At 48.7% G+C, this 71,723-nt stretch overlaps 2 pseudogenes; one reads left to right on the top strand and one right to left on the bottom strand.

Annotated features, from left to right (window-relative positions):
- Positions 1 to 54,159: 54,159 nt before the first annotated feature.
- LOC136633856 (5S ribosomal RNA) lies at positions 54,160 to 54,279 on the top strand (annotated as a pseudogene).
- A 16,069-nt stretch (positions 54,280 to 70,348) lies between these two features.
- Positions 70,349 to 70,467, bottom strand: LOC136633787 (5S ribosomal RNA; annotated as a pseudogene).
- Positions 70,468 to 71,723: the final 1,256 nt, after the last annotated feature.

Genomic DNA, 71,723 nt, shown 5'->3' with positions numbered 1-71,723 from the left:
CACATGGAAACGGCACAGAGATAAGCAAACTGGACACATCAGACGTCGCCAAAGCCATAACTGTCAAATATTGATTTGGGTAGGATTTTTAGTAGTAACTTTTCATTGGAATTCTGTTATTTTATTCTATTTTATATCAATGGCTCAGTTAAAATCAAAAATATTAACATGGAACGTGAGGGGTCTGAGACAACAAAAGAGGAGAGAGGAAATTCTTGACGCTGTGAATCGTCTGAAGCATGGCCTCGTGATCCTGCAGGAGCTAAATTTTAAGGGTGAAGAGGACAGGAGCAATGCTCAGAGGTTCTGGACTTGGGGTCCATCAAGACTTGGTCCTATAAGACTGAGGGGACGGGAGGACTGGCTATTCTAGTGCGAAACCGAGATGACCTGCAAATTCAGAGGTCGGTGGAAGTGGTCCCAGGCCACTTGGTCGTCCTCAATTTTAACATCATCAGGATACAGAGGGATGGGAAGGAATATCAGAAGCGCTATAGACTTGGTGCGATCTACACCCCGATCCAGGCCGGACCTAGGAAAGAACTGTGGGCCAAACTCAAGGATTACGCAATCACCAACAGGTCCCTCATAGTCGCTGGAGACTTCAATAACAGGTCAAGAATAGAAGACAGGTGTAATCTGAGAGATATGACAACAAGACGCCCTGCTAAAGATTATCCTCTGACCCCGGAAGAAAGGAACCTAAATGCCTTTTTGCTTAATTTAGATTTAGAAGATAAAGCGCTTTTAATTGATAACGGGTTAGATATTTTTCCTTTAAGTTGCAGGAAAATTTATATGAGTTATTTTTCACAGATGGCAGGTGGACGTTTTACTTACTATCACCTGATGGTGGCCAGAAGAATAGACAGTGTGTGGACGGAAAAGGACTGGACGGTGCAATCTTGCAGGACAGGACTGACCCCTTGGTCAGATCATGGGTACCTTTCCATAGAGTTGTACGGCGATCGCCTGACCCTTTGTGGCAAACCAAGGTGAAAACTGCATCTCTCTATGCTGCGGTAGCAGGAATATAAAGAATTAATAGAGAAGTGTATTATCACTTGGAGAGAATTAACTGAGGTCAGAAGGAACGACCCGATCAGATGGTGGGAGGAGCTAAAGAGGGAAATTAAGCAGAAGTGCATCGCAATGTCATCGCACATGTTCAGGAAGGAACTGGCCCAGTACCATAGAGGCCTTTTTGGCTTTCTGAAGGCCCATCAGAGGATCAACAAAGGACTGGCATGGAATAAGAAAAAATTAGAAAGGGATGGGAAGATTATCCAAGAATATCACCAGAGGAGGGGAGAGGCCAGAATACAAAAGCAGAAATACAGATCCAAGGGGCCAATTGTGGAGCAGGAAGACTGGGAGAAGAAATGAAGGGAGGGAAGAACAATCAGGAACTTTGAAGGGCTTCGAAAGTCAGGAGGAGAGGAGATAAAATACTCAACTGATGAGATGTTGAGCATCATGAACAATCACTACCAGAAAATGTATGCTGAGAAAAAGATAGAAGAGCAAACCATGGCTGACTTTTTTGATTAAAATGCCTAGGGATACCTATGACTCACCCAGTAAGGAAGAAGCCGAGGAGATGACTAAATCTGTAACAGAAGATGAAGTGCTGGAGGTGATAAGAAAGGGAAGAGATGGCACCGCTCCAGGTCCTGATGGACTAAATTACACCTTTTGTAAGTTGTTTCAGAAAGAACAGGCCGAACCCTTAGCTGCGGCTTTTAATAGAGCCTTACGGGAGGAGGACAAATTTAGAGATAGTTTTTATGGAGGAATCTTAACCTTCATTTATACAGAAGGGGACCCTACTCTTCCTAAAAACCGGAGGCCCATTACTCTGACAAACATCAACTATAGGATTTTAGCAAAGATTTTGAATGACAGACTTTCCAAAAGAGCCCCTAAGTTGATTATAAGGACAAAGACTAGTGCTGTCCCAGGGAGGATTCCTTAGTTCTGGTTAGAGAGATCTTTCAGATGGGGGAGCAGGGAGAGTGGAAAGGGATACTTCTACAAATGGACCAATCTAAGGCTTTAATAGAATAAACAGAAAGTATCTCTGGCAAACGCTGATGGCAAAGGGTGTCCCAGAGGTTTTCATAAACTATATAAAAACTCTGTATGAGCAGACATCGGTTATGCCACAGGTAAACGGATGGAAGGGAAAAAGCATACCCATAGAATCAGGGATACGCCAAGGATGCCCATTGAGCCTGCTCTTCTATGTTTTGGTGTTAGATCCGTTGCTGGCCATACTCCAGGCAGAGCCCAGAATAAAGGGAATCGCTATGGGTGGGGAAGGGAATAGTGCAGAGGCTGGGAATGCCATAAAAACGGTAGCCCACGCAGATGATATGTACGTTATGGTTAGAGATGTGGGTGAGATGGAGACATTGAAGGGAATAATAGATGAATACAGCAGGGCCTCGGGAGCAGTGATAAACGAGGATAAAACCAAATGTTATTCTCTTGGGTCGAGGGGGAAAAACATAGAGGTGAGGGCCATGGGGGCTGTTTTTGAAACGGATGAAAGGAAGCAAGAGGTTCAAAAGGTGGAATCTGTAAAAATTTTAGGTATAATTTTTGGACTGAAACAAAGAGGGTGAGAAGAGAACTGGAAACTGTGGGACTCTAAGGTGGAGGAAAAACTGGAAAAAATGGAACTTGAACCCGTACCAGAGGGCGCGTTACGTCAACGTGTATTGCGTTCCGATGGCATCCAATTTGTCGGCGATCTGTCCCCCGCCGAAACAGGTGGTGGACAAGGTTACCCATCAGGTTTTTGTTTTCTTTTGGGGCACTGTCTTCTTCCCTCTTGCCCGAGCGATGGCATATAAGAAAGTGAAAGGAGGACTAGGGGTTTGGGCCCTAGGACCTTTGTTCTTGGCAACCTTTGTTTCCTATAACTTTGGCAACTGGGCAAAATGGAGGCAGAGGACGCAAGAAGGGCCTTTGCATCTGTATGGGCCCAATTCGGAGACACTTGGGAAAAGACGACCTGGGGACAGAAATGGCGGGTGAAAGGAGAGACGGGATACGTACTCAATCAGGTGATAAAACGATCTTTGCCGGAGTACATGAGGGAGGCGGTGACTCTGATGAAGGAGATGGGGCTCTCAGCCAAGCTGTATAAAACCAGCGGGCTGGAAGGGAAACAACTCAAGCGTTACGTGTATGAAACGACGGTAAAGGAGTTTATCATGAGGCCTCACCAAGAGAATCAGCAAAGTAAGACGCACCTTTCCGCGTACCTCTTGCAGGAGGAGGTGGCGCACAGTGCCTTTAGCGAGAAGAGAATCCCCTTTAGTTTATGGGAATTAAGGTGGAGGGCTTTCTATCAGGTCCTCAGGGTGGGAGCGGCAAACCCATGGTTGCAAGAAGATCAGAAGAGGTGCAAGAGGCCGACCTGTTCGGGGTCGGGACCCTCTAGATCGGTTGGCGCCCTGCCGCTGCTAGAAACGGTAGCCCATTTCATCCAAGAGTGTATGCTGGCAAAGGAGCTGTGGGGGAGTGTAGCGAGGGCCTTTAAGTGGCCCGACCTGGCCCAAAAGGCCTGGGAGACTATCATCTCTGGGAAGGAGCCAGTGGGAGGTACGAGGGGACCCAAGAGGACAAGTAATGCGGGACAACGGAGGAGACGATAGGTGGGAGGTGCCGTGGTCTACGATCTATCCCCCGTCGAAACAGGTGGTGGACAAGGTTACACATCAGGTTTTGCGTCAACTGATGTATGTTCCCCGATGTGTGCCGAATATTGTGGTTAGGCTGGAATCCGGTACCCCAAGTATAGAGATGTCGATGTGGCTAAATGCCTTACATTATTTTTTGAAGATTCTCTTGAGACAGGACAACTTTACTCATCTGATCTTTTTGGATCCTTTTGTAGGCACCTGGGAAAAAAGGTGCCGGGACCATTTTAAACTTTGCAATCTCTCCCCAGAGTCTTTAATGATGATGAGCCTGGGAGACGCAAAAGAAATTTTGCGTCAGAGGTTGGTGGAAATGAGATCTGCGAGAGCCAGACTTTCTGCATATGTTTTTCTTGTGGATCAAGCTTTTGTACTTTCTCCGGCTAGATATTTTTATATCATTACTCCTAAATTTAGGAATTTTTACTAAAGCCAGGTGTAAAGTACTTTTTATCAGCAGTCCTTTTGGGATGTTATGCAAGGCGTCCCTATTCAGAGAGACTGTGCCCTTCCCTCATAATGTGGTGGAGACAACTGCCCACATTGTTTTGCATGTCCATATTATGATGATTTGAGATCTAAATTTATTTCCCCAATTTTAAGCACTGAAACAGGGATGCAGGTGGAGGAGCAACTTGCTTTTCTGCTATCTGATGTATACTCTGATATATCATTCAGGTTTGCCCGCTTCTGTCATGCTGCACAGTTGGTAAGAAAGAAAATTGAGAGTGTAAATCTCTGATTTTATGATTTTATATATGTGTAAAGGGGTGTTGGTTTTAATTTTGTCTGTTTTGTTCTGTTGTGTGTGATTAGCTGGTCGGATGATCGTAAATAAAGTATCTATCTATCAGTGCACAAAATTCCTCTGACAAATACCGAGGGGGAAGCCCAGCCTTCTCTCAGGAATGGTCAACTCAAGTTGAAAGAACCTTTACCAAGAAGCAATCCTGTGACTGGAGCCGATACGTTCTGTACTGGTGAGTGACAGGTTTAATCCCGTAGTTTAAAGCCGGTGTTGTTTTTTGGGGGGTGGGGATGGGGTCTGGGAGGTCCATCTCTGGCATCTCCTAGTTGGCCTGGAAAAGACCCCTGAAGACCTGCTGCTAGCCAGTGCAGAGCAGGCTGGTGGACCAAATAATAGTCAGTTTCATGATATGGTAGCTCCACTTTTTCATCAAGCACTGACAACACTGTAAGCAAGAGGAACGGCCACAGCCATTCACTCACCTCCCTCTCTTTCATTTGACACAGAAAATGAATGGCTGGAAGACTTCTGTGACCTGATAATACTAGTATTTTCAACCATGACATTGATAAGTAAGAAGGTGAGGTTTTGTTTTTTTTGTTTTACTTCTGTCTGAAATAGAGATTTCTCACCATTCCCAAAACACAGTGGATGCAACCTAAAAAGAGTGCAGGTGGGACCTCGGCATCCACTGATTTGACTCACCACTGAGACTGAGGAACACTTTTAAATGCCGTGGAACAAGGAAAAAAAGCACCAAAATCCTATTTCCTACCTTTGCTCTGTTAAATAATTATAATTTCATTCCATGAGATTCCATTATTCAGCCCATCTAGTTGCTGAATGCAGCATAGTGTCTGTGCCAGTGCATTCTGGGGAAACAAGAGAGGAGCAAGAAACCCGAAAGTGGGTCTCTAAAGCTATTTTTCTGCTGTTTTGGTATCCGCTGATTTTTTTTTTCATCCACTGGCGGTTCTGATCCACACCACATGGATAATGATGTAGGACTTGTAATCTTCAATAGTTGTTCTCTGGTATGTAAAGCTCTGCAGCTGGGGGGGGGGTAGGGGGTGACTGAGGGCTGAGCCAGAGCTCGGTTTGCTACTAAACACATTTTGCCGCTAGACTCTGCTGCTAGTCATTTCATGCATGAAGCTGGGAAGAAGAAACCAGGATCTTCCTGGGGCTGAGGGGGTTGCCCTTGTGTCTATCTTCACTTTGCATCAGTGACTTGGGCAGCCTAGCTGCAGGGGAATCTAGCAATCTAGTTGCAGGGGAATTTAGCAGGTGGAAGGGTAATTTCGCCCTCTTGACCTGGGGAAGCCCCAGGTCTACTCATGAGCTGTATGGCAGCTGCAAACCCTCATGCACCCATGTTGGCGGATCAGGCTTGGGGAGGATAGGATGTAGTGTGCATGTAGATAGGATGTAGGAGGCTCTGCCGCTCGAGGATCATCTGGCCCCTGCAGTTAAAGAAAAGTTATGGAGGGGTGAATATGTGGACCTCTTCAGCCTTCTCCACAGGGAGCCAGAGCCTGAGATCAGGCCAGGGGAGTGCAATCGGGAACATCAGACGTTGCGTAAGCCCAAAATTTATCGCAATTGGACCAATTGGTTAGCAGGGTTTACCATTTACATGGGGGTTGTACTGCAGAAAGATTTGTCTAAGGGCCCGGTAAAGTACCTGGACTTGATTCACAGGGCTTTTAGGGGATACTCAGGTTCAGGTTGGTTGGCCTATGATGAGCAGTTCCGCATGCGCATGGGAAATAACCTGCAGCTTTCCTGGGAAAGGAAGAACTCAGAGCTGTGGATTCAACTTGTGATGGCGGGTGGTGCTGCTGGGGGTAAGCAGTCGGACAGCGGCCACCTGATTGCCAGGAGCAGTAGTTTGCATCCGGTGGGGCCGCCTCAGGCGGGAGTGGCGGGCTGACGGGTTCAACCCCCGCGTGCCTGCTATGAGTATGCCTCCTTGGGGCACTGTTCTAGAACAAGTTGTACATTCCTGCACAACTGTGGCCTGTGCGGTGTAGGCCACCCGCTCACCTCCTGCCCGAGGGGTTACCGGGACAGGAGATCTAGGCGCCGAGGCTCAGGTCAGAAGAAGGGAGGAGGTGCAGGTGACGCATCCATTTCCAAAGGGGCCAAGTCCGATTAGGCTGCTGATGTTGGCTGAGCTGCTGCGCGAGTACCCTGATCGCGCTGTGGCAGTATTCCTGTGGGAAGGTTTCACTCAGGGTTTTCGTACCCACTCGCCACACCCCAAGGGCGTGAGTTTAGCTCGAAACCTGAAGTCAGTCACGGGTATGGAGGACATAGTCCAGAATAAGATTGCCAAGGAGGTGGGTTTGGGGCGGGTTTTGGGCCCTTTTCCTACTCCCCCCCTGCCTGACCTTAAGGTTTCCCCGCTGGGGGTAGTGCCTAAGAAGGTCCCAGGGGAATACCACCTCATTCACCATTTGTCCTACCCCACAGGGACATCGGTGAACATTCCCGACCAGTACTGCACGGTCCACTACACGTCTGTTGACCAAGCAGTATGCATATTGAGACACCGCGGCCCAGGTGCTCTTATGACTAAATGTGATATCGAGTCCGCTTTCCGCCTGCTTCCGGTGCATCCTGGGGATTTTTGCTTGCTGGGATTTGCCTTTCGGGGCCAGTTCTATTTAGACCGGTCACTGCCAATGGGTTTTCCTTGAGTTGTGCCACTTTTGAACGCTTTAGTACAATGCTGGAGTGGGCACTATGGAGGCGGTGTGGGACGCAAGCTACGGCTCATTATCTGGATGACTTTATTTTTATGGACCCAGCAGGCACAGGTCAGTGCCAGATGCTGCTCAACACTTTTAGTCCCTTGCACGCGATTTGGGGGTCCCGCTGGCTCAGGACAAGACTGAGGGCCCCTCTTCCCGCATGACCTTCCTAGGCATCAAGCTTGACTCGATGGCAGCGGCAAGCAGGCTCCCGAATGACGTTGATGGCGCTAGCGTCCCGCTTGCAAGCAGTTATGCAGGCGAGGAAAGTTACGCTGTGAGAATTGCAGGCGCTGGTAGGGCACCTGAGCTTCGCTTGCAGGGTGGTCGCGCTGCAGAGGGCTTTCCTGCGTAGATTGTGCACGGCCATGGCGGGGTTGCGCTCGCCACACCACAGGGTGTGGGTCACAGCGGCCATGCGGGCAGACATGGTGGTCTGGCTTCATTTCCTGGAAGAATTCAACGGGGTTTCATTTTGGCGTTCTGAGCAGCTGCTCAGGGCACACTTGCAGGTGCACTCAGATGCAGCGGGGAGTCTTGGGTTTGGCATCTTCTTCTATGGCCGATGGTGCGCTGCACCGTGGCCACAGAGCTGGGTTGGCATCACGTCTGACCTTACCTTCCTGGAGATTTCCCGATAGTGGTGGCTGTGCACATCTGGGCCAGGGACTTCCAGAATGCAACGGTGCGTTTCTGGTGCGACAATCAGGCAGTGGTGGCAGTAGTGAACTCCATGTCTTCCAAATCCCCCAGGGTCATGAGGCTTGTGCGGCAGTTCGTCTTGCAATGCTTGCACATCAACGCTCTTTTTGTAGCCCAGCACGTCTCCGGGGTAGAGAATTGCATCGCAGATGCTTTGTCTCGATTTCAGGAGGACCATTTTCGGGAACTCGCCCCTGGGGCGGTGCCGTCCCCGGACCGCATTCCTCCCTGGCTCTGGGACCTTGGCTTACAGAAATTAACGAGGTCACATGCACCTCACTGGCGCCCAGCACGCAGAGGGGCTACTCCCGTAAGGAACAGAGTTCACTGAGTTTAGACTGGCGACCGGCTTGCCCAGCCTATGGCCTGCACCGGTTGAGCACCTGCTGCTCTTCCTTCTCCACCTGCAGTGATCTGGGAGGGCGATTAGCTCCCTTCCGGGCTTCATGTCTGCTATAGCCTTTGTTTCCAAAGCAGGGGGATACCCCGATTTCACTCAGGGTTTCAGGGTGAGGAGGATGTTAGAGGGCTTCGCCAAGAAAACACCCCCTGTTCCAGGACCGCAGGTGCCCAATCACGCCAGAGTTGCTTGGGGGCATTGCAGGGAACTTCATGACCCTCTGTTCGTCTCCATGTGAGGTTCAACTTTTCAGGGCTGCCTTGCTTACAGCCTTCTTTGGCACTTTTCGACCCAGCGAGTTCCTGGCAAAAAACAAGACTGATAAATCTGCCCGGGCCCTCCAGAGGGCAGACCTAACTTGGGTGCCTGGAGGAGTCTCAATTAACCTTAGAAGGTCTAAGATGGACCAAAGGGGCATAGGTTTTTCGGTGATCCTTAAGGAGGTGGTAGGGATACCATTGTGCCCGGCTACGGCATTACGGGAGTATTTAGCACTCTCTGGGGAGTGCACAGGGGCCCTGTTCCAGCATAGGGATGGCTCTCCTCTCACCCTGTTCCAGTTTAGGGCAATTTTCTCACAAGCTTTAGGGCTGCAGCCTAGGGAGTCTGGCTTGCACTCCCTTTGCATTGGCGCAGCCTCTGTGGCAGCTGAGTTAGGGCTATCAGGGGAGGATATACAAAGGATTTGTCGTTGGCATTCGTCAACTTACAGGCGCTACGTACACAAATAACGTGACTTTGGCGTTCCAGGCATTCCCCAATCTGTGGAGGGAGCAGCGTCAAAAAGAGCAGTGCAATAACCTCTCTGCTTTCATCTTGCAGGATGCTGTGGTAGCCCAGTACGCGTGTTAATCTGCGGCCACTCCATTGTTTTTTGGGCCCGCAAGAGGGCAGCTGCAACCCTCCTCGGAGCGCATCTGAGCCTCTGCCCAGCAGTGCAGGTTGCTTGGTTAGTCAAGAGAGGGATGCGATGGGGCCAGCTGCTGCCCGCGATGATGGAGTTCCTGAATGCGAACCCCCCACCGGAAGTTTTGGTGCTCCACCTGGGCGAGAATGATCTTTGCAGGATGTCCGGTCTGGTTCTGATGAACAGAGCCCGCAAGGACATCACCACCCTTATGGGTTGGCTGCCTGGTACCACCTTGGTCTGGTTGGATCTCTTGCAGCATCGTGTATGGCGGGGTGGCCTTCTGCTGCGCTAAGGTTGAAAGGACGCACAGGAAAATCACCAGGGGCATTGGCAGCTTTGTGTCTCGCGCTGGTGGCAGGGTGGTAATGCATCCTGCAATTGTGTTCTCGCTACCTTACCTGTACAGGGGCAACGGTGTTCATTTGTCTAAGGAAGGCACAGACATCTCTCTTAAGGACCTGCAGGTTGGCCTTAAGGCGCTTCTTCCCCTGGTTGGGAGTGGGGGGGTCAAGCGCTAGGCTGACCCCTCCTTGTGGCAGGTGGTGAGGGTTAGGAGGCGTGAATGGGACTTTGGCATGCACCTTCAGGCGGCATAGGCAGGGCAGAACCCTATTTCAGTCCTCAGGGGCTCGGCGGCACAAGGACGTAGACGGGGCCCTGGCCGGGACCGCGGGGCACACCTCAGAGGCTCAGCAGCTCGAGGTGGCACAGTCCGCGGTCCGACTGCCTTCCCCTTAAGGGACAGACCTGGATGAGATGCGCCGCCCAGCAACGGGGTGCAACTTGGAGTCGGGTGCATGCCCACCTGGGGGCAGAGGTTTCTGGTACCGCCCAGAGGTCCTGCCTCCGCACCACAGGGGGCTTTCGCTGCCTCGGATGCTGCAGGTCTCAGCCCCCTCTTCTGCTGCTGCTGCTAATGTGAAATAGTAGCCCTCTCTCCCATATCTGTTGTCTCGAGTGTTCATTGGACAGTGTGGAAACAAACAGCCTTCTTGTTGGTTTCTGTTTGAAAGGTTGTTGCCGCGTTGCCTGAAGAGATGCAGCCTGGTTCAGATTTTTATGGCTTTCCGTGGGTTTGCACTGTACTCTTTATCTTACTACTGATATGCCAGATCCATTCGGCGGTAAATACGCAGTATAACCGATCCAGAGTTATTACAGATTAGGCTGGAATATTATATGTCTGTTTAATTAGTAGTAAATCCCATTGCTCGCAAATGGAAAAAAACGATGAATGAGAATTCAGAAACAGATTCTGCTATGACCGCATGTAAGACAGATCCAAGCAGTCCTAACAAACAATTTGTGCCTGAAAGGAAAGGGATCCAGAAGCGTTTCCTTTCAAAAGTTCTGGCTCAGAGAGGTTATACATCTGTCAGAGAAGAAACTGCCATTACAAGAAGACTTTCCATAAGGACAGTTCCCAGCACTGCACCAGCCGGTCTAGGTCAGCATGTCCAGGGTGTTTGGGGTGGCAGGAGGGCATTTTGCAGGCAGGAATGGGATGTTTCTGGGTGGGGGGAGGGCAGAATGGGGGAGGATCAGGCCTGGGAGGGGGTGGGATTGGCAACACTCCACATCCGTACTCCCGTTCCCAGGCCGGGAAGCCCTACATGGGCTTCTCGGATTTGCCCAAGCTATATATCTGGCGTGGATCCAAGAAGCCCCATAGGGGTGGCTGGGGCTTTACTCATGGTAAGGGATGACGTTACCCTGAGGAGACCTCCAACCTAAGCTGCATAGGACACATCAAAGGCCATGCAGGTTATTGTGGTTTTTTAGAGAGCTCTTCCAAAACAAACAGAATGAAGAGTCTCCAATCAATGAAGATAGTTTTTACTGTAGCACAGATGCTGGAAGCTGAGGTAGTGGAAAGTGAGTCTGAAACAGTCCAAAGTTATCAGTGATGTAAATAGTATAGATTGATTCTGCAGACAGTGCCGCTGCACTGGCAGGGGAGGAGGTTGGAGAGGACTGGGCTGTCTGTCATAAATACTGATGATCAACATGGGACACTCATCGTGTGTGTTATTAATTCAAGCCTCAGTGGCTGTTCACCAAGTTTTTTCTCCAGCTTGTACAAGTTTTAAAAGAAATACGATATTTGCTAAGATAATCTGTAAAAACTTCATGTGTAGAGAAAGATGGAATGAAAATAAATACAGGAGTTTTTTGTTTGCAGGTCTGACCAAGAAGAGGACATTATCTGGCAATGCCCCTCATAAGAAACGTCCTCCGAAGTCAGACCATGAACCCAGCAGCGGCCGGCTTTCCGCAGTGCATAAAATTCATAGAGCAAATGTTGAGGGGGAAGCCCACACTTCTCTAAAGAATGGTCAATTTGAGTTGAGAGAACCATTAGGAGGGAGCAGTCCAGGGACTGAGAACTATACTTTCAGTACTGGTGAGTGACATGTTTAATCCAGAAATTCAAAGCCGGTGTTATGTTTTGTGGGGGTGGTGTCTGCATGCTCAGTGTCTATCTCCGGCATCTCCTAGTGGGCCCGGAAAAGACCCCTGGAGACCTTGCTGCCAGCCAGTCCAGCCAACCTGGTGAAATGTGGAGAATCAGTGGGATACTGCAGTCCTGGTCTATAAACTCTACAGGAGGGACAGGGAGGGGCGTGTTGGAGGTGGGGTGGCCATTTAGGTTAAGGAAGGGATAGAATCCAGCAAAGTAGAGATTGAAGGTGGGTCCGACTCCACCGTAGAATCTCTGTGGGTTAAATTACCAGGCCTGAGGAGCGATATATTACTGGGGGCGTACTATCGTCCTCCAGACCAGAAATCGGAAGGGGACCTTAAAATGAGGAAACAGATCAGGGAGGTGACAAGGAGGGACAGGGTTGTAATCATGAGGGACTTCAATTATCCTAATATTGACTGGGTCAATTTGTGTTCTGGTCACGAAAAGGAGACCGGATTCCTTGACATGCTAAATGACTGTGCCTTAGAGCAGCAAGTCACGGAGCCCACCAGAGAACAGGTGACTCTGGATTTAATATTGGGCAGTACTCAGGACCTGGTTAGAGATATCAATGTTACAGAGCCATTGGGGAACAGTGATCATGCTGCGATCCATTTCGACATGCACGTCGGGGGAAGAATACCGGGTAAATCTCTCACAAAAACCCTTGACTTCCGACGAGCGGACTTCCCTCAAATGAGGAGGCTGGTTAGAAGGAGGTTGAAAGGGAAGGTAAAAAGAGTCCAATAAGAGTCTACAGAGTGCATGGAGGTTGCTCAAATCAACAGTAATAGAGGCCCGCGGAAGTGTATACCGCAAAGGAAGAAGGGCTCCACTAAGTCCAGGAGGGTGCCCACATGGCTAACCAGCTAACTTAGAGAGGCCGTAAAGGGCAAGGGAGCTTCCTTCCATAAATGGAAGTCTTGCCCTAATGAAGAGAATAAAAAGGAACATAAACTGTGGCAAAAGAAATGTAAGAAGGTGAGGCCAAGAGAGACTATGAAGAATGCATGGCCAGCAACATTAAGGGGAATAATAAAAGCAAATATGTTAGGAGCAGGAAACCTGCCAGAGAAGCGGTTGGCCCTCTGGATGGTGAGAAAGGGAAAGGGGAGATAAAAGGAGACTTAGAGATGGCAGAGAAATTAAATGAGTTCTTCGCATCTGTCTTCACGACAGAAGACCTCGGGCAGATACCGCTGCCTGAACTGCCCCTCCTGACCAAGGAATTAAGTCAGATGGAAGTTAAAAGAGAAGATGTTTCAGACCTAATTGATAAATTAAAGATCAATAAGTCACCAGGTCCTGATGGCATCCACCCAAGAGTTATTAAGGAATTGAAGAATGAAGTTGCTGATCTCTTGACTAAGATATGCAACTTGTCCCTCAAAATGGCCACGGTGCCAGAAGATTGGAGGATAGCAAATGTCACGCCTATCTTTAAAAAGGGAAAGAAGGGGGACCGGGGAAACTATAGGCCGGTCAGCCTAACATCTATACTGGGTAAGATGGTGGAATGCCTCATCAAAGATAGAATCTCAAAACACATAGATGAACAGGCCTTGCTGAGGGAGAATCAGCATGGCTTCTGTAAGGGTAAGTCTTGCCTCACAAACCTTTTAGAATTCTTTGAAAAGGTCAACAGGCATGTGGATGCGGGAGAACCCGTGGACATTATATATCTGGACTTTCAGAAGGTGTTCCACATGGTCCTTCACCAAAGGCTACTGAAAAAACTCCACAGTCAGGGAATTAGAGGGCAGGTCCTCTCATGGATAGAGAACTGGTTGAAGACTAGGAAATTTGGTGGGCCGCTGTGAGATACAGGAAGCTGGACTAGATGAGCCTATGGCCTGATCCAGTGGGGCTGTTCTTATGTTCTTACTATCAATCTCTTGCTATGAAATTCAGCATGTTCTGACCTTACAATTTAGTTATCTCCACTTTTGCCTATTGAAAGAGGGTGAGATGAAGGAAGACCACTGGAAATAAGGCAAGAATTAGCAGCCATCAAAGCACCTATTCCACCTAAAGGAATTATTCTCTCTCCTGACCCTTTCAAAATTGAATGTATTACTAGTAAGGATCAAGAAAATACTCAAGAGATAATTTCTCAATCAAAAGATTATTCACCCCTCCCCAGTGGTTAATGTAGCATCAAAAGCCAACACATTTACAAGAATTTAATTTAAAATATCTATATTATAACAAACAACAGACAACTAGCAAGGCTGCAAGAACACAACAAGTAAAAAGCCAAAGTATGAAGTACGATAGAGCAAGCCAATACAATTATTCACACACAACCCCAAATGGCGGGGTGGGGACCTCAGGGATGGCAATTAATCCCTTACTTCTCCCCAGGAGGGTTTTAGTGGCTCCCCATGGGATCTCAGAGGCAGCTAAACTTTGCTGCATAAGAGCAAATTGCATAAGAGCATAAGAGCATTTATGAGCATAATGAGCATTAAAGAGCATTTATGAGCATAAAGAGCATTTGCTGCATAAGAGCAAATTGCTGCTTTGCTGCCTAAGAGCAAATTGCTGCTTTGCTGCCTGATTGCCTGGGGATCCTGCAGAAGCAAGCATGCTCTCCTCAAAGCTTACACATAAGCAGCAGTTGCAATTGCTTCATAGCTCCTGCCAGCATGCAGCTAAGATCTCTGGCTCAAATATCTGTTGCTGCAGAATAATTCTATTCTAAATTCTACTCTCTGCTTTTCCTGTGTTTTGCATCTTTGCAAGGTCTCCAGGACACTTCCAGTGAAAAGAACACACACACAGGGAGATTGCTTTCTCTCAGATGCTCCCCCCACATACACAAATGCAGGGACTTTTCATTGGTGAGAATAAGGGGAAATGAGGTTAGCAAGGAGGTTTGCAAAAAGCTTTGCAAGGGAGAGACTGAAGTGTGACTGTATACAGTAAGGGAGGTGGAGAGGAAAACAAGAAGAGGGAATAGACTGGGAGCCCAATCTCATGCATGCCTATTCAGAAGCAAGTCCCTTAATAGTCAATGGGGCTTACTCCCATGAAAGTGAGACTACGATTGTAGCCTTAACTGCTCTCTCTCTCTCTCTCTCTCTCTCACACACACACACACACAAACTTTTCCTTTTATAAAAGTTAACTCTTCCTCTCCCCCCTAGCACAACTTCATCAGTGGTGAATGATTATGGGGAGAGGGGCTAGCAAGCCTCAGCTTTGCAACAGAGACTTTGCAACTTTCAAGTTTGGATTCAATAAGGGGGGAGAGGGGGCAGAAAGAAGAAGGAAAGAGGAGATGAACTTAACCCTTCCAATGGCTTGAGAAACAAAGGTACAGCCTTCTGCAGGCTGCCTCCCTCTCTCTCTCTCTTCAAAAAGATCATTCTCCCCCCTGTCCCCATCCTGTCCAGCTTCATCTGTGGGGAGATGGGAAGGGGGTTAGCAAGTTGGGCTTTCCAGAGAAGCGCTTGAAGTTTATATACAGCAGGAGCGGGGTGGGGGGAAAGGGGGAACAAGAAAGAAAGAGGAGATGGACTCAGCTGTTTCAAATGACTGCTTCTCCCTCCCACACAGGCACGCACACAGCTCATTGCCTCCTGCGCACCCTGCTCTGCCTTGGGTGTGCTCCAGCTGAGTGAGGGGGGGCTGCTGATGGCTGTGGTGGCAGATGCCCCTGCCCTGTACAGCCCAGCCCAGCGCATGGAGCTCCTGCAGCTGGGCAACAGCCTGAAGGAGCACGTGGAGCGCACCCGCAGGCAGCTGGAACGCTCAGCAACAGCCCCATCTTGCACAAGGCCTCCTCTCTGCAGAAGATCACTTTCTTTCTGGTCCCAGCTTGCTCCCTCCCACAACAGAGATTGGCTGGCTCACTGGCCTCCCCCCCACCCTCGCTGCTTGCCTGCCCCGGAGATAAGGCGAGGCAATGATGACAAGCACCCTGATGACCCCTCCCCCTTGTCCCCCCCCCCACCCTTTCTTCCGGCTTGCAGCACCTACTTTCCTTTCTCATAGAACCTTGGAAGTCCACTCACTGGAGCCAGGTTCAAAATGGTGGCTGGTGGAGAGGAGAACTTGATGGCTTGGGGCAGTGGAGAGAGTTTGAGAGAGAGTTTGAGACAGAGAGTCAGGGAGAGTTTGACAGCCTGTAACTTCTTGCAGGGATGGGGGGAGACAGCGACATGATCCTCAGGATCGCATTGCTAAGGGGGCTGCAGGGACTGGAATGTACACACCAGTCCCTGCAGCAGTGTCCTGGGGGTGCGGGGAGCTCTGTGTGACCATCTGCAGGGCTCCCCAGCCTGCTCAAAGTGAAAGCACAGCAATTGCGCTCCGCCTCTGCAAAACTGGTCATGCACCAAGATGCTTAGCTGTGCTGCATCTGCTCCATTGTTGAAAGCAGGTGTTGCTGCTCTTGTGAAAGGCATGTCCACTCTCCACCACCCCTTCCTGTTGTACAGATAACCTTGTCACAGCTCCTCCCCACTGGGCCTCCTGCCCGCTTAAGGTGGATTAGTTTCCCTTGGTTGACTCACCAGTGCAGCAAGCAAAAGACTGAGTCAGTTCCCACTCCAATCAGTCAAAGGTGCCAAGTCAGAGTCCAGAGCCAATAAGCCGAGTCACAGTCCAAGGTCGGTCGGTCGGTCGGTCGGTTGGTTGGTTGGTCTCGTCTCGTCTCGTCTCGTCTCCTCCAACATATACTCCTCCTACAACCCACACCACTAGTTCCTCCAGGTGCTGTTTATATGCTCCCAGGTTCACTTTAGACTCTAGTGGAGGCAGCTGTGCAGCACACCTCCAGCTACCACCTGGGCTTTAACCCTGCATTTACTTAGAGCAAGGGGCACTGTGGACACCACACCCTATCTCCTCGGCAATATCTTCTGTGATGTCACGACACGGAATTGGAAGAGGAGGAGGAGGCAGATCTGAAAAGCAACAGTGAAGGGTCTGTGAAGAAGGATGAAGTTCCTGCTGCTCTTGCCATAGAGCAGGGATGTCCAAACATTTTGGCAGGAGGGCCACATCATCTCTCTGACACTGTGTCGTGGGCCAGGGAAAAAAGAATTAATTTACATTTCCAATTTGGATAAATCTACATAAATGACTATATTAGAGATGGAACTTATATGAATGAATGAAGGTCTTGCAATAGCTCAAGGCCTATAAAAGGCCTTACACAAAACAAGACCATCCTTTCCTTTGCTACCACTGCTGCATCACAGATGAGAAACAGCAAGCAGTGGAGGGAGCAGAGCCCTCGTCCCACAGCTCACGTGAGAGGTCAAGCAGTTGGCAGTCACGCTGAGAGCAGTTGCATTAGGCCAGCATGGGCTCCAGCGAGTCTCAGACTCATTGGAGTCTGGGGGCTCCCCACAGGCCGGATTGGGAGTCCTCAAGGGTCGCAAGTGGCCCCAGGGCCAGGGTTTGGGCACAGGCACGTAGCTAGGATTCTAGAGGTGGGGGGGGCAACCATTTTTTCAGGGGGGGGCAATTATGTCAGTATCTATACTGGTGTGCAAAATGAAGGATAAGTATGGAGAAACTCCAAAGACCCATAACTAACCCAAATTTCATTAGGAGGAAATATTCTGGGTTTTGTTTTTTTTTTGAAAGATGCATTCATTATCTGTAAAGCAATCTGCATAGAATAAATGCATCTCTGTATGCAATGTAAAATCTGTTTGTCTACATAGGAATAACATGCAACTTGTCCTTTCATTTTGGACACCAGTGCAATACACAGACTTGCAACACTGCAAAAGTAAAACATATCACTATGATACAGGTAGTATTTACTTGTATTGAAAGCCTTTCCTTTGCTGATGACAAAAGTAAATTTACTTTACCTAAAAGCAAGAGGAAAGATATTGAAGTAAAATATAGCAATGCCATGGAACATTAGTTTTTTACATTATTCGTTACTTTTAAAAAGCAAGGTACAGAAGCTTTGAAACTACCTACTAGAGCTGAATTCTCCTATCTTTCTGAGAATTGAATCTTTTTAAACCTTTTCCAACTTAAATTCTTGGTTCTCTTTAGCTCGAAAGCTAGGTATACTAAATTAGCCATTCTTGAGTGAGACATTGATAATCTTTGAGGTCTGTTAATTTGTGTAAGCACTGAGAAGGTCGATTCACAAACTGCTGGGCTATATGCAAAAGCTCTTACTGCCGCTAACATACTGTAACAATCTTCAAAGGCACTCTGGTGTTTGTATATTTCACTGAAGAAATTTCACTTTTCAATTTTGTTCTCAAGGAAATGTTTTACTACTTTCATTTCTTCTTTACTTGTAATATTGAAATTTTTTAGATAATTAAGCCTACCATTTTCATCATCTAAATTTTCTGCTGCAGTTATTGCCTGAAGAATCTCTTCATTGTCATGAAATCTTTTTATTTTGGCTAGCACTACATCCAGAATTTAAAAAAAGTCAGAAGCATGCTTACTGTGGGTGTCACTACATGATGCTCTGTTACCTGTTGTTTCAGACACCACATAATCACCAAGTAAGGAATTAAATTTCCTTTTCCTTGGCATTTTTACTTCTTCCTCTTTAGCCAGTTTTGATATTTCCTGCAGAATTGATTTCAAAGTCTCACTGTTTCTTAAGTCTTCTAGTGAACTTTCTGTAGCTTGAATTACCGTATTTTTAGCTCCATAAGACGCACCTGACCATAAGACGCACCTATTTTTTAGAGGAGGAAAACAGGAAAAAAAATATTCTGAACCAAATAGTGTAATAAAATATTTAATAAACTATAACAGAATAACATTTGAACCATCCCCCCCTTCTTAGGGTGAATGGGATCATCTTGTTGGCATCCTTCAGTCTTGGAAGACTATGGTGTCACGCTCTGAATGGTGGCTCTGGAACAGAGTGTCCTCTCCAGTGCGCGAAGCCTGGGTAAAGTAGGTATGGAGATAGGCTGTTTCCCATGCAGCAAATCCCCCCTCTCCACATCGCTGAAATGGTCCAATGGAAAGGCAGAGGCCAATATGGTTGGTTCCAGTGGCGTCGCAGGAGTTGCCAGAACATGACTGTGTTCAGCCATGAACTGCCTCAGGGACTCCAGCTCCGGATTTTGCCTCGAGGTTGACTCCTGAAGCCTTTTCCATAACTGGATGTAGCCACAAGGCAGTGGAGGTTTGGGATCAGAGTTTTCCTTCTCTCAGATGAGCTGCCTTCCCAGGCTGACGAGTCCCATCATAAACTGGCATGAAGATCCCTCCCTTTATTAGGGTGAATGGGATCATAAACTGGCATGAAGATCCCTCCCTTTATTAGGGTGAATGGGATCATAAACTGGCATGAAGATCCCTCCCTTTATTAGGGTGAATGGGATCATAAACTGGCATGAAGATCCCTCCCTTTATTAGGGTGAATGGGATCATAAACTGGCATGAAGATCCCCCCTTCATTAAGGTCCCCAACGTGCACTCTTTTTTTGCAGTATTCACTCCATAAGACGCACACACTTTCCCCCCCACTTTTTTGGGGGGAAAAAGTGCGTCTTATGGAGCGAAAAATACGGTAAGTTATAGGCCTGCTTCAAGGAAATGTCATGACTTTGGAGTCCCTTATTTACTGGAGAAAGAATTTCCAAAATATTTTTCATTACCACTAGACAAAATCTAAACTCTTGCTTCCACATTATAAGATGGAGACCAGTGCTAACAACCACATCTTCCCCAGCAAATCTTTTTCCATTATTTATTGATATTAGTTCAAGAGTTTCTGATATATGTTTGTATTCTTCAAAAATTGTCCTACACACCTGAAGATGTCCTGACCATCTCTGTTCCAGCAGACAAGAAAGAGCTTTGCCATCATACTCAGCAGCTACTACCCCACGAGACAAAAAGTTGTATAATTCCACACATTGTCCAAAAAATTTCCTCACCATTGGCACAATTTCAACTGCTTTAACTACAACTAAATGCAGCCTGTGGTTAAAACAATGGATGTATGGAATTTCTTCAGGGTTTTTTTTTGTTAATGCCTGGTCAGCACCTTTCTTGCCACTCGTAACTGATGCTCCATCGTAACATTGGCTCAACAGATTGTTAAGATTTAAACTATACCAATCTAAAGTTGTGTTTGTAAAAGTCTCCACATTCAAAGCAGCTGTTGTCTCTATGGATAGCATGGATTCGTAAATTTCACCATCTTTAACATATCTAGTAGCAATTGCTATATTTTCTCTTCGATTTTTGTCTTTTGTTCCATCCTCCAAGACAGAAAAAAATGGGACATCTGCATTCTTTATGTCATTGGAAATTTCCTCTTGAATGAGATCAGTCATTACTTTAACTATTTCATTTTAAATTTCTGGGGATTGGTAAGTGGCATTCTTTGGAATAATTTTATAAGATTCAGCTAGTTTTGGGTCCTTTTTGAGGGTATATTTGAAAAGGTTTTTAAATAAACTTTCCTCCACATGTTCTTCAGTGTTGTATATTCCCCTCATTGGAAGCTCATTAGCTACAAGAAACGGAATGATTTCAACAATGCTTGAAATGTAACACCTATGTTTTTCAAGCACGTTGTCGTTAATTAGAGTTGAAATAGATGTGTTTGAATCAGTTCTTTGGTTTCTTTCAGAGCACATTAACATAGCCTGCATGTGGGTGCAGCATGCTTGAAAAATCCTGATTTAGTTTTATCCAATGCAGCCTTCCAATTGTTAAATCCCCTTTTTATATAAGCTTGCTCTTTAGTAAATGGAACAAATTGGCGACACGGATAGCAAAATGCAGCATCTAGTTCTGAAGAATATTCCAACCACTTAAAATGTTGAAACCACTCTGATCTGAATGATCTGCCATCTTTGTTCTTTGGATATTTACCAAGTTTAATTTGTTTAATAGGCTCTCCTACTCGTGCTAAATCATCAAGAGTCTTCTCATTAATTGCCTTACCGGTGCTATCAGAAGCAATGATATCTCTATCTCCACCTGTTGTTTCCAAAGTTTCTTGATTACACGAGTTTGAAGCTCCATTCGTTCTGACAACAAAACGGTCCATGTTGGAAGATTTCAACACTAATTCTTTTGCACTCAGGTTCTTCAGAGTAAATGCCTGTTTATTTGGTAGTGGTACAAATTCACACCTGTCAACCAAACATTGCAAAAAATTACACTTTTAATGAAAATACAGGTGCAGCCTATTTATCCACAGATTTTTTATCTGCAGATTTGTCTCAAATGGGGTGGGGGAACTGAAAGTCACACACACCTTTGCTTCCTTTGCCCTGAGCTGGCATCTCGATCCTTTTCCAGGCAGCCCAAAACACTGCACACTCCACCTGGCACAGGCAGAGAAATAGCCCTGGAGCCATGGAAGAAGCTCCCCTTGCTAAGGAACAGTAAGACTCCTGGAGCACCTGAGCCAGCAAAGAGGCTGAAGAGGGGAAGGGGGGAAAACCTCTGCAGCCAGAGCACGTGCAGCAAGGTGGAGCGCTCTCTCTCTCTCTCTCTCTCTCTCTCACACACACACACACACACACACACAGGGGCAGCTGCGGTAGCAACAGAGGGAATTGCTTTAAAAAACCTAGGGAGTGTTTGCCGAATTCCCTCCACCCCCCCCCCCGATGCTGCTGTGAAGGTTTGGGATCAGAGTTTTCCTTCTCTTAGATGAGCTGCCTTCCCAGGCTATCGAGTCCCATCTACCCGGTGGTTGTTTAGTCACCTCTTATGACAAGTACAGTCAAACTGAGGGCCTATTCTTATCCCCCAGCCCCCAGGGGTGACATCTGGGATGTCAAGACTTGTGCGTGAATTGGATTAAAGTGAGGGAGAGGTGTGCATAGTCAGCCTCACTCTCTCTTCCCAGATTCCATCTTGCTCCAATGGCAGGACAAAAGTCGAGACGGTTGGAGATAGGCTGGGTGCAGTGGTTGACCAGGGCGTCTTTTCGTGTCTTGCCATGCTCTTAGTGTACCACGTCGCTTGCAGAAACCGCCTTCATGACCGTTGGTCCTATTCTAGTAGGTCTCATCCGCTCAATCTGCCGGAGTCTGTCTTCACATGCTCGGGATAGACAAGTCCCAATCTCGCTGAAGGTCAATGACCCGACGGCTACCCTCAACCTGGTTTGGCCAGCCTGTCGAAGCTGTTGCCCGGGGTGTGGCCAGGGTAATGCTACAGCTACTGGGAGCCACAGGTGAGAGCTGAGTGACAGGTGGGGACCAAAGGTGGACGAGCTGCCCTTAAAGGACACGACATGCCCCCGCACCAGAGGTACTACCCCTCCCCATACACCCCTTTGAATTTCAATTTGAATTCCAATACCCATGAAAAAAACCTCTGAGATCTCTAGGAAAGATTCAAAATCTTAGAGGCCAGACCCTTGCTTTCCTCTTCCCCCTCCCAAAGAGAAAGGCCCTACCAGACCCAAACAGCAGAAATGGCCCATCCAAAATCTCTTGCCTGCTTACCCCCAAATGATGCCAGAGCCAAATTGGAGGACATTCAACCACATTTAGATGACAAGTGTGGAAAAAATGCCGGGGGGGGGCCAACTGCCGGCTTGGGGGGGCAAACCCACCCACCCCCCCGGCCCCCTCTAGCTACGGCCCTGTTTGGGCACCCCTGCCATAGAGGGACCAGGTCATAGCAAAGAGCCTCTGGTCATGAAGGCAGAGTAACTGCCTCAGAGTAACTGCCTTATGTAGTCCTCAAGTGTGACAGTTTACCAAGGCAAGTTCTAAGCCAGTGATGGTGAACCTTTTAGAGACCGAGTGCCCAAACTGCAACCCAAAACCCACTTATTTATCGCAAAGTGCCAACACAGCAATTTAACCTGAATACTGAGGTTTTAGTTTAGAAAAAACAACTCATACATTAACATCTTTTACCTACTATTACTTGTAACCCGTAATGAACTTTTCCTCTAGAAATGTCCAATCCCTTCTTAAAGGCATCTAGGCAAGTTGCCATCACTGCTTCCTGTGGCAAAGAGTTCCACAGACTAATTACATGCTGGGTAAGGAAATATTGGCAGGGAAGGAGTGGCTGCAAGACCTTACCGCTGCTCATTTTCTCAAACAAGAAAAAATTTTTTTTTAAAGCCCCACCCACAGAAGTGGGCTCTAAGGCTGCAATCCCAGCCACTCTTTCCTAGGAGTAAGCCTCATTGACTCTAATGAGGCTTACTTCTGAGTAGGCATGCACAGGAGCAGGCTCCAAGGCTGCAATCCCAGCCACTCTTTCCTGGGAGTAAGTCTCATCAACTCTAATGGGGCTGGTTGGATGGCTGCATCATGCTGTGTTGCATGCTCATGTGAAATTGTGCATGCACTTCTTTTCCAATAGGATTGGAGAAGCAATTCTGTGGTTTACCTTTAAGATAATATAAAAATTAGTTTTGTGTGACATTCTTACAGATAAGCCTCCAGCGGGCAATAAGGCAAGGCCAGCAGCACGTGCAGGGCTGGCACCACAAAGCCCAAGCTGTGGCCTGAGTGCTCTGCTCCCCTCCAGCTATGCCACGCTGTGAGCTATGCTCCCCTCCAGCCTAGCTCCTCTCCAACCCCACCACTGCACTGCCTGCGCTGCACCCTCAGGCTGCAATCCTTCCCTCACATTCTTGGGAGTAGCCCCAATGACTATGTTAATGTTATCAGAATTGCCACAGAAGTACATAATTGTACGTTTGGGTATCCTAATATGTTCCGATCCTAATGGTCAGTTGTATTATGACTTGAGTTTCATTTCCCTCATAAAAGTTTTTCTCCAGCTTGGAGTAAACATGAAGTAAAACAGCCCCCGGACTGTACAGTGAATGGTATGCCCACATATGCTGGTACTTTAAAATGTTTTCACTCTTGAGGTAACTAACAGAGTGCAGAGTGTTGCTTATTAATGGGGGGGGGGGAGAAATAGGTGGAGGCCAAGTTGGTTTTGAAATTCTGTGGGGTAAACATGGCAGTTGCTGCCAGGAGTGACAGTTTCTAGGCTCGAAGGCGAGCCTGGTTACTGGATGGCTCTTGTGAGAGGATCAACATGTGAACAAGGTGTTGCTGTCAGGCCACTGGAAAATTTACCCCAAGGTGAGGACAGCCAGAGGCAGCCCCCAGAGTGAGATTGGAAGGGCCACTCCGGCCCTATTGCCAGGTGACCGAAGTGTGTGTGTTGGTCTTGCAGGAGATGGCCGCTGCATGGGGAGCTGGGGAGGAAAGAGGAAGCGGCCCTTCTTCTTGTTGGCAACCTTCAGTCTCGAAAGACTCTGGTATCGCGCTCTGAATGGTGGTTCTGGAACAGCGTCTAGTGTGGCTGAAAAGGCCAATTCGGGAGTGACAATCCCTTCCACACTGGGAGCAAGTGCAGTCTGTCCCTGGTCTGTCTCCCTGGCTGTGGGCCTTCCTTCTTTGCCTCTTTGCCTCAGACTGTTGGCCAAGTGTCTCTTCAAACTGGGAAAGGCCATGCTGCACAGCCTGCCTCCAAGCGGGCCGCTCAGAGGCCAAGGTTTCCCACCTGTGGAGGTCCACTCCTAAGGCCTTCAGATCCCTCTTGCAGATGTCCTTGTATCGCAGCTGTGGTCTACCTGTAGGGCGCTTTCCTTGCACGAGTTCTCCATAGAGGAGATCCTTTGGGATCCGGCCATCATCCATTCTCACGACATGACCGAGCCAACGCAGGCGTCTCTGTTTCAGCAGTGCATACGTGCTAGGGATTCCAGCACGTTCCCTTAGTGGGGAAGGAAGTGGGAAGAGAGTGTGAGGCAGCATTTGGGGTCTAGAAAAAGCTGGGGTGGGAAGATTTCCTTGGAGCTTGGTTGGTTGCCTGAAAACCGAATTGGGGAAGGGAAGCCAGCTGCTGTTTTTTAAGCCCTTCCCCTCTGAGGCCTGGGGGGAGTTCTGGGCGAAGACTCCAGGAAGACATGCTGGATGTTACATTCTTTCAGAATGCAGAAAGGAAACGCAAGAATCCGAACCCCATGTCCGCCCAGACTGCTACAGGCACTTTACCCCTCGCTTCAAAACATCTGCACCTCCCAAGGTAGGAATTGGCCTGGTGGTTGTGAGGGGTCAGAGAAAGTAGGGCTGGTGATGCCATTCGTGATCTCACTGCCACCTTCTGGTTTTCCATAGAACTACAGAAGATGGAATCCAAAGGAATGAACATTTTGGAGGGGAATTTGCTTTGAAAGGGACAGACAGGCTGCATCTCACTGGAGCAATTTCCTGGGGAAGCAGTGTGTGTGTGTGTGGGGGGGGGGAATGGTGCTGCCACACCAATCCAAAAGGATTTATTTTGTGAAAGCAGTAGAAATATCATGGATTTAATGTTTAATGTGCTTTGCAAGCAACCAAATCAAAAGCGAAAATAAAAATAAAAAACACCCAGCTGTCTGAAGTGGTATAGATCAGAGAAGACCGTGGCACGTCTGTTTCGCTCCAGAGAGGTCACGACTGGAAAACCGGATGCAGAGGCAAAGACTGACTACTCCAAGTCACCATTTGTTAGACCACTGTTTCCCAAACTGTGGGTCAGGAGCCACCAGTAGTTCAGGACCTGATTGTTGGTGGGTCGTGAAACTGAAAAGCTGATAGTTGATAACGAAAATGTACCGAGCCCTACACAAAGGGAAACCAAGCTGCATGTGTGCGTTTACTCACAGGTAAGCGACCCGAGTCACAGGTAGGTGACTCAGTTAACTTCGAAGGACAAGTCAAAAGGAACACAGCCCCACTAGAGTGGTCCTGATCTAATGAATGCAGGCCCCAAAAACACTCAGGAAGGAAGTCTGTCCCCCCTAAGCTGACAAGGAATATATATTGAACCGTATGGAAAGCGAAACTGAGCCACATGTGTGCATTTACTCTTAAGTAGGCAAATGTGCCTTGGCTGTTATTGAAGGCTAGACAAAAGGGGGGGGGGCCACAAGGCTACCAAAGTGGTCCTGATCTGATGAACATGGAGCTCAACAAACTCTCCAGAAGGCGGCACCTTTGCCATAGTAAAAAGGATAAAAACAGAGCCTTGAGCAGCTATTCCTTTTTTAGTCCTGTAAAGCTAGGTGGGTCCCATGATGTAGTTTTAAAAAGTGGGTCCCAGTGCTCAAAATTTGGGAACCTCTGTTTTAGACAGTTGCATCTTGCAGAGGGGCCTTCCACATTTGCCACTCACAAGTGCTCACCTTCTTGCCCTCCTCCCTTTTCGTAACACCCAGCTTGATCGCCTGTAAAATGCAAGCGCTGGCTGTCTTCTTTGACACTGCCATCCTAATAAAGATACCTCTCACTGGGCTGAATAGCAGGCTCGTTCCATAAACACTAGATGGCACTATGAACTAAGGAGAATTTAAAGGGCCTCTGTAAGGCTTTCTGCAAGGAAAATGACTTCAGGCAACCTGTAAGAGAGAAGAGGGAGGTGTCTGCAAAAGGGATCCCACAGGTGGGCATGTGGGAACCTTGTCACGTGACCAGGAGGCAGAAGTTCCCAAGGAAATCCAAATCACCATCTGTTTTCCCTACGATCAATTGTGTGTGGGACTACCAGTAAGAAGATAAGGAAATTCAACAGGTGCTGCTTGTGACCCTGTGCAGCCACTTTCTATTGCATCAATATTATGTGGGCTCATGGTGTCACTGCCTTTCAACTGACACTGCCTGTCAATGCCTTTCAAATTGGCATGAGACAGATTTTCGAGACTGAAGGTTGCCAACAGTGGTGTCACTGGTAGGGAAGCTAATTTTGGTTGGCTCATTGCTTGCTCCTTTTTACCAATATTATAGAAGATGTTATTTCTTTACCCAGTGTGCAAATTTTTTATTTATTTCTTTACAGTAATTAATCTGTGGAACTCCTGGCCACAGGTTGTGGTGATGGCATCTGACCTAGATGCCTTGAAAAGGGGATTGGACAGATTTCTGGAGGAAAGTCCATCACAGATTACCAGCCGTGATGGGTATGTGCAACCTTCTGCTATTAGAAGTAGGCTGTTTCAGAATGAGACAGATTGCAAGGGAGTGGCAACAGGATGCAGGTCTCTTGTTGTCTTGGGTGCTCCCTGAGGCACCTGGAAGGACCAGAATGCCTTCACCCAACCACCCAAGCAATGCAATCAGGCACTTGAGGTGGCAGTATGAGTTGCCAGCTTCTGGTTTCCGCTGCACCAATGCAGCCGATTGCATTTTGAACTGCAAGCATTATCTGGTGAGGACACTCCTTTCCAAGGCCACACCACAACAATCTTCACCAGTGGACTTCTGTAGTATCCAGATGCTCTAAAACACGAAAGCAAGCCAAGTTCGTATTTTGCTGGTCAGTTGGCAATCCTAAAGACCCCTATTGGAACAAACCAAAAATCCATCCAATGCTCCAGTATCTTCTTTGCCAGTGATGGCCAGCCAGATGTTCCAGAGGCTGGCTAGCATGGCACAGAAGGCTATGCCTTTTTCATGTGTGTGTGTGTGTGGAGCATCTGATAGTCACAGATCTGCACACCGAGGTTTCTTTGACCATAAAAACATAAGAACAGCCCCACTGGATCAGGCCATAGGCCCATCTCGTCCAGCTTCCTGTATCTCACAGCGGCCCACCAAATGCCCCAGGGAGCACACCAGATAACAAGAGACCTGCAAGGCTTTCTGGGAATTGTAGTTAAGAACATAAGAACAGCCCCACTGGATCAGGCCATAGGCCCATTTAGTCCATTAGCTTCCTGTATCTAACAGCGGCCCACCAAATGCCCCAGGGAGCACACCAGATAACAAGAGACCTCATCCTGGTGCCCTCCCCTACATCTGGCATTCTGACTTAACCCATTCCTAAAATCAGGAGGTTGCGCATACACATCATGGCTTGTACCCCATAATGGATTTTTCCTCCAGAAACTTGTCCCTGTCCATCCCCTGTCCATCCCCTGCATAAGACCAGTTCCTGACTGATATTTTGATGGGTGCCATTGAACTGAAAGGCCAAGTACCACATTATGTTCAAGCAGAGCCTTGCCCCAAGTGTTTTACTCTCGACATAGCAGCTGAGGTGGGGGAGGCAATGGGTGCCACTCCCTGGGTTGCAATTTGGAGAGTGAAAAACAAACATGTCTCAAACAAACAAAAATGCATGCAAAACATTGTAGTACGAGTTCCTGTTAATATCTCGCCATCTAACATACATGATGCTTTTCATAGAGTAAAAAATGGGGTCCTTGCCTTGAGGGACTTACAATTTAGATCAGGTGTGCCCAAACCCCGGCCCTGGGGCCACTTGCGGCCCTCAAGGACTCCCAGTGTGACTCTCAGGGAGACCCCAATCTCTAGTGAGCCTCTGGCCCTCTGGAGATTTGCTGGAGCCCGCACTGGCCCGACGCAACTGCTCTCAGCGTTAGGGTGACTGTTTGACCTCTCACATAAGAACATAAGAACATAAGAACAGCCCCACTGGATCAGGCCATAGGCCCATCTAGACCAGCTTCCTGTATCGCACAGCGGCCCACCAAATGCCCCAGGGAGCACACCAGACAACAAGAGACATGCAAGGCTTCCTGGGAATTGTAGTTAAGAACATAAGAACAGCCCCACTGGATCAGGCCATAGGCCCATCTAGACCAGCTTCCTGTATCGCACAGCGGCCCACCAAATGCCCCAGGGAGCACACCAGATAACAAGAGACCTCATCCTGGTGCCCTCTCCTACATCTGGCATTCTGACTTAACCCATTCCTAAAATCAGGAGGTTGCGCATACTCATCATGGCTTGTACCCCATAATGGATTTTTCCTCCAGAAACCCGTCCAATCCCCTTTTAAAGGCGTCTAGGCTAGACGCCAGCACCACATCCTGTGGCAAGGAGTTCCATAGACCGACCACGCGTTGAGTAAAGAAATATTTTCTTTTGTCTGTCCTAACCCGCCCAACACTCAATTTTAGTGGATGTCCCCTGGTTCTGGTATTATGTGAGAGTGTAAAGAGCATCTCCCTATCCACTCTGTCCATCCCCTGCATAATTTTGTATGTCTCAATCATGTCCCCCCTCAAGCGTCTCTTTTCTAGGCTGAAGAGGCCCAAACGCCGTAGCCTTTCCTCATAAGGAAGGTGCTCCAGCCCCGTAATCATCAGCTGTGGGATGAGGGCTCCCTCCACGGCTTGTTGTTTCACGTCTGTGATGCAGTAGCGGCAGCAAAGGAAAGGCCAGCCTTGCTTTGTTCAAGGCCTTTTATAGGCCTTGAGCTATTGCAAGACCTTCATGCATTCATATAGGTTCATCTTTAATATATTCATTTATGTAAACTTATGTAAATTTATTCAAATTTTAAATGTAAATTAATTCTTTTTTTCCCCAGTCCCCCGACACAGTGTCTGAGAGATGATGTGGCCCCCCTGCCAAAAACTTTGGACACCCCTGATCTAGATACTGACACAAGGGAGAGGGTGGGTAGAGGACCAGGGAAGATTATGCAGGAGGTAAGCTCCAAGCTCCCTTGCAGGCTGGGTGCTGCTCTGCGGACGTGCTGTCTCTTCCCTGTCCACTGATCTCACGCTCATTCAGGCTGGGTTTCTCCATTCCCCCCCTCCCCTGCATGCACATCTGTCAGCAATCTGCAGGGTGCCAGCTGGACCTCTTCACTCCCAGCTGTGAGGCTGTTTCTGCTGACACTTCTAACTCTCTTTCTGGGTGTGTTCTGGGCTTTTCTCCCCCAGAGTTCATCCACACACAACTCTCAAATAAGGCAGCAGCAGCAGCAGGGGAAACAGGCAGGAACTGATGCCTTTGGAGGACCCAGAAGAACACACTGCAAGGCCCAGTGAAACCCTGTGGTCCACAGCCGTTGCTAGGGTTGCCAAAGTTTTCCTGGCCCCACTTCTGTGCTTGTAACAATAGCTGGGGTGTGGAACTTGTGGCTTTCCGTCACTGCAAGCTTAACCTGCTAACTCATTGTCCATTCTGCTGCTATAAAAGGCACAAGAGCAGAGCTGGGAAAGGAAGGTGGCACCCTGTTTGGGGGACTCAGTGGAACTCACAGTCTGACCAAAGTGAAGCTCTGATTGCACAGATCAGACACAGCTAGTGCAGAGGAGCAGTGTTGGCACCAGGTTGTTGGCAATCTGAGCAAAACCTTGTACTTTGCCCATCTTGGCTTCTGTGACAATGCACTGGGTGCTACTGCTACCATCACAACTGAGGATTCAGAGAATGGCTTGGCCAGGTGGGTCCTCTGATTGATGCCAGCCCCAGATGCCATCCCTTCAAAGGAGAGTCTCTCTAGCATATCTTAACATATGAGCAGGGCGGTGCAGGGGAAAGTAGTCCTCCAGGTAGTCTTCGAATACTTGGAATTTGACTCAGACGCAGACCAGATGCTAGTGTGGGTGTTGCAAGAAGGGTGTTATGTCGTGTGTGTGTGTCCCCAATCCCTGGTTCAGGTCAACCATCTGGAAACCACAGTGGAATGAAAACAGAGGGGGGAGGAAACCCCCCCCCCAAGAGAGGCACTTGGGAACAAGAATCACAGGGGTGAAGAATTGCCTGCTCCACATGCCACTGCTTGCATGCAGAACAGGGCTTTTTCTGTGGTGGCCCCCAGGTTACAGAACTCATTGCCAGGGGAAGCTTCAAGATACTCCAGCCTCTAAGAAGCCTTTAAAGACCATCTTGTTCCAGCTAACTTTTGGTGACTGACTGGGTCTCTCTCTCTCTCTCACCCCCCCTCTCTCTGTGAGAGCGAGAGTGAGAGAGACTTCTGGATATCCTGGGGCAGAGCCTTGCACAAGGTATCTTCCCCCAAAGCCCCATGCCCACCACTGATGGCTCAGTGGGTGTAATCACTGCCATTGGTACTGAGAGTTCAAGGGTGTTGGCCTAGTCAGACGGGCTCTCTGACAGTCAAAATCCCTTTGGCGGAACCCAGCCTAGCCAGTCTCTGATGGGATAGAAATGGGAAAACAGGCAAACAAATGGTGTCCTGGTTCAGATTAGCCAGCCACATCCAAGCCAGGGCTTCAGCCCTCCACTTTGATGAGATTGGCTTGGGCCCAGGTGACTGTTTGGGGGCCAAAAGAGGCTCATCTGTCGACAGCTTGTGACATTTGAAGTCCAAATGTGCCTCTCACAGCGATAATAAGCTGGAATCTTGCCCCAAAGGCTGCGGGGTGTTTGTGGAGGGGCTGAGAAGCGAGTGTTCCTATCATTGCCGTGAATCCAAAACATGCACAAATACGTGATGGATGAAGGTTGAGGCCCCCAGAATTCTGCGATCCCAATTGTAACACAAGGAAACTGAAATTCTGTGTTCAACACAGAGTGTGCAGATGATGCAAGTTGCTGCCTTTGGTGCACATGTGCAGAATTCAGGACTACAAGCTGGAGAGAGGGAAGGCCTTGTCTTTTGTGTGGGCTCCCTTAGTGACTGTTTTTACAAGGCTACGGGGTGGGGGAGAGATGGCTAATACGAGAGCCAAGTGATGGGGGGCCCTTGTGGATTTCATTAAACTCTTTCCCCTCATAATTTGAGCACCATATTCTAAATGTACTACTTTTGTAGTCTTTGGGAAGCATTTTGCAAAAGCCATCTGGTTGTAAAGAGGAGACAAAGAGCGGATGCTCCCAAACGTGTCTGTGTGAGTTTGATTTTTTTAAACAGGATGTCTTCCAACTTTTCCAGGGCTGGCTGAAGACTTCCCAACACCTGATGGGCCAAATGCTGCACCATTACCTGCAGGGATGTGCGGTATGAGGGTGGCAGGCGAGGCAGAGCTGTCCTACTGAAGTCCTTTGAAAAGCACTGCCACCAGGTGAGGTGGGCAAGCACTCACAACCCATGCTGTCTTACAGGTGTTGGAAGAGGAAGTGATGGATTGAGCAGAAGAAGGGAGACACTCTAGCCTAGCACTCTATTCTCCTCCATGCTTCTTGTTTCACCACTACCCCTCTTCCTTTTCCAATCCAGGGAGCAGGAGGAGAAGAAGCGAAGGCAAGTGGGGCTCATGGAAGTAGTTCCCGATGTCATCTCAATCGGCCTCACACATGAGCTGGCACTGAACCATTTTCATTTCCCAGAAGTCAGTTGACTTTGCTTTTATTGGAAATGAATGCCGAGCTGTTAAGGAGATGGTGTGTTTTGTGGCTCAGTGGCAGCAGACACACACGAAGTTTCAGGTTCAGTCCCCAGCAGCCTCTCCAGAGAGAATTGGGACACTCTCCCTTGTGAGTGGCTGCCAGTCAGCGTTGACAGGGCTATGCTGTATCAAGCAGTGGTCACACACTGTAGGAAGCAGCTGGGTGGTCATCAGAAGCCATGGTAGATGGTGCTCTGCTGCTGGTGGGAGTCAGATGTACAGGTGCATCTGAGACCTGAGAGCAAAGAGGAGTGCCTAAATGCCTACCGGTTTTCTCCAGCTGTAGGTGCTGCGTGGTCCTTGAGCTAAAGAGGGTATGGTGTGGTTCACTTTCCTGGACAAACCGTCTCCCGTTTAGATACCTACTCTTCAATGTTGCATAACTGTCTCTGCAAAAACAGCTATCAGAGGAGTGCCCACAAGTTACCTTGACAGCCAGATGTGTAATTAGGCAAAGTACAGGGCTGGAGTGAGTGCGGACCGTTCTGTGGCACAGACAGGAGATGCCACGTAAGCAGACCCATAGCTTTGTCCTCTATGTTCGTCGCATCCAAATCTGCTTGCACCTCATGGGTCTACACAGATAACTCCCCGCACTTGTTCTTCGGGGCCAGGTGACTGAAGGAAGTACTGTACCAGAGACATACAGAGGGAATCTCTTTTTAGTGCTGGAAATGGGGCCGGCCCAGCCATGAGGCAGACTGAGTCAATTGTTTAAGGTGATGGGACGAAATCACTCCATCCCATCTGCTGTAGTTTGCCTCTACCTCACCCTGTGCAGTCATTCTCACTTCTTTGCCTGAGCTCCTTAGATTTGAAAAGAAAAAGGGAACTTGGTGGAAGAGCAAAGGAGGACTAGGGATGCTTGAGGGAGATGCTATTTATGTTTTGTTTGCAAAATGAAAAGCAAAGGGAACATGTAAGGCTTTGATTCCTCAGGCCTCTCACTGGAAAGCAGGGAATGGTGTGTGAGCTGGGAAGCAAAACATAGTTATTGGTTCTCTTCCAGCAGAGAGAGAGTTAACTCTCTGGTGCCCACCCATCAGGAAAGGGGGTATGAGCAGATGTGGGACCAAAAGGTGAAAAAAATCTCTCCTTCAAACAAATGCTTTCCTCACTTCCCAAACCGACCCCCTCCTTTGAACTCCCCGGATCAGCAGAAGATCAACAGCGGAGAGATTTCAGTCATATACATTCCTTGGTCTCTTTTTACAAGGATGTAAAGGGGGGGGGGAGAGATCCAAAGACTTCTAGCAGCTCACCAAGAAAAGATGCAATTTGCATTGTTAGAAAGCAATCAGTGACTTGTTTATTAGCACCTGTTCATGCCTGGGTGACGTTTCAGTTGGTCCTCATAAAGGTGTTACTGCCTTTGGAGTTGGTGTAACTAACAGACTAGGGGCACAATCCTAACCCCTTATGTCAGTGCCAATGGGATGTATGCTGCATCCTGCAGTTGGGTGTCACTCACCGAGTCCTCCTCAAAGTAAAGGAATGTTTGTTCCCTTACTTCAGAGCTGCATTGCCCTTATGACAGTGCTGGAAAACACTGACATAAGGCGTTAGGATTGCGCCTTAGGACTCGTCCAGCTCTAATTCTTGGCTCTGTCTTCTTCATTAAGTGGTCTGGGCAAACTGTTCCCTCCGAGCCTCAGCACCTTGGCGGGGCTACTGCCAGAAGTTGTCAAGAGAATATGTGTGAGGTGCTTTGCACACCTGGAAAGTGCAAGTCAAACGTTGAGCATGGAAAACAGCGTGGCGTAGTGGTCAGAGCGCTGGTGCTAGAACAAGAGAAGCCAGGTTCGACTCCCTGCCCAGCCAGTGACTGGCACAAGATCACTGTTTCTCAGCCCCAAGGCCAGCCCAAGATGTCCTGATCTTGATCAAATGTGCCAAATGCTACCAGTAGAGCCTGGTGATGTATATTGTCAACACTGACTGGCAGCAGCTCTCCAGGGTTCCAGGGGGAGTACCTGGAGATGCTGAGGACTTTCATTTCATTTCATCGGTTGGATGAATTCACCTGTAGTCCCCCAAAGGTTATGATGTGATATATTTGTTCATCTTTAAGGTACCACAATACCCTTGGTGGCTTCTGCAGGGGATTTGTGAGCATGCGGTCCCAAGGTTTTGTTAATTTTCTTAAGACCACTTGTAGGAGAAGGGGGGCAAATGAGATCAGGAGTAGGGGTACCTTCATGTTTTCCCTCAGGGAGCACATTGCAACAAGGGAGGTGGTTTTAATCAGGAAAATGGTGCAGGGGAAAAGATCACACCTATCTCCCCATGCGCCCTAGTTTTGACCCAATTGAGGAGTCTCCATAGTTGCTCTTAATTGTAACTGATGCTCTGGAGACTCAAACGATGCACTCCGGAGTTCTCCAAACATGCATGGATGCTTTCGTGGTGCACACCTCTTTCATGAAGAGACCCAGAGCAGATTTCACAAATGCATCCTCCTCTCTGGATGGCTGCAGCCCACAGAAGGGGGATCTGCACATGCCATTGCACTTCCAACACTGCCGACAGAATGTTCCTCTTGAGCTGTTTAATAGAGCTCATTGCCTCATTCACACATTCAGCTGCCAGTCATCAAATGAGAAATCAGTGGACGGACATGTGAAATGGCTGCGCCTGTCCCATGTGGGGGGGGGGAATAAGAGTTGCCCCCTTTTTTAACTGGTCGTGCTCCTCGACCTTTCAGATCTGTTTGGCAGGTAGAAAAACACTTCACTGGGTCATTGTGTCAGGCCGCTGGTAAGGGTGTGCTTTAAATGCGCCTAAGGGGGAGACATGATTGAGATGAACAAAATTATCCAGGGGGTGGAGAGAGAGGACCGAGGGATGCTCTTCTTCCTCTCACACAACACCAGAACCAGGGAACAGCCACTAAAAATGAGTGTCGGGAGAGTGAGGACAGACAAAAGAAAATATTTCTTTACCCAGCATATAATTAGTCTGTGGAACTCCTTGCCACAGGATGTGGTGATAGCGTCTGGCCTAGATGCCGTTAAAAAGGGGCTGGACAGATTTCTGGACAGAAAGTCCATCACAGGTTTCAAGCCATGATGGGTGTGTGCAACCTCCTGGTTTTAGAAGTAGGCTGTCTCCAAATGCCAGGTGCAAGGGAGCGGCACCTGGATACAGGTATCTTGTTGCCTTGTGTGCTCCCAGAGGCATCTGGTGGGCCACTGTGAGAGCTGAGAAGCTGAATTCAATGGACCTTTGACCTGATCCAGCAGGGCTCTTCTGGTGTTCTTATGCTATGTAGGCACTGGAGCAGGCCCAAAAAAACCTCAGCGAACCTTAGATGGAGACTGACCAGACGCATGCAGTTGGAGCTGGTGAGTTGTGTAACCAGGAGCCAACAGATCTCCAGCATGAGTGGCCAAACCACAGGTGCCCCCCCTTGCAACCTGTTGCTGCTTCTCTCCACTGGTAGGCCCTCTCCCCCCCCTCGCCTTCCTCCACTCCCCCTGCCTTTCCTGCCTGCCAAGAGCTGCTCTGACTATAGGCTGTGTGAGTCCCCCCCAACCCATCCCCTCCCTCCAGTCTCCACTTTCTCTCCACCCCTCTTCTCCTCTTTCCCCACAAGGAAGGGACAGGCAAGGCAGTTCAGCCAATGTGATCCCAGGAAGGGCTTAGCTGCTGGGGGTGGGGGCTTTCTTGGTGGTGGGCGGGTGGGGGGGGGGAGAGAAAGGGAAGCGAGGCTCCTTCCCCTTCCACTCATCTTCTGAGCCGAGCCAGTTGCTCAGGGTCTGGAGGTGAGTGTGGGGACCACTGCCACTGCCCCAAGAAGAGGCATTTCTGCAGTCCTTTCTTTCCATTTACGCCTGATCCCAGCCTCTTCTCTTTCTGCACAGGAGTGGGAGATCCAGCAAAGAGGCAGATCTGGCTGCAGAGGACTGCAGGGCGTCCCTCTGCTCACCCTGCACCCAAGACTCAGTCTCCGGGTCAAGATGTCCCAGCTGTCTGTCAAGGAACACCTGGATGGAATCCTCAGTGACTTTGAAGGTGGGTGCCCAGCAAAGGAACCCGGGTGTGCAGGCAAAGGGTCTGGGTTTTTCCCCAAGACCAAGCAAGTTCATGCCACTCGCCCTGACTTCTGCTGAGTTTCAAGCAAGCACAGTCCCTGGCAAATGCCTCTGGTTGCAAAGAGGGACTGGGCACCGCTCCAGAGACAGTGGGTGGCTTTGCTGCAAATGTGCCGGAGACACACCAACTGTTCAAGAGCCCAGTTCTGTAGTCCTGTGACACTGAGAGGCTTTCAAAACTAGAACCAGTGCTTCTCCCCATGCACACTCTGGTGTCTTTTTTCAGAGAGGTGAAGAGGCAGGTCTTCTAGTTTTGGATACATTATTTTTTAAGATAGGTGCAGGGGGTCATGGTTGAGGTTGCTTGGAAAATGACGCCCAGGGCTGCGTGCACGCAATGATTCTGTGGGACGATGGTATTGTACATGACTTCCTTCAAATATCACCTTTAAGTTTCTAGCCCTCATGGTGCCCAAGTTATGCTTGAAAGCATGTGGACAAATAACCGCCACTAGAAAAGTGTGGCTCAGTAAGATTGATGGGGGGGAGGAAATGGGGCTCCCCATTGTTCTTTACTCCTCCCCGTGATTGGCACATAGGGAGGAGTGTGATTGGCACACAAGGAACAATTTGTGTAGTTGTGTATCACTGATGTAATTTATGCAGATGATAGTATACTATTCATTATTTCTGAAGTACCTAAAAACCCAAGGGTTCGTATAAATATAACATTAACGATGGCAATTTTGTTTACAGTCTGCATAACATGAGGAAAAGGAGGGAGGGGAGTGGCAGGAAAAGGTGATTGGACTTAGGGGGCAGAATTATTCTGTATTCCTTGGTGCAAAATGTGAAAGGGCTGAGTAAACAACTTTTATTTTAACACAAAGTGACCTCACCAGACTTGCTAAACTTCAATGGCTTTTTCTTTAACCTCTGATATATGGTGGATGTCTGTGGGTTACTCAGTAACTGAAATTGTAAGCTGCTTGGGGCAGGGGTTCAACCGTTCTTGCACATCTGTCAAGTGTAAACTCTGTGCAGCTTGATGGCACTATATAAATAATAGTGAAGATGCACTCTGTGCATGACCCCCCCCCCCCAATACACACTTTTCTGTCTTCTTAGGTTGTATATTCCATGGCTAAAGTTGAGACTTCGGGGTCACTGAGTTTTCAGAAGGACTCTGGCTCTGAATAGGATGGGATGGATAGACTGGACAGAGGGAATTGCTTTTTCCTTTTCACACAATCCCAAACCAGGGGTCATTCACTAAAATCTACTGGCAGGGGAGTCAGAACAGAGGAAATATTTCTTTACCCAGAGTGTCATTAATCTGTGGAACTCCTTGCCGCATTATGTTATGATGGCTCCTAGACTAGGAGCTTCTAAAAGGGGAGTAGACAGCTTTATGGAGGATAAGTCCATCACAGGTTACAGGCCATGATGAGACTATTTGCAACCTCTGGGCTTTTGAGGTAGCCAGTCTCTCAATTCCAGGTGCAAGGGAGTGACAACAAGATACAGGTATCATGTTGTGTTGAGTGCTCCCTGAGGCATCTGCTGGGCCCCTGTGAGATACAGGAAGTTGGACTAGAGGAGCCTTTGCCCTCATCCAGCAGGGCTCTTCTGATGATCTTATGACACAGATTAAATCCCTGATTAATTGTGCTTCAAGGCATGTGCACACACTGCCCCTCCCCCCCGCTTCATCATACATGTCCATCTCCTGACAACTGTAAACATCAGTGGTGGTAGACGTGGCTTGGCATTGAGCATGACCGAGGCAGCAAAGTGATGTTAAGATGTTCCACCCTTCAACGTAAATAGAGATGTATGAGTTTTCGCACATAGTTGTGCATAGGAAGGCTGTTCTATCAGGTGAGTGTTTAAAATATACTATGCCTATGTGTACTTTCACGTGTTTGTATAAGGCTTCAGATATGCCAAGGGCCCTCAGAGGGTGTGCTTTCAAGATGGAATTTGAGGTGGCAGCTCTGATGTGACTGGAAGAGAAACCCCCCCCCCCATTTTCTTGGACTGCCACTGGAAAAAATGTATACCACCTTGAATCTGTTGAGTCCTACCTGCAATAAGCCCTGCACAACCTACACAGAAGAAAAGGTGCCTCACTGTGCCCCACCCCATCAGGACTGGCCTGATATATTCCTGGCGCATACGTGCACATGTGTCTGAGACATGCAGTGGCATAGCTAAGGCATCTGCTACCTGGTGTCAAAGAAGATTTTATAGCCCTCCTCCCCCACAACAAAATCAAAATTAATTAATTAAGTAAAGAAAAAGTGTGCCCCATATTGGTTAGGGGGGAATTCTACAAGCATCCTCGCAAAGCACATGTTCCTCTCCAGAGGAGGCTCTCTTAAATGCATGGAACTTAGAGCAAGACACATAAAAAATGGGGCTGCTTGGCTGGGAGCGCAATGTCAGAAAGCTGAACAGGCAGACAGCCTTTTTTTAGCGAGGCACTACTCTGCCCCCAACAGAGCTGACACACAAAGAACTCCCTGCCACTGCCCCCCAGCCCGTCTCGTTTCACATACACGCCTCCCCCCACAACTCATATTAACACCTTATTGGTTCCATGCTATATCATAGCACTTCATTGGCTCTCAGAACAATCAGTCTCATTGGTCAGTTTTGAGTTTAGAAAATCCACTTTTTGTTCCATAAGACAGTTGCGTTTTCTTTTTCTGATTAATTGGCCATAACGCTTGATAGAATACAAATATTTTAACACAGTTTGTTTCATTACATCCTCTATTAAATTACCTTTCCAATGATATATAACATGATGGTATTATTCGTAATTACCAAAGTTTTCACAATTTTGGCCACTAGTGTCAAGCTCAGCTTGTCCCCCCCCCAAAGCTTGACACCTGGGGCTATTGATTCCCAACCCCCCTTAGCTACACCACTGCACACATACATACATACATGCATGGATGAATATGGGGCACAAGAGTGTGCTGCTCCTGTTCATTTCAGTGGGGCTCATGCAGGACAATGTCCCCATACGTTGTGTGCTGTGAGCCAGATTTCTCTGACCTCCACCTGAAAAATTCTCCTGGTTAAGAACATAAGAACAGCCCCACTGGATCAGTCCATAGGCCCATCTAGTCCAGCTTCCTGTATCTCACAGCGGCCCACCAAATGCCCCATGGAGCACACCTGATAAAAAGAGACCTGTATCCTGGTGCCCTCCCTTGCATCTGACATAGCCCATTTCTAAAATCAGTAGGTCGCACATACACATCATGGCTTGTAACCTGTAATGGATTTTTGCTCCAGAAATTTGTCCAATCCCCTTTTAAATACATCTAGGCCAGATACCATTACCACATCCTGTGGCAAGGAGTTCCACAGACCAACTACACACTGAGTAAAGAAAGCTGGGCATGCCCGCTTTCTGTTTGCAGGGAGTTATGTGAATGGGGAAGCACTCAAACGTGTGGCTTCCCTTACCTGCAAACTTCCTGCACCTGGAAATGTTGGGGAGTCATATTTTAACTGAGCTGTTACCCTGAGAGGCTCGCTTGATACATTCAGGCAATCTTTTAACACTGGGCAGCATCCAAATATGTAACCCCTCTGCCTCCTAATTAGGATTGTCTCTCACAAATGGGCCCTACCGAGACCCAAGGCCCTACCGAGGCCCAATGGGCCCTACCAAGGCCTAAAGGTATCTGAGCATGAGGGTGTCCATCCCAAGCTAGGGGACAGGCCTGTCCTTTGGGGATTGTGTGCCGAAGGGCCCCAAATGGCTCCCCTGCTCACTGGGCCAAGAAGCACCTGCCAAAGTGGGGATTCTCTTCTGTTTAGCAGGATGGGTGGTGGCGGCTATATTTAGCATCCAGCCTCTGAATGCCAGTGGTGGGAGAGCAGTGGAGGGAGAGAAGTCTATCTTGTGCTCCTGCTCGTGGGCTTCCAGAGGCAGCTGGGGGACACTGTGGGAAACAAGATGCTGGGCTCGGTGGACCCCCTTGGGCCTGATCCAGCAGGGCTCTTAAGCAGAGGAATAACGCATTGCTCCATGCCCGGGGCAGTGGCATCGCCATCCAGGTTCTCCCTTGTGCTTGCTGCAGCGGCTTCACACTCCCTGTTCCTTCTCCTGTGAAGGTTCCCCCCAGAAGGGCAGCCTCCACAGTCAAAGGAAAGGGCACATGAAACCACCAGCACTTCCTCTATAATTAGGGCAGAGCCTGAGGGCAGTCATGCACCCCCATTGGGCTCAGCGCCCAGATCAGGTGCCCCTCAAGCTCTGCCCTGGTCACACCTCTGGTCTTAAGGGAGAGAGTCTCTGTCTCTATTCAACCCAGTATAATGTCGACTTTTCCAGTTGACATTGCTGGTGTCTCCTGAGGCCTTTTTTTGTTTCCCAGATTGAGCCCTTTGGTGACCGAGAAGTACCTTTTGGGTTTTTTTTGCTGTGTGACTGATTTTGGGGGAGGGGGGCGGGGTGGTTGAGAAGCAGTATCTAAATATTTTGTCATTGTCATCATTGGTATTTGGAAGCAGAACTGGGAAAGATTCCCGAGACCCTCGAGGAGGGAGGTTCTACTTAGCTGTCACAACTGTTCAGTTTCTTCTTCCTGGGTAAGGGCCTAATCCTATCCAACCTTCGAATGCCGGTGCAGTTGAAATGCAGCTTTGAGGAAAGGGAACAAATGTTCCCTAATTTGGAGGAGGCCTCCTTGATTGCCACCCCCCCACAAGCTGCAGCACATGCCCCATTGTAACGGCTGCACAGGCACTGGAAAATTGGATAGGATTTGGCCCTAAGGCTACAATCCTACGCATGCTTTCTTGGGAGTAAGCCCCACTGAATACAGTGAGCAGGCATGCATACTTCTGAGTAGGCATGCATAGGATTGGGCTGTAAGTCTGCTAATAAGAAGGAAGAGAAGGCAAATACCTTGAGGAACATTGCGGGAAGCGATTATTATTCACTCCAGCATGGCATCTTTTCCAGTGACTGCTGCTGGAAAACTCTTCTGTTTTTAATTTAGATTGTGAGCCTTTTGGGGACAGGGAGCCATTTGGTGATTCATTTTAATTGATAAACTGTTTTGTGAACTACTCCTGTTAAAAAGCAGTACATAGGTTGCAGTGGTAGTACAGGTCTGTCTTCCTTATCCGTGGATTTGGGACCTGCAGATGTAACACACTGGCGGTTCTGAACCTGCAGTGGGAGGGTCAGACCTGAGCTCCTGGATGCAGCCAGAGATGTTCACTGATTGTGTCCTGGAGGCTTTCTGAGGTCTGCAGAGGCTGTGCATGGACATCTCCAGTCAGAGGCCCTCAGAGGCAGTATAGCTTTGAACCCCAGGTTCTGAGGACACACAGCCTTTGTAGTGGGGGGGCCGTTGCAAGAAAATGGGGTGGCTGGCAGGATGGGCCTTTGGCCCTGATCTTGCAGCGCTGCTCCGATGTTCCTAGAAGCAAAGCAGGGAGTCATTTCTCCATTGACCTCAGGAAGCTTGAGAACCCTTGCTCTCACCATGGCCTGGGGTGAGCATTCCTGCAGCCCCTGGGCTGGGCTTGTTTGCAATCAGCAAACTGGCGGGCTTGGCAATGTGCCACTTGGGGGAGCAGCTGTTTGCACACACAGGGTCAAAATGCAGGTAATTATACCCGTCCCACCAGGGCATTACGAGGCCGTTTCCCTCTGAAGAGAACTGTAGGAGAAAAAAAAAACCGAGCCTGCGAGGAGGAGGCAGGAAGGGCCGGGGGTGGAGAGGCTACAATCACCAGCTTGTCTCTGTTAAGACAGGAAGGGGAGAAGGGGGGTAGGAGAGTGAGGGAGAGAAATGGGGGGGGGGGGAGAGCTTGCTTCCAATTACCAGCTGTTGCTGTGGCAGTGTCTCCACTTCAGCATTTCACAGATTGCAATTAAGGCAAGTTTCGGAGCAGGACTAGAGAGGGCGAGGGAGACAGGCAGGCGGAGTGTGTGTGCCTCGGAGGCAGGGCCTCTGCGGTGCTTGGATTACCAGGAGTGTGGACCGCCCCAGCGAGGCACACAACAAGCAGCCCTCTTGCCGAGGGGACCCACCCCTGAATGCCCAAAGTCACTTCAAGCACTGTTAGTAGAAACTGCCCTCTGACGTCTCAATGTCTCTGGATTTTGGATCAATGTCTCTGTCTCTGGATCAATGTCTGGACATTGTCTCAATGTCTCTGGATAGCAAGGACCAGAGAATCAGAAACAAGGTGAGGAAGGCTCTTAAAGGGCTTTCTTAGTTCAACACTTCCCCCCACCCCACGATTGCCAACTTTTTTACTGGCTCCCTTCCTCTGCCTCGAGCAGCAGCTGCTATACCACAGTTGAATGAATGAAACTTTTCTTAGCTTGGATCTAAAGTCGGGGCCAGTGAGTATCAGCATGTGTTGGTGTGGTTGGTGTGGTGCTACTAAAGCACTTGAGCTTGGCATTTCCAAAGGTGGCAACCCTGTCTGAAGTATTAAACCCTTTGCATAAAACTGGTATAGGCCGGGCACATGGAGCCGATTATGCCCACCTCAGTTGCTGCAAGTACACGGGACAGGCCCGTGAATGTTTCTGAGCACTTCCCAGAGATGCTTCCAGAGAATGAACCCAGGAACATATGCTGTTCCACTGAGCTGTGGCCCCGTCTTTCTGTGGTTGGGTCAACTGTATTGTGGCACTTTCCTGGGCTGTCTCCTGTCTTTTGCTTGGGGCAGATGGTGATGTGTGTCGGTGTGTGGAACTTGCTGTTCTCTTACCTTTGTCCCACAACCTCTGTTTCCCCAACCAGTAGCACCGCTATGGGGTGTGGGCTGACACCCCCCGCTAGGGGGTGTGGGCTGATGCGCACAGAGGGGCGACACCCCTACTGCCCAAGATTTTTAAAGTCTTGGTTTTTTTTTGAATAATACCATCATGTTATATATAATTTGATGTGTAATTTCATGCAGAATGCAGTGAAACAAACCACATTGAAATATCTGTGTTCTATCAAAAGGTACAGCCAAAAAACCAGTAGGGGCGGGGCGAGGCGATGGGGCATCAACACGCCCACTGCCTGGGGCGTTGCCCCACCCACTGCATGGGAGAAAGTTCATCATGGAGGTGACATTCTGGCCTCCCGTAGCGGGTGAACCACTGCCCCCAGCTGAAGAATGATTGACAGGAATTAGATACAGGGTCTTTGTGGTAGCGACCCCCAGCTTAAGAAATCTCCTGCCCAAAGAAGTATGTGCGACTCCCTCTGTGGTTGGCTTCCTCCATTTGGGTGAAGGTCTTTTCCACTATTGTTCTCCACAACTGTTTATACTCTTCTGCAATTATGTTTTGCTGCTTGTTGACTATTTTGAATATTGTTGGCCGTTGGACTGCATTAGGATAACCTGTGAGTTGGTTATAATTCACTTTGTTGATACTGCCAGGGCAGTTTTATTCTGTAATAAAAATGGAAAAGGGTATTGCAACAAGACATTGCAAAATGCATTCACATCTTCCTGTGACTCAGTCCTTCTGGACTCAACATCCATGCTGTGGCATAGGAGTAGGGAGTGCAAAGCACTAAGTTTTGCAAGAAGCCTCACTGCACTGTGCAAGGGACCCATCCTTTCAGAGCCAGGCATATGCCTCCATTTTGTTCCCACTGCCTGGGAATAAGGGGAGGGGCTTCCTGCATGCTGTGGTGAGGCTCCCTGAAAAACTTAGTGCTTTGCACCCCCTCTAGCTACACCACTGCATCCATGTAAGTTTGTCACGAAACCATTAGTAGGTCGCAATTGTATAAGGGAGCTATTCTGAGGCACAGGGAGGCCCACAAAGGGAGCTGCGGGGCCCCCACACCCTCCAGAGGGATGGCACAACCCCCGGATACATGAGAAACCCCCTTTTTTCTTGGCAATGTGGCAATCCTTCAAGTGCTGTTGCCATCATTGCTGTCCAGTTGCTACCCTCAATCTCTGCCCACAAATACTTAGTTGTTCCCCAACCTTTGAGTAAAGGTTGGGAACCACTATACTAAATAAATAAATAGCAAGATCTAAATGTGCAGCGTGTGGGGGATGCCAGTGGTAAGAGTTATCCAGGTTGAAGGGAGCTGCAGACTGTTAAGGAACACATAAAGTACAGGCATCCGCCGCTTAACAACCTTCACTTAACAACAGACCACATATATGATGGTGGCCAAAGCACAACAAAGAGGCTCTTAATGGGGCAGTTGGGTCTCCCATAGCTTGCAGCAGAGTGTCTGTTTGCACAACAAAGAGGCCCTTAATGCAAAGAAGAGGCCATCTATCTCCAGTAGCCTGTACAGCTAGTTAGTTTCTGGTAGGGTGTGTCTGTTTACACAACAAAAGCACTAGATTGGGCTGAGTGTTCACTTAACAACCTAATCACATAACAACAGGATTGGAGAACATATCCCTGTTGTTAAATGGCGCACACCTGTATATGAGGTGTGTTGAACATTCAGATAATCTTCAGCCACCTTTCTGCCTTCTAAGATTTCACCACACCCTTGCAGACATACTCTTGCAACCATGAGGACTAGCGACTTGCATTCAACATGTAAACAGGTTGCCAGAAAGCAGAAGTCTGCCCTCTACTTCCACACAGTCTGGACTTAGTTTTCCTGTGTAGCCCATGAAAGCTGAAATAAATTGGCGAACCTTTCAGGTGCCACATGACAACCTGTTGTGCTTGTTGCCGCATATATACCACATACCCCTCTGTGCTTGGGCAGGATGGCAGCTATGCAGTGTTAGAAGACTTCAGAATTTGGGTATGCTTTTTCTAAGTTTTGCTGCTTGCAAGTGGACAGCAGATTTATTAGTCTGCCTTTCTCCACCCTCCACCCCTGTTTTTTTCCTCTGATGTGACCCATGAGAGGGAAAGGGACAAGGCAGGTAGGTTGGGGAGAGGAGTGCGGGAGAGTGACCAGAGCCAGATTTCCTTGGGCTGAGGGTGGACAAACGGGGGAGGGCCTTCTGTTATTGCTTGCCAAGGAATGCACCCACACCTATAATTACAAGTATTAACCTTCTGATTATCAATCTCTCTCCAGTGCCAGAGAAGCACATTCCAGTGACTGACTTGCATTCACAGGGTTAGGCCAGAATGAGTCGAAGATTAGTCTTCGGTCCTGATTTTGGAGAAGCAGGAATACCTTAAGCTACGTAGCAATAACTGTCTTTGAGCCGTTCTGGGAAGTGCTGCCTTGATTGCAGAAATAATATCCTGGCTTATACTTGCATGTGTGAAGTGACTTGTGCTTTGTGGAGAAACGGTCTCCATTCTCTAATCTTGCATCTCCACCCATCACCTCCTCAGAAATCCCAAATTTTGGATGCACCTGACTTGGCAAAGCTAATTGGAGTGCTCCAAGACAGAGCCTTATCTGTGGTAGCCCCCTGCCCCTCCTTCCTTGGATGTGGAACTTCCTGCCTCTGGAAGTCTGTGGTTTTCCCCCTTTCTCCTAAGCTTTAAGAAGGCATTCATGTTTGTTCTGCCAGGCCTTTTGGGGAGTGAAGCTAGCCTGGGTACAATCTGTGTCTGTTGCTGGAGTTTGGGTTACTAAACCTAAACTCCTAACCACACTTTCCCCATTGAACAAAATAGAACTTACTTCTGAGTAAACCTGGTTAGGCTTGTGCCCTTTGCTTCTCATTTTTTCTACTGTCATATTTTACTGTGAGCCACAGGGTGGCCATCTCTTGCTATCCCTGGAGATTCCCTCCCTCACGTGTTAGATGTTTCTGGACAGAAAAATTGCCAGGACCGCTTTCAGTAGTCACCTGGAGATCGATGTGGATTCCTGGAGACTCTGGGCCAATCCTGAGTGTTAGCAACCCTAGTTTTGTTGCCTTGGCACTTTTAGTGAAAGTCAGGGTTAACCATGGGGAAATGAATAAATAAATATGTAGCAGAGTCTTTCTAATGGCAGCTCCAGTCCTTTGGGGGCTTGACAGGGACCCACACTTTACACAGATAGCCAAGACATGGTTGTTCAGGAAGGCTTTTGTTCCATGGACTAGGTAGTGTTTTGTGATTCTATTATTTGGTCATATTATTTACATGCTGAATATGCTGTTGCTTGATTTTGCTTTGCTAATGTTGCTGTTCTTAATTTAATATGATCATGATGATTTTTTTTCTAATATTTTCCCATTGTAAACTGCTCTGGAGAAGGATGGGAGATGGGAGAAAGATAAGGATGGCATAAACCAGTGATTCCCAAACTGGGAGCCGTGGCTTCCCAGCGAGATGTGGAAACATCACAAAAATCCCACTGCCCTATACAATGTATAGGCTTGTGGCACCTAATGGGATGCTACAACCAATGGCCCAGTAGGTCAGGAAGCCATCAGCTGAAAAGGTTTGGGAACCAATGGCATTAAAAGGGATACAAATAAATACACTTGCAAATACAAACAGTGATTTACTAGGCACAGGAATTGAAAAATAGGACTCGTTCCTGGTAAACAGTGGACACCAGGAGATGGAGGCACACAGAGAAACTGGGTCTTTCCTTCGGGATCCTCAGAATATATCTTAGTGGAGAACTGGCAATATCAAGATTGGTTGGTTAGTGAGAAGTCAGACAGTTATTGAATTTTAAAAGGTGATTCATTTGGTCGGCTGCCATTCTGCGGGGCAGCTGCTGCCTGCCGCTGTATGTCTGGCTGGAGGGCTGTCCAGCTGCGAGGATCTTCTCTGCCCCTTGGGCTGTCTTTTGATTCCATGCTGACAGTGATGAAGTGCTTTGTGTCCCCCTCCTCTGTCTCGTTCAGGGGTCAGCGCTGGAGTTGCTGGGGGTCAGACCTCTGAGGGCAACAAGGGGCAAAGGGCAGAAATGAATTCCTCTTTAAACCCTCAGGGAGGCAGTAAAGGCTACAGTCTGCTTTAACTGAGCAAGTAGGGTTGGATGCAGGCGGGAGGAGGGGAAGCACTGCAAGCTGTAACACTCAGTGCACTTCATGGTCCTTGGAAGTGGCAGATTGCCCCATAGAAAGTCCTCTTTAGAAGCGATAATAAGTCACTTGTACTGAGTTCAAACTGGCTATCAGCCTGGGGAAAGGAGGATTGACTTACTTGCTAGAGACATCTGAATCTATTTCTGTTCTGTCTCTGTGTTTGACCTGTGAGAATGTGCAAGGACTGGGGGAGGAAGGGCAGGGGGAAATGAAAGAGAGGGGCCCTAGCTCTTCTCCCCCACATTCATTCATTCATTCATTCATTCATTCATTCTCTTCCTCTTGCTCCCTTGCTCAGCCATCCTTTCATGCAGCTCTAACCACCAATTGTAGAGGTACAAGAGGAGGCATAATCTTACAATTTCATTGGCAAATGGAAGGACAGTAGTGCCCCTGCTGCTGGGGATCAAGCCCATGGGGCTGACCGAGATGCTTGCTGCATGGGGTAGACTGGTGGAGGAGCCCTCCCTGCAGTCTCTACTTTTCCTCAGCCTGCTTCATGACTTGGAAAAGGAAAAGGGAAACAGGACAAAAAAGGAAGAGTGGAGGAGAGGAGCAAAGAGTGGCTAGAATGTCCCCTCTTCCTTTTAAAATCCAAGAAGCAGAGGCGGGGGGAAGCAGTGAAGGCTGGGATGCTGCTGGGTGTGAGGGGTGATATGCTGTCTCAGATGCTGGGAAGTTGTAGGCCAGGAAGCTATGGAATTCCAACAGGACTAATGAAATTCACTTTCATCACTGACTTCTGTGCATATGCAGAGTGCATTTCTCTTACCCACAATTCCTACCCACACCCATCTGAAATAGGCCTGGCTTTCTAGAAGAGGTGACCTCCCCTCACTTCTCTGTTTAGAAATTAGTCCCTGAGTCTTCAAAGCAGGTCACAGATAGCAGAGAGAATTAGCTAACTCATCTTGTGAGTAAACTCAAGACTTCAAAGTTGCCATTCAGGAGCAAATCTCAAGTGAGGTTTGAAACAAAGGAAAGAGAAATGGGATTGTCTGGGTTGCTGGGGAGGGCTCCACTGAAGCCCCAAGTTCTCCTAAGTCTATCTGACATGTTATTCCATGGGAAAAGACATTTCATGAGTCACATCTATGGACTTCAATCCACATGCACTGCAATCCAAGTGGTCTTTTGTGTGGTACAAGCTGCACCAGTCAGTCATAGTGTGGCCTCCTAGGGTTTCTTCCCATCTCAGGCTTGTGGAGGGTTGAGGCTGACTAGTGAGGGCAGGCCTGCCTCTTCGTGAAGTGCTCTCCAGAGCATCAACCGGCTGGTAAGTGACCTGAGATCTCTGGTGGGCAATTTGTCTTTGTGCTGGAGGTCCTGTTGTCCTGGCCAGCTGCTGTCCTCTCCAGCCACATGTTCCACTCCTGGGAGTCCCTGTAGTGGAGATGGACCAGGCTATCTGTGAGCAACTTGTTTATGTCCCATTTGGCTCCCAGGTGAGCACCAGCCACAGCCACTCCTTCCAGTTCCACAGAAGCTGCATCCTTTTTGCTGCGGTCATCTGGGGGCTCCGTTGCTTGACCTCTGCAAAGGAGAGGAGAGTGTTGAGTAGCTGATGAAGGCCCCTGCCAAATTTGGTCCCTGCCAAATTCTTGCTGCAGCCAGTGCCAGTTGAGGCTGGGAAAGGCTTTCTCCCATACTGTCTGCCCACCTTCTCTCAAAACTGTTCTCCACGTGAAATAGGGACCATTCACCTGTATCCTCAGAGGCTTGTTGGGAAGGCTCATGGAATAGTGGCAGGCTAAACACTTCTGATGTGGACAGTCCTGGCAGCGGGGGGGGGGGGGGCACACTAGCTTGGGTCAATGGAAGGGAAAACTGTCTGGGTAACATATGGGTGCTCCCACAGAACAAATAGATACTGGGGGCAGGGGTGTGAGTGATTTTCTTTAGGGAAAAAAAGCATGGGAGAAAGGGATTTATTCCCCCAATTGCCATGGCCCCAATTCAGCATTGGTCCCTACCTGGATACTTGTACCTCTGGTGAAAAAAAACAAGCAAACGTGGGGGTCTGAATAAGAATCTCGCACCATGGAGTTTGGTTTGTCCCTATAGCTCTGCTGAATCTTCAGAGACTCTGAGCAGTGGAAATCAGCTCTAGAAAACTTCTAGTAGAAATGCCAAGTCTTAAGACAGATGGTCTACTCTAGATATCACCCTGGATCCCTGTCTGAGGCAGAGATCCCCATTGCACTCCCCTTCTCCTGTGTTTGGTTCAATGGAAGGTGGTCACTGGAGACCAGGTCAAAAGATCACTTGCAACAGGTAACTGGAGCACTCTGGAGATAAGATCAGCTGAGGATGGTGTTCAGGGCCAGGGGTGAAGGTTCGCAGGAACAATGCATTTGTTCCTTTTGTCTTGCCTTGCCCCTATGGCCCCCCATGCCTGAAGTCTAAACTGTTTGAAGTCTGACCAAGCTTCTTAAGCACAGGTGACCATCTGCAAAGATCTGAAGGCATCTACCTGAGATGCACAAAGGGCTGCTCGCCTCCCTGCAACCTGACAAGTTTCGCATTATCTCTGAAGCCATTCTGAGGATCCTCTACCAATGGGGAGTGCCGCTGGAAACAAGGAAATTGTGTGTGGGTGGCTTGTTTCCTCTCGTGTGGTTACATAGGGCAGGGGAATAAATGAGGGGAGGAAATCTTAAAAATGAAAAAAGTACAGGGGCAGATTAGCGGGCTGAAGCATTTTCACTAAAAGGAGTGGCTAAAGCAACTGGGCTTTTTAGTTTGGGGAAAAGGCAACTTAAAAGCGGGCGTGTGGCTGAGGTGGAAAGCATTTTGAAATGTGCAGAAGGAGATGCTTCTCTCTCTCTTAATATGAGTCTTGGGATTGGTCCATCCATGAAGTCAGCGGAGAAGGTTGTCTCAGGCAGTGCATTAATGAGGGGGTGCAGCCCACCAGCCTCTTCCCATCTCTGCCTTGCCCTCTTGCTGCCTGGATTCAGAAAGGAAGAAGGAAACAGAGTGGAGTCGAGGAGAGTGTCTTTGAGTGGGCTAGAGTGTTTTTGATACTCTGATTCAGTGATTCTCACTTCTTTGGCATCAGGACCCACCTTTTAGAATGAGAATCTGTCAGGACCCACTGGAAGTGATGTCATGACCAGAAGTGACATCATCAAGCAGGAAACCTTTTAACAATCTTAACCTGCAATCCTACCCACACTTACCCAGGAGTAAGTCCCATTTACTACCATTGTTAAAAGCATCTTCATAGTAGCCTGTTAAAAGTACAGATCTGTGACATTTCCCCAAATGCAGTCACATACCTTGGTAGCATTAAGTCTAATATATTAAAAATAAAATATTGAAAGAATGGTGACCCACCCAAAACGGGCTCATGGCCACCCAGGCTAGAGTGTCCTGACCCACAATTTGAGAAACACTGCTCTAACCCCCTATGCTGGTTTACTTCCCTCTTCTCTTCTACTCCTTTCTTTTTGAATCCAGGCAGTGGGAGGTGTGGTGGCAGTGACCTTTAGCAGTCATCTTAAACCATCCCCATATTGTGCAGTATGTGGTCTTGGCGTATAAAGACCTCTTTGGTTACCTATGGTGAGTATGAAACAGCTCTACGTGACTAGACGTGGAAGCTGCAGGATCCTGTTGTTTCTTTTTCCTAGACCTCAGGTCACTAAAACCAACATACAATATATTTTAAGTTGTGGTCGGGTTGGGATTTTTGCTTGATTTTGATCTTTTAGCAGTGTTTATAGTGTTGTCATTTTACATGATGAAGGAATAACGTCCAAAGGAGAGGGAAAAAGAGGAGAGAACAGAGGAAAGAGGGTCCCTGGTGGTGATCCAGGTGAGGCCTTCAGTTCTTCAGAAGCAACTCCTTTGCCAATTCCAGCAACTTAAGCAGCCTCAGGTCACAGTTTTGTTTGTTTTGAAAAGTTGAGCTTCTGATTTTTAAAAAAAATATAGAGGAAGCTACAGGAAATATTGGGTGATGGTTGCAAAAAGTGGAATTCTAGAAGGTGGTGTGTGCAAGGAACCCTTATCCTCACAAGCAGTTGGCTTGTGACTGAGAGGTGGCACGCATTCTAGGTCCATGGAGTGGCAATTTGACTGCAATGGGCTTGTTGAAACACATTCTCACGCCTGCTTGGTTTTGATAGGAAGCTCTTCTTGAGTTCTTCCTTCCGGGTGTAATCTGAGATTGTTTTCTAGTAACTTAGGAGATCCACTTTCACCTCTGAGAGCCACAGGCAGGCAAGGAAGGAATGAGCTACAAAAGCACCTGCCTGCACCTCTGTGACCCTCATGAACCTGCAAGCCCCATAGATCCTTCCGACATTTAACCCAGGGGGTTGTAGAAAGGGGAGGGGGCTTCCTGGGGACAGGAATATGGAGAGTTCAAGCGTTGGCACATACTAGGAATGAGTAGTCTACATAGTACCGAGTGGATTGGGGCTGGGAACTCAAGCTTGACTTTGCAGTGGCTCTTTGGAGGCAAAAAAGATTGTTGCCACATAAAGCATCTTTTCTAAAGGCCACCAGGGTGGAATTCAGGGTGGGTATGTGTATTTTCTATTAATCAACAAATTTGTGTGTGTGCGTGCCAATATACTGTTGGTCATGTCTGGGAGGCCCTCTGTGGTGCAGGGTCGGCGTTCGTGGATGCTCAAATCCACAGGTGCTAAACCCATAGACAGGGGTGTAGTTCCTGCCCAGGTCACAATTTGAGCTGCCATCACCCACAACCTGACCCGGAAATAATTGTGGTGATGCGATGATGTCACCGCAGTTACTTCTGGTTACACGCTGCTGCCCCGGAGCAATGCCGCCCGCTTTCTCAGAAGCGGGCTGCGTCCCTCCAAATGACCATGCCAAGACCGACTGTGGCAGGGTGGCCACAGCCAGTCTGGGCGCAGTCATGTACCTCAGAGCAATGCTGCCCACTTTCTCAGAAGGATGAAGGCGGTCTGCAGTGGGGCAGCCGCAACCGGTTTCAGCGCAGGAGCAAGGGGTGCCCCAATGGAGTGCCGCCCAGGGTGCTGTGACCCACTTTGGCTACATAAGTGCCGACAGATAAGGAGGGCACACTGACTAGTAGCACCTCTCCAAAAGAGCATGAAGTGAGGAGAAGGTGTCTTTCCCTTTGCTTTCCTGCAGCAAACTCCACAGGGGTCCCACAAACTCCTTTAATAAACAGGTGACCTTCAGGATGTGATGCTAGAGAGGGGTCTTGCCTTTACACGAAAGGGAAATCTTCTTGCCTTTCCCTTTTGCCTCATGAACCTTTTGTGAGGAGGAAGGCAACCTACTGGCTGCCACATCCCAGCTCAGAAGTGGCTGGAAGTGACAGCCTGCTGTTTCCTGGTTTCCCACCCTATGAAGATCTGACTGAGAGAGATGTTGCTGCTATTAACCTAACTTTGTGAATGTGGAGCACAAGGCAGGGATTATCCCTGAAACCTGCGGTTTTCAAACTCTCCAGGAGTTTGAAACCCGCAGTAAGTCTTTGCGGGGGGGAGGCAGCAGGGGCAGGGGGAAGGCAGTGATGCGATCCCCAGGATCGTGTCGCTCAGGGGGCTGCAGGGACTGGGATGCACCCACCAGTCCCTGCAGCAGCCATCCCTGTGCGAGTGCCTGCAGGAAGCCCCAGGTCAGGGAAAGGGAGAGTGGAGTGATCTGCTCTGCCTCTGCAAAAGCGGAAGCGGAGCGCAATCGCCCCACTCTCCCTTTCCCTGGCCTGGGAAGCCCTGAAGGTGCTCGCGCAGGGCTCCCCGCACACAGGGACGGCTGCTGCAGTGACTGGAGGGTGCACCCCAGTCCCTGCAGCCCCGTCAGAAGGGAAAGCGGAGCGATCGTGGTCCGCTTCCGCTTTTGCGGAGTGGGGCGCGATCACTCCACTTTCACTTTTGCTGACCTGGGGAGCCCTGCTGAAGGTTGTGCAGGGCTCCCCGCACCCCCAGGAGGCCTCAGGAGGCTTGGGCAAGTGCACCCAAGCCCGTGCAGCCCCCCTGAGCGGCGTGATCCTGTGGCTCCTTAAGGGGGCAGAGGCCAGGACCCACAGGCTGGGGCGTCGTGACGCCCCAGTTTGAATACCACTGCCTGAAACGGACACCTCAGCCTGGCCAAGTGTTTTGAAAGAGAGCCTGAGACAGGCAGGCCCCAAATGGCTGCTAATTTAGCCCAGCAGGGAAAACCCCCGAGGAGACAGAGCCTAGAAGGCATCTCCATAGATCTGGGGGAGGCTGTCTTTTAAGCAGTTAAACTCTCACAGCCAGATGTGGGTTGAAAGGGATTCCAGCTGCATCCAGCATCTTTTCTCTTCCCCCCTTTTCCTGTCACTCCCAAGAGCTCATCTGTGCCCCATCCTGGCCTTGTTCTACGAAGGGGAAACAAGAGGCTCTTCTGACCTCTGAGAGAATTTCCATCTTTAAAAAATTCAGGGTTGTTCTCTTTCTCACAGGTTCCAAAGTAATTAAAAAATGAACAAACCCCAAAACTCCACCCTTTGTAATGAATCTACAAAGCAGCTTACAAGCGTGGAACTCCTTGCCACAGGAAGTAGTGATGGCATCTTGCCTCGATGCCTTTAAGAGGCAAATTTCTGGAGGGAAAGTCCATCACGGATTACAAGTCATGATAGGTATGTGCAAGCTCCTGGTTTTAGAGGTAGGCTACCTCAGACTGCCAGATGCAGGGAAGGGCACCAGGGCATAGGTTGTGTCTTGTTTTGTGTGCTCCCTGAAGCATTTGGTGGGCCGCTGTGAGATACAGGAAGCTGGCCTAGATGGGCCTCTGGCCTGATCCAGTGGGGCCGTTCTTATGTTCTTAATCAGTTTTTAAAGAAGCAGAACAGTGGGCCCTCGGTATCTGCTGGGATCTGTTCCAGGATCCCCCATAGATACCAAAATCTGTGAATAATTACATCTGCAGGGGGATGGCATGGCACTGCAGTAACTTACCTGTGGGCCATGTCTAGCCTACCAAACATCGCACGTGGCCTCCTGGCTTCTTCAGAAGCCTCCCAGACACAACTGCGCAAACCAGAGTCACATCTGGTTTGCGCAGGCAACTTCTGGTTGCGTCCATGAGGTGTTCTGAGGCACAGAGAGCTCATATTCATTTTTCCACATGGGCATACAAGGCCTGTAGGAAAATGATAATAGTGTCAATCTACATGATAAGGTACTTTTGTATCTGTAGGAAAATGGGGAACCTCTAAAACAGGGGTGTCCAAACTTTTTGGCAGGAGGGCCACATCATCTCTCAGACACTGTATTGGAGAATTAATTTACATTTCAAATTTGAATACATTGACATAAATTGACATAAATGAATATTTTAGAAATGGAACTTATATGAATGAATGAAGGTCTTGCAATAGGTCAAGTCCTATAACAGGCCTTGCAAAGAGCAAGGTCAGCCTTTCCTTTCCTGCTACTGCAGCAACTGTTACCTTGCACATGCCTGATCTTGTCTGATCTCGGAAGCTAAGCAGGGTCAGGCTTGGTTAGTACTTGGATGGGAGACCACCTGGGAATACCGGGTGCTGTAGGCTTATACCATAGTCTTTCGTGACTGAAGATTGCCAACCAACTTTAACCAACGCTGCTGCATCACAGACGTGAAACAGCAAGCAGCGGAGGAAGCCTTGTCCCACAGCTCAAGTGAGAGGTAGAACAGTTGTCCTTACGCTGAGAGCAGTTGTGTCGGACCAGTGCAAGCTCCAGCAAGTAGCTAGAGGCTCATTGGAGACCAGTGGCTCCCTGTGGGCTGGATTGGAAGTCCCCAAGGCCACAAGTGGCCCCCAGGCCAGAGTTTGGACACCCCTGCTTTAAAACATCCTTCAGTGAAAACAGGAGTTAAAACTGCACTAATGAAGATTGTACAATTGATGTGTGTGACTGTAATGACCAGAGCTTTATATTATGTTATTAGCATTGTCCAGCCAAGAAAGTTTGGTTCTGGAGCCAAAGCATCCCCTCCATAGCCCAGAAGGAACTGCCATCTCTGAAAACTTAGGTGCGTTTACTCCGAGCCAACACTGAGGGGATGCAGTCCCATGACTCCTGCCTCAAGAAGGTGAGGGCATTCCCATTCCGTTGCCCCACATAGGCATTCAAACAGCCCAGCAAAAGGCGAGGGTCTCGTTTCCGAAGCTGTTAGCACAATGTTGATTGATGGTATCTGTAGTGGTGTGGGAGGAGAGCCCTGGTCCTGATGCCTTCCACCTTCATTAAAACTTGCGGGAGGCAGTGGGTTACACAAAGGAGGAAAGAACAGAACAAACATGCTTGGAAAATAGCTTTGGGGTTGGAATTGTGCATGTGTGACTCTTAAGCAAAAACACAACCGGTGATTGCAGACGAACTGACATGCAAACTGATTCTCTGATTCTTCGTTCTGACTTTGTTCACTGGGCCCTGGACACCATTTGAACCTCCTGATTCCCAGTGAGGCTGGAGGAACTGGCCACACACAGGTTCTCTCCAGAAGATCCAGGTCAGGGCTCATGGCTTGATCTTAAGTTACAGGGCTGGGCTGACTGTGTGGGCAACTGAGGCTATTGACTCAGGCAGCAGGTTGGCAGAAGATGGTGCCTGCCTCTGTTTGCTCACCTGCCTCTGCTGCTTCTCCTCCCTGGATTCAAAAAAGAAGAGAGAATGGAGCAGAAGTGCGGAGGAGAGGCGACACTCGAGCCAACCACTCTTCTCTACTCCACACTTCCTGTCTCATGCCTTTTCAAAGGCAGGGAGTGAGAGGAGGAGGAGCTGACACACTGCCAGGGAAAGGGGTTACTATTTGGCACACCACTTCAGGCACCAGGAAATCTTGGAGCCAGCCCTGCCAACAGGGAACTGAAGTGTTACGCAACAACCGTTTTGACTTTGGTGGTAAGAGTGGCACAATAGTCAGTAAAGTTTGTTGGCTCCACATTTTGGCTCCTGTCTGTGGCACCATTTTACAAAGTGTATAGCAGTAACTATTACAATGGCTGAGCAGGGTTTTGGATGCAGATCTCCTTGGTCTGGTCCACAGCCAATGCTATCCATTACACTAGAGTGGCTCTTTTGGAATGCATTTAGGATGCATGCAAAGAAAAGAGCGCTTGCTTAAAAGGACCACAGTGCACATTTCAGCGAAGGCCTGTGATTGAATTTCCCAGTGCTGTTTACTCCTTTTCAGTTCAGTAGACCTTTATTGGCATAAATTTACTCCTTTTAAAAGCAGCCCTGTGGGGCTGATTTTGATCAGGGGTGCAGCATGGGGAGAGGTGCGTTTAATCCTCCCCCCATCCCAGACTGGGTTAGACCATGCTGGATTAAACAACCAAGAGCACTGGCATTGCTAGCAGGTGTGGGGACATGCCGGGAGGAGGCTGACACTACTACTGGCCAAAATTTTTTAAAATCTTGGTATTTTCAAATAATACTACCATGTTATATATTCAATGTGTAATTTTATGCAGAATGCAATGAGGCAACCCCCATTGAAATATCTCTATTCTATCAAAAGTTATCACCAAAAACCCAGGGGGTGTGGGGTGATGGTGTATCATCATGCTCACCACCCAGGGCATTGCGTTGCCCCGCCACTGCACGGGAGAAGGTCTATCATGGGGGGGAGGTGACATGCTGGCCTCCCGCACTGGGTGATGCAAGCCCTGGTGATGCCACTGACTTAAGAGACCTTCATCTCATAACATTGCCAAAAAACGTTTATTACTCTGACAGAAAGGAGGACAAAGAAATAATATTATTATAGCTTTATGTTTGTGTGTATTCATAGGTGAATGTGGGAATGAGCACAAGACATTCTAGTGTTCATACTACGGAAAGTTAACAAAAAGTCTTGGACAAAAATGTCTGCATTTTGGAATGGTCTGGATTTCGGATGTCCGGATAAGGAGTAATCTACCTGTACCAGACTCTGGATGTTCGCAATTACCTCCCATGCGTGCACATTCTGTCACTTTGGATGATCTGGTGCCAGTAGCCCCCTCCTCGCCCTGAAAATGAGGACGAGATCTCAAAAGTAACCAAAGTGCTCCAGAAAGATGTGTTCCTTTGATCTATTTTGGAATCATCATAGTTATGTTGCTCTGAAATTTGTTTTGGAATTTGTTTAGTCAAAGAGTTTAGGTGATATTATTACTGTGCTAGTGGATTATAAGAAAGAAGGAAAGATTGAGAAGTGTGGTTGGTGGTTTAGAGACCCTAGCACCAAGCAAAGCCCTGGATATCCCTCCCTCTCTTTGGGGCGAATCAGGTCTAATCCATGCATTGATCAGGGGGTCTTTTGTAAAAGGTAGCTATAGATAACTGTAGATCTTTTGTAAAAGGTAGCTCCGAAAACTATGAGAACTAGAAATGAGCTCTTTCCTTTCAGGAAATAATGTAATGAACTGGATAGGAGACACAGAGGTTCTTGCTGTGGTATATGTGTGCAACGAGGAAGTACATATCTAGCCACCTGGTGGGTTGCCAGGAAGTGTGGGCAGTAGGTCATGTATAGAGGCTGACATGGCTGATCCTTCATGAAATCAGGAAGGAGTCTTCTTTCTGCTCTTGGATACAGGTTTCTCCTCACCAGAGATGAAATTTGGCATGGGGGTGGCAGTAAAAAAGCTGAGTAATATTGTTCTAGGTTTTTGAGACCTTCCTTCCATTGAGTGATCTTAGAAGAACAGGGATTATTTTTTTTCCTTTTAGTGTACAGTTTATCACACTTGCTTGAGCAATGTGTGAATTGTTGTACTACCCCCATTCTTTGCCTGTGGGCGCTTCTGGGGTGGTGCACCTTGTTCACTTTGCTGTTTGCTTCCAAAAGTAGAGTCCGAATGATGAGGGCTAATCTGCAGGAAAGGGTGGTGTGAACTCCAGACTTAATTCAAGCGGTACAATTATTTGGGGAACAAAAAATCCCCTAAGCTTCACTGAAGTGCATTGCGCAATATTTCTTTTACCCATCAACAGATGGAAATATTGACTTGCTCAATCATTCTGAGTTGATCGGGGCTGATCTGTGGGGGAAATAAGCTCAAGGCTTAGTTGAGCCTTAGAGTTAATTGGGCAACACTAAACTTCATTGAAGTACACTGTTTTGCCAGCCATCAGCAGTAGAACAGTATTGCTTTGTTTTAGCAGGAGTAGTTGCTTGATAGCGTAGTGGCTGAAAAAGAGTTGTGAGAGTCACATCTCAGCTCTGTTTTGAACTCAGTGGGTAGCCCTAGACAAGCCACTCCATCTCAGCCTCGGCCGCAATATGGATATGGTGCAATATGGCCGCAATATGGTACTTTCTTACCTTACAAGGTTGTTGTAAGAATTGCCTCAAGATACAGTGGGCTCTTGGTATCCACAGGGGATTGGTTCCATGACCCCCCTTGGATACTGAAATTAGTGGATAATGAAATCCATGGGGGCCAGGGTCACAGTGCTGTAGAGACTCACCTGGGGGATGTGCTGGGTCCTCCAGAGGTCACTCTGGCCTCAAATATCTTCAGAAGGTCTCCTGGACCTAACTGGTTCGCGTCTGCGTCTTATGGTTGCATCTGGGAGGTGTTCTGAAACCAGAGAAGGCCCATGGACTAGGCTGCAGGCCTCCCCCAGCATCAGAACACCTGCCAGATGTGAGTGGAAATCATGGGTGCAAATCGGCCGGTTACATCCGGGAGGCCTTCTGAGACTGAGGAAGGCCCACTGCTACCCACTCTATGGGCCTTCCCCAGCCTCAGATCACCTTCCAGATGCAACTGGAAGCCACTTCTGGTCATGTCCAGGAGACCCTCTGGGCTGGGGCTCAGCACTGTGTGGGTACCAGGCCTGTGGATAATGAGGGCCCACAGTAATGCGTGTGAAGCACTTTGTGTACTCCAAAAGCACTGTACAAATGTTCAGTGTTAGTATTAATTCCAAAGTGGTTCCCCCTGCTGGACCTTGCTGTGACTGCTTGGATTCAGCCCCGAAGCATGCAAAGTCATGAGACAATGAGCATGTGCAAAGTTCTCTTTCCCCTATCAGGGAATTAGCAGTAAACCATGGCTGAGTAAGCAGAATCCCCTACTACTGGAATTGGGATGTACAACAGATCAGTGGCATCATTTCAGAACTGAATCGCCAGCGACACCTCTCTTTTCAGACATTAAAAATGAGGAGACAAGAGGGCGGGTTGGAGGAATTCTCTTAAGCTTCCCCCCCTGCCCCCCCTGCAATCGCCATCTCCCTCCCCACATGCATTCCTGGTCTCTCACAAACTTTTGTTTGCCCCAGATGCCCTAGTTAAACGCATCAGGCATCGGAGGGAGGAGTAAAGGCGTTCAGAGAGCAAGATCTGATTACTCGGGGATGCCTCAGGCGGGATCCTTTACATGCGGTGGTTGGAGGTGAATAAAGCGGTTACTGTGTTGCCCCCAAGGGGCAGGCATTTGAGGCAGATGACATGGATACACATCGCCGAGAGATAAAACACGCCAAACAATTAGATGTGGCAGGATTAGAGGCCCCAGGAGCAGATCCAAGCGCCGACTCTGGTTTCCCTTTTGAGAGCCGCTAACAAAACCCTCCGTTCTGAGCAGGCAGCAAGCGGGGAGTCGGGCTGTCTCTCGCTCTTGCTCTCTCTTTCTCAATCCCCCACCCCATATTTTTGCATCAAGGGCCAGAACGGGAAAGGAAGGCCTGGTTTTTGCGACCGCACAGGAGAGTGTCCGAAATGAGTTTCCCATCCAGGCGCATTCCAGAGGGGGAGGCACATTTTAAAGGATGGCAGATTTCTTGCAGGGCTTCTCTGCGCCACTGTGACTCTTGGGAAGCTGGTTCTGGGGCCAAATGCTTGAGCTTCTCTAGTGTGCATGAAGGGTTAGCAAAGATGCACTCATGGGCTCTAGTAACTTGTGTGTATATGAAGCTTAGAAACCTATAAACCTGTCTGACTCCCAGATTCATACTATGTGTAGGGCAATGGCAATTCTATGTGTAACCTGATCTGCCTAGCAAGGCTGGCCCTTCCATGAGGCTAACTGAGACGGTAGCCTCAGGTAGCGAATTGGTAGGGAGCACTTGATTCTAGTCACTCTGCTCTGCTGCTGCTACTCCTCCGGGTTACTTGCACACATAGAAGTGCTGTTGTTCTTGGGTTGACCGTCTGCTCTAGTCACATAGGAAGTTGGGACGGGGTTCAGTAGATTGGACAAAAGGGCCTGGCATGATGGGTGCTGAACCCTCCCTGCATTTGCTACTTACGTCCTTGGAGCCTCCAATGCTATTTGCAAGTTCGCTTTCAAAGCCAGGCTTAGTTTCAAAAACGAAGTCTGCATGAGTAGGGGGGAAATGACGCATTTGATAAAACCCTGATGGGATGGAGGGTTCCCCGCTCCACACCCAATACGTCCCCTGCTGATTAAATTGGATCCCTCCTCACTTCCCATTTCCATGTGATCAGGGAAGCTCCAGGTCTGCTACAGTCATGGATGGTTTTCTGAATAGGAATCTGAATCTGAGCACCTGCCTTGCACAATTAGTGTTAGCACTTAACTTGTTCGATTGCAGAATTACAAATACACACAGTGCTGTCTGTGCCTGAGTTTGGATGGTGCATCAGGCACATCATTGTGGGTACTCTTCCCCATCTGATACGCTCTCTTCCTTCATCTTCTCATTCTCTTCCACAGCTCTGAAGAGGTCCTTCGATGTGGAAGATGCTGAAGATATACCAGCTTTCCCCCCTTCCTCCCCACCCAGATCCCCTCTCACTCCCAGCCCACCGGGTGTCATCCTGGCTGCTGGCGAGGGCCGGAGAGTGGGTGGTCCCATCCAGCCCTCCTACCAGTCCCGCATCAGCCTGAGCTCCAGTCCCAGCCCGGCTCACAGCCCTGTCCTCAAGGCACGGATCAGCAGTAGCCTCTCCTTCAACCGTGGCACCATCCACCTACCCCGGGCCAACGGCACCAGTCTCACCAGGGTCTCATCGTTCCAAACCCGGCTGAACCCCAATGGGTTCTCCTCATCCTTGGGTCCAGGGAGTGACAATGAGAGCCTTCACAGCTCCTCCTCCAGTTTGGAGTGTCCAACCCCCATCAAAGGCCCTCAGAATTTGGCCCGGCAATCTGAGTCGCTGAGAATTGGGGCTTCCCAGCTCTCCAGCCCCCTCCTGAAGAAATTCTCCTCCCACAGTAATGTCTTCCACACAGAGGTGGATCGGCCCATCCGACAGGGAGCCAAGGCGACCTTGAACCACAGCTCGCTGCCCTCCCTCGACCTGCACATTGCAGAAGACCAGGGAGCCAGCCCTGTTCTCTGCTCTACCCCGAGAGTTGACCCCACCGCAGTGCAGAGTGCCAAGGACCAGAATTGCATCTTGCCTCTCCCACGCTTCATGAGGAAGGAGTTGCCCAATCTACCATCAGAGATGGGCCAGTTGACCACTGTGACCCCTCCTGCCCCAGCCTGTAGGCAGACCGTGAAGCTGCAAAAATTTCCCATCTGCTTAGATGGTTTGATTGAGAAACCTCCAGAGGGTACTCCTCTGACCCTGGCAGCTGATCCTGCACTCAAAGCTCTGTCCAAAGTGCAACTCCAGGTCAACCTCACCGGCCTGTCCCAGCAGCCCCCAGAAAATGCAGCTGTCGTCATGAGTGATGGTTCCACACTGCCCCCTGTAGGAAGGCTGCCAGGCGTGGTGGGCAGCGAGGGTTTGACATCTCAGGCTCCCTTTGGACCAGTGTCACAGCCTCAGACAGTACAAGTCCCCTCCCAAACGTTCTCTCTTGGATGCCCAGCAATGGCGCCCCCACAAGGGACTCCTGTGACACCCGGCTCAAGAGGACACAGCAGCGCCGTGTCTGAGACACTCAGCTCCACTTTGGACCAAGAAACCTCCAAACTTCAGGCTCCAGCACCTGTTTTGGGCCCAATGAGGGACGATCCCCTGCTAGGAGCAAACCCACTTCTGAAAGTCTCCTGCGAGGAGGACACCCAAGGCAGAGACTGGTTGAGGGAAGGTAGGTAGAGTAGCTGCTGGAAACACATCTTAAGCAAAATTCAAATGTTGTGAGTGTGAGGGGACTTTTCCGGAGATAGAACTTTGGAGGGGAGCAGAAAGATTTCATGATATTGTAGCATGGGGGAGGGGGCTTAAAAATACCAGAGGGAGCTCCGCGGCTGCTCCCCCACAGTTGCCCAGGCTTGCCAGGCGGCGGGTGGGTGGGTGGGGAACAATTACAGCAGCAGACCCTCCCTGTATCCAGCGTTGATGTGGACATTGTGGACGTTGGCCCTTCTGCATGTGTTCCATCAGGCCCCACCTGTGGAGCCATGCCAGATTCCACAGAAGCTGCCCTCCTGACCTGTAAATAATCATACCTAGCATTTGTATAGCATATTGGGATGCTTCAGAGTGCCTTGCCAGCATCTTGTCAGTAATCTGTAAGGTAGCCCTATAAGGCTTGTCTCCCACCTATTACAAATCAGAAGAGACTTGGAGAGAGTGGCATACAGTTTGTTGTGGCGTCTTTCTGGTTCATGGCACAGTTTCAAAAACCTGCTGTCCAATTCTAGCTAGGTGGGGAGGGGCAGCTGGCTAGAGGGGAGGCATTCTGCACATGCTCAGAGGGACCTTCCTTGTGTCACCCAACTAGGGAACTGGATCGTGCAGCCTCTACCTTGAGAGAGAATCTAACAGGCTTCATGCGGGAGGGGGGAAGAGAGAGAGCAAGGGTAGCCTTGATCTGTTCTGTTTTTTAACATCCTCCTCTGCCCCAGGCTACGCATGTTAATTCCCCAGCACATTTAATGACATTTAAAAAATGAATAAAAAGCACGAAAGCTCAGTCTTTGAAAGATGTACCTGGAATGAGCCCCGCCCCAGAAAGGAAACAGAATCACACATTGGAGACCTGAATTCCCCACATCCTCCGCTCCTTGCCATCTGTTCCTTGCCCTGTGGCATCTGCAGTGTGAGAGTTGCATGACCCCCCCCTCCAGGGATGGCATCAGTTCCATGCAGTCATGGCTTCTGGCAGGAACCCAGCAGCAAAGTCCAGGAATCCTCTGCCTCTTGAACTGGGGCAGTGAGGAATCTGGTTTCCAGACTCCAAATTCCAAATATGGGAATATGCCTCCCCCCACCCCAAACGATTGGGGAAGAGGGTTTATTTCTCCTCTCCTTATGGCATGTGCTGGCATTGCCTGTTTTCCTTTCTAACTGGACTTTGAAACAGAAATTTCCATTTTCTGGCTCCCCCTCACCCTACAGTCAGTAGCGTAGCTAAGGGGGGGAGTGCTGCAGGTGCTGCAGTGTGCTGTGCAAGCAGCCCCTTCCACTCACTGTCAGAGCCATTCTGGGCATAACAGCAACATGTAGGAGCACAGAGCTCTTGTGCATTGGTTACTTTCCAATTTTCTGGTTGCTTGGTAATTGGTGACTTGGTAATTGGTCTGGAAATTGGTTACTTTCCAGTTTTCTCAGAAGTGACAGGTTGCTTTTGGGATGACGTTGCACCCCCCCCCCCCAAACAAAAGGTGATTGTGCAACTTGGGAGACTTCCTAGGTCCTGCACTGTTCTTTGAGACTCTGGTGACAACCGTCACATTAATGATCTGGGACCAAATCACCTGAAAGACCACATTCTCCCTTGTCAGCTGACAGGGCCCCTGAGATCAGTATGGAACATCCTGCTCTCTGGCCTGCCACTGACAGAGATTGGATTGGCAGGGCCTAGTTCAAGTTGGCCCCACTGTTGTGGAACATCTTTTCCAAGGAGAGCTGTGCAGCTCCCACACTTGAGTTTTTTGAAGGGAGAAAGCTACAAACATTTTTATCAGGCAGTACTTTTCAATTTTCCTTAATTAAATGCTGCTCTTTTAACCCCTCTGGAAATAACTTTAAATATGTGTTTCTGATTGTTGTTTTTGTCAATTGCTTTTAAACAACTCTGATCTCTCAGAAACATGGTCTAAACATTGAGTAAATAAGCAAACATGAGTACAGTAGGTGCTCAGTATCCAAGGGGGATCAGTTCCATGACCCCCGTGGATACTGAAATAAGTGGATAATGAAATTGCAGGGGGCCAGGAAAGCCAAGGTCACCTGCAGATTCAGTGCTGCACCCAGGGATCTGTCTCTTGATGCTCTGCATTTTAACTCCTGGGTAAAGTTTTGTCCCCAGGCAATCAAAAATGTGATCCCTGCCAGGAACCTGAATGCCATTCTGCCACCTCTAAATTCTGCCATTCTTCTCCTTTCTGTAAGTGACCAGGTTGGAGGTTCATATCACACTTGGTGTTGATAACACACTTGGCCCTGATGGGCTTGATTTTTTAAATTTGGAACATTGGTGGTGGGCAAGCAATTAAATTGCCTTTCACCTCCTGCTGCAGGATCACACCTGCTCACTCACAGCTATTTGCAGAATAGAAATCAAGTACCTATGAAATTGTGGAATACTGAGACAGACCCTTGATCTACCTGGGTCGGTCCTGCCTCCATGAGCTGGCAGCAGCTCTCCAGGACTCAAGGGAGGGCTTTTTCTGGCAGACCTTGGGAATTGGACCTGGGACCTTCTCCAAGCAAAAGCAGGTACACCACCACTGCACGACATCCCCATACCCAAGCTACTATTAACATAATATTTGATGGTCAGAGCAGTCCAGCAGTGGAACAGCTTGCTGAGGGAGGCGGTGGATTATCTGCTTGAAGATCCCTGGAGATATTCTAGCAGAGGCTTCAGGCACCTGCTGGAGATGTTCTAGGAGAATTTCCTGCTACAGGCAGGATGGCTGATGGTTAGACTAGATGACCTCGTAGACCCCTTCCAACTCCATGATCCTATAATTCTATCACCCTGAGAGTGGGTCGTGGCATGTGTTCCATAATTTCCTGTGGCACCCAGCCTTCTGTAGCCTGCACTCAGGGTTTCCCCAGAAAACAAATCACTATGAAAAGAGTTTTCTGAAGCCAGGAGGCTTGACAATTGCTGTTTTAAAACAAGGCACCCCAGCTGTTCCCCTTGCAGGAAAGAGCCACGCAGCTGGGCTCCACGGGCTGCTTGCAAGTGAGCGAGTCCAGCCCAGAGGGCCACTCTTCCCCAAGGCCTATTAGTTCAGGACAGCATTTGTTTTTCTGGTGCAAAGCCTGCCATCTATTATCCTTTCCCTCAGGGTCACCCGCCGCTTCTCCTCATAGCTTTCGGATGAGATAGATTCTTGGTTGTTGTCTGGAAATCTGAGGAAGTTTACTCTGCAGAACTTCCTCATATTTGAGGCATCAGGAGGACAAAGCGATTCTCTGTTTCAGGCTCATTTCCATCTCGTTGGCTGCCCAGGCGCTTCTGTCTTGCTTTGGACTGGAATGTGCTTTGCCCCTGCAAAAGGAGGGTTCACACAACCAGTTCATGGGCTGACGGCTGCCTGATGGACTCTCGAGATCATTTAACTTGTGATAGCCTAGAGCCGGTTGTGTGGTGGTCAGTGCTGAACTAAGGCACAGGTTGCATGCCGCTCAGGATCTTTATGCATCTGAACATGCAACTACATGCACTTAGGGCTCTCTTCACACAGCTGAGAACCCTAGAAAAGCAGGGGTCCTGGTTGTAAGAGTCCTACCTACGTACAGTAATAAGTGCATATCTACTCTGCAGACCTTCAACCTAATGCTCCTCTGCACATGTCCAGTGACCCAGGGTACAAGGTTTTCTTTCCCACTTCTTGAATCTAGTGGCTCCCAAACTTTTCAGTAATATGACCCATCTCATCTCTGAGGTGGTCATGACACGATAATTCTGGTAGCACTGGAATGCTTATTTGGAGGTCTGAGAGGCCTCTTCCAGGTTGCACCGGGACCATATCCCACTCTGCTGGCCTCCATGGGCCTCAGAATGCCCCACAGAAGCGAATGGAAGTGACTTCCAGTTTGTGGACACAATTTCTGGTTTAACCAGAAGTTGCTTCCATTCACTTCTGCGGGCTATTCTAAGGCCCACAGTGGCCAATGAAGTGGGTCACCAGCCCAGCGTGATGTGAAAGAGGCCACTGGGGCCTCTCAATAAGCATTCCAGCACTACCAAGAGCATCACATTGGGTCCAGTGCACATGGGTCATGGCCTACCGCACATGGACTCATGACCCTCCAGTGGGTCATGATGCACAGTTTGGGAAATGCTGCCGTAGCCATACCCACATATCTGAGGTGGAAGTGGGTTGAATGAACCCTTCCCCTGCAAAGAGACACACCTGTTGTCCACATCTAGTCTCAGAGCCGCTCTTGATCATCACCTTCATCATTTCGCAAGGAGAGGCAGGTTGGGACAAAAAGGGTGTTTTCCTTGCTCAGTCCTGAGGCTGGCTGGTCGTTTTTCAGAGTCAAGTAATCATTTGTACCTGAGCCAGCTACAATTTCTGTTTTCCTTCTGCTGCCCCCCCCTGCCCTGACTTCCCTTGTTTCCTTGGCTAAGAGACAAGCTGCAAAGCCTTTTGGCACCGATTCTCCCTTCGCCCTTTTTCCTCTTCTCCGCCCCGCAACAAGAGGAGGTGGCAGGGGGCCAAACTGTACTTTAAGATGTTTAACACCTACCTAAGTCATGGAAGCAACAGCTGTGTAATCATTCAAGGTGAGGCAGAGGGGAACATTCCGTCTCGTAACAATGCTCTCTTCCAGATACGTTCTCCATCTGGATCCCAGGAGAGGCTCCCCCCCATATAACTCACCATTAAAACCGACTATCATTCCACAGGCAAATGTCACCCACTGTTTATGGCCTTTTCCAACTCATTTTCAGTTTAAAAAAAGGGGGGGAGGTAGATTTCAGATCTATAACAGAGGCACTGAGCTCATACCCTCCAACACTGCAGGGATGAGGAGAGGGGCTCCCTAGTGTACTGAAAGTAAACCTGATGTAGGTGTAACTGAACTTCATCAAGACCATGTCATGTCAAGTTTGACCCTTTGCATAGAATGCTTGCAACACAAGCCTGTAATGGTAATTAGTCTGTGAAACTCCTAGCCACAACATGTGGTGATGGCATCTGGCCTAGATGCCTTGAAAAGGGGATTTTCTGGAGGAAAAGTCCATTGCGGGTTACAAGTCATGACAAGTATCTGCAACCTCCTGGTATTCATAAGAACATAAGAAGAGCCCCGCTGGATCAGGCCAAAGGCCCATCGAGTCCAGCTTCCTGTATCTCACAGTGGCCCACCAAATGCCCCAGGGAGCACACAAGACAACAGGCACAACCTGTGCCCTGGTGCCCTCCCCTGCATCTTTAGCTTGCCTCTGAAACCAAGAGCTTGCACATACGTACTATGACTTTTAACCCGTAATGAACTTCTCCTCCAGAAATTTGTCCAATCCCCTCTTAAAGGCATCCAGGCAAGATGCCATCAGTACTTCCCATGGCAAAAGGTTCCACAAACTAATTACACCCTGGGTAAAGAAATATTTTCTTCTGTCTGTCCTAACTCTCCCAACACTCAACTTTCGTGGATGTCCCCGGTTCTGGTGTTATGTGAGAGGGAAAAGAGCGTCTGTCTCTCCACTCTGTCCACCCCCTGCATGATTTTGTATGTCTCAATCATGTCCCCCTTCAGGCGCCTTTTTTCAAGACTGCAGGGGCCCAAACGCTGTAGCCTTTCCTCATTCATTCATTCATTCATTCTGGGCTCAGTCCTATCCAACTTTCCAACTTCGATGCAGCCACAATGCAACAAATGGTCCCTTACCTTGAGAAGGCCTCTGTTACTGCCCTCCCCCAACTGCAGGATACGTTGCACATCCCGTTAGCACAGCTACATTAGCACTGGGAAGTTGGACAGGATTGGGCCCTCTGTTAGTTTATACTCTGCCTTTCTGTGCAGAAGTGCATTGAAAGCAGCGTACGTCTAAATGAAATGATATCAGAACATAAAAAGAGCCCTGCTGGATCAGACCTGGCTGGTTCAGGATCCTGTTTGTCACTCTGGCCAAGCAGATGGCCAGCCTCTGGGAAGCCCACTGGCAGGAGAAGCTTCCCCCAGTGTTGTGTGTCTTCAGGGGCACACAGTCTCTGAGCTGGGGGTGACAAGAGGTCATCAGAACAAGTAACCTTTGTTAGGTTCGTCCTCCACAAAAGCATGTAATTCCTCTTTAAAGCCATCTAAGTAGTGGCTGCCTATCCCCCCATCCTTTTGGCAGCAAACTCCATAAGTAAAAGACTCCAGAAATCAGCAGTGTAGCAACTGTGTCTGCCATCCGGGGCAATGGCTCCTGAGCATTCAAACGTGGAAGTATTTGGTGGTAATGTCACCACCAGTAGCATAGCTGGAGGAGGTGCAAAGCACTAAGTTTTGCGTGGACCTTCACCGTGGTGTGCAAGCAGCCCCTCCCCATTCTGGGCTGGGAGCAAAACAGAGGCAATGCCTCCATTTTGCTCTAGTGCAGGGGTGCCCAAACCCCGGCCCAGGGGCCACTTGCGGCCCTCAAGGCCTCTCAATGTGGCCCTCAGGGAGCCCCCAGTCTCCAATGAGCCTCTGGCCCTCCTGAGATTTGTTGAAGCCCACACTGGCCCAATGCAACTGCTCTCAGCGCGAGGGTGACTGTTTGACCTCTTGCATGAGCTGTGGGATGAAGGCTCACTCCACTGCTTGCTGTTTCGCATCTGTGATGCAGCAGCGGCAGCAAAGGAAAGGCCATCCTTGCTTTGTGCAAGGCCTTTTATAGGCCTTAAGCTATTGCAAGACCTTCATTCATTCATATAAGTTCATCTTTAATATATTCATTTATGTAAACTTATGTAAATTTATTCAAATTTTAAATGTAAATTGATTCTTTTTTTGGCCCGGCCCCCGACACAGTGTCAGAGAGCTGATGTGGCTCTCCTGCCAAAAACTTTGGACACCCCTGCTCTAGTGGCCTGGGATAGTTGGGTGGCGAGCCACTGACTGTTCCGCTTTCTCGCTGCGCTCCACAAGTGAAGCGCCTTCCTCAAACACTTAGAGGTAAGGGGTGCAGCTTCGTGATCCCGCTGCTGTCCCCCATTCCTCCTCCTTTGGAAGGTGCTGGAACCCACCTGGCACCCTTTCACATGATGCTCTGAGGTAGAACTGAGGATGGCCCATCCCTTACCTGCTATGTCACTGCCAGGAACAACAGATAGGAATATAAAGTCAGTGCTGTGGAATGTAAAAAAAAATCACCGTGAGGCTACAGTGAGTCTCAAAGACTCACTTGGACAGTATCATATTCACTGCCCTTCTGAAGATGGGCATTGAAGGTGCCAAGTGTACCTCACTAGAGAGACCATTTCATATTTTGGGTGCCACAGCTGAAAAGGCATGTCCCTTGTGGACAGCCTGTGCCCCTTAGATGGGGAGGAAACACTAAGGAAGGCCTCTGTAGAGAAACACATATCATGGGCCACTTCATACAAGAGGAGGCAGCTACAGTCACAGACCTCCCACGTTGCAGCTAGTTGGCCTTGAGGGAGCAGACAGCAATGAGGACATGTAAGCTAAGCATCCCCATAAGCCTATTATGGCCTTTTGTAGGTAGCACTCCAAATAAACCTGCATCAGTAATTAAGTCTTCATTAATAGCGCGTAGCCCTGAGATTGCTCTTCTCTGCTTGGGAAATAAAGCATCTTCAATTAGTCCCTGATTGGTTGGGCCTTCAGGGGACCATTAGCCTGCAACATTATTTCCTAATGAGTTACCTTTTAATGCAGTCGCTGGCTCAGGGCAGCTGTTTCTGCTGTGTGGCAGAGACGCCGGTTTTCATAAGCAGCCCGCTGATTGGGCCGTGCTTTCTAGCAAGCGCTGACACGTATGGACAGGATTGCGCGTAAACTCCAGAAGCAAGGGGGCCTGACCCCTCGTGAGCAGCGCACCATTCACTCATTTAAAAAGTATGTGCGTGCAGCTTTTCCACTTCAAAGTCTACCAAGCCACTCACAAAAATGAAGTCAGCCACACCCTTCCGTCCAGAGTTGTAACACACTGCCCCATGTGCCCTGGGCAGGAACATCACAGCATCGCATGATGTCACTACGTCACTTCTGGGAGGGGCGGACGTTATTGTGGCTTCTTCTTCTGTGAAGGCTGCTTGTGGTGCAACACAATCACTTCTAGGTTCTCCCCAGAGAAGGAGGTGCTCACTGTGGTTGCTTCACACACCTTGTTCTTTCTCCTGTGAAGACTCCCAGCCTCCACAGGAGAAGGAATTGGGGTGCAAAAGTGCCAATGCCTTCTTCATAACTAGAGCAGAGCCTGGGGGCGGTCAGGCATCCCTGCTTGGCATAACGCCTGGGGCAGGTGCCCTCAAGGCTCTACCGTAGTTGCAGCTCTTCTCCCCTCTATGGCAATGAATAGAGGGAAAGGGACTATTGCTCAGTGAGCAGCCCCTGCCCTCTCCTGCATGAAGAAGGTTCCAGGTTCCATCTCTGGTAGTGTCTCCAGGTAGGACTGAGTATCCCCCCTCTCTGCCTGAAATCCGGGAGTGTTGCTGCCAGTCAGTGTAGGCAACACTAAGCTAGATGGGCCCTCCAATCAGACTCTCAGACTCACAAGGAAGGTATTCCCAAGTTCAGGATTTGTCTTGCCCTTCACCATACTGAGCTGGTTCACTGGTTGGCAACCTTCAGTCTCGAAAGACTCTGGTATAAGCCTACAGCACCCGGTATTCCCAGGCGGTCTCCCATCCAAGTACTAACCAGGCCTGGCCCTGCTTAGCTTCCAAGATCAGACGAGATCAGACATGTGCAGGGTAACAGTGCTGTGGCTAGATGGGCCAAGGCCTGGACTAAGCAGAAAGCAGCTTCAATGTGCTGTTCTGTCACTCTCTTTTATCCTTACTTCTGCTTCTTTGATAATTGATTGATTGCTTTGATCTATTTAGTGTGGGCTTATGGTTTTTGTAAGTGTCAAGAGCTGCTTTAGGGGTTCCACTGTGGAACCAAAAAGTGGGAGTAAAAATATTTTAGTAACACAAAATATATGTATATGGGGCTAGAGGGGCATTTTCAGATGAGACATGGAGGGCAGTTATAAAAACAGAATTTGAATGAGTTTTCCCTTCTGTGACTAATAGCAACTTTTGGGATTGATTTGAATCAATGCCATGATGTGGAGACAAAAGTTTAGACCCTTCATTTTTCCCCCCCAAAAAGCAATTTTTTCCTGCTGGGAATCTGTTTTGTTCTGCAAAATATTCAACTCCATCCTAATCTAGGTTCAGATGGTTAAAATATTCACAGAATCATAGAGTTGGAAGGTCATCTAGTCCAACCCCCTAGGAAATCCTCCTAGGGCATCTAGCAGGTGCGTGTCAAGCCTTTGCTTAAAGAGCTTCAGTGAGGGAGCTCTTAGCAATCTTGATACTGCTATCTGAAAACATGGTAATAACCAAATTGAGGCTTGTGGACCAGAAGTTCTGGGCCTTCTGCTAGTCAGATCTCAGGTTTTTTTAACCCCAAATTTGAGTTTTTGGAAAGCCTTTGGAGGTCCACCTCTGATGTCCCACCCTTCCCTTCCATACAAGATTTAGCACCTCCTCCTCCAGGGGGCCTGAAAGGAGAGCAGGCGGTGGTGAAGTGCATCACCTGGAGTTTTGTCACAGTGCAAAGGACTGTAACCAAACATCATTTAAAAACATGACGTCATCATTCTGCACAATTGGAAAAATTAGGAAAATTCCTCTTAAAAATATATATTTCCCCCTTTTTCCTATCCCTTTGGTGTGGGGTTCTGTCCTGACACCAGATTTTCTGGGTCATTCAATAGCAGGCCATGATATAACCAGGCCCCACCTCCTGAGTTTGGGAACATGGCAACCCTGGCAGGTAGGAGAGATCTCTCCCTTTCAGGGCTCCCGATGAATCTTGTCACTCCATCGTGCTTAGAGATTACAATCAGCACTTTTGCTGAAAGGAAGGGAGGCAATGGAATAAAAATTGAACAGATTAAGAAATTATGCCCACTGACACTTGTTCCCCATGTACTCTGTGGGATTTTGCAAGTTGTCCATTAATCATCGTTTC

Source organism: Tiliqua scincoides, chromosome 13, assembly GCF_035046505.1.
Source record: "Tiliqua scincoides isolate rTilSci1 chromosome 13, rTilSci1.hap2, whole genome shotgun sequence".
NCBI classification, from domain to species: Eukaryota; Metazoa; Chordata; class Lepidosauria; order Squamata; family Scincidae; genus Tiliqua; species Tiliqua scincoides.
The sequence above is the reverse complement of the archived record's forward strand: the minus strand, read 5'-3'. Positions and strand labels throughout refer to the sequence as shown.